Below are 72,089 nucleotides of genomic sequence, written 5' to 3'. Positions count from 1 at the left end.
CTTAGCATTTCCCCTGAGAGGAGTCAGGGAGCTGGAAAAGCTCAAGGAAAAGAGGCTGAAGAGGAAACAGGCAATCTGAGAAATGGAATCAGTAACAAATAGAGAGCCAGGGTGAGGATCAAGGGACTTTAAATGATCTAGCTAACTTCATCTATTTAAAATGCTTTAATTCTGGACCTTACCTAAAGTGCTTTAGCTAGGATATATTTACTAGTAGCTAAAGTGCTTTGGCCAAATAAACCCTCTCTATGTGGGCTTCTCCTCTGACAGATAATAGAAAAACTGGCTACTAGTTTTCACTGATTACAACAGCAAGCCCTGAGGCAGAGAATGCTGAGAACCTAGAGAATTTCTGAGCAAGTCCTAGAACAGACAAGGAGCTTACTCAGCTGTTTTTGGCTGTGCTTGAAAAAAAATTGAGCAATGCCTTGCACCTGTGCAAACACCAAACAAGACAAGATATGGAAGCATTTCAATAATGGTATTTACTGATGGACAGGCAAGGGAAGCCTGTATCATCCCAATAACAAAGCAGCAGTAATGATTTTCATGCTTGAGTGTTTTCTACTGACAGCTAAGATGACTTTAAACTACGGAAGTGGGGGAGAAAAAGTGCAAACCTTCCATTATTTATGAGTCTGAAAATAAAGGAAGTAGTTTCTGAAGACTATAAAGTTTGGAAATGTAGTCATTTCCTGCTCATGAAGTACTTTGAGTGGTAGATTTTCAACAGTGGAAATCTAAAAGATCAAAAGAGAGACAGGATTAACCAATGTTAGGTCTAAAATAAAAGTAATTCAAAAACATAACACCCTTACTCAATCTTATTTATTTTGCCAGTATGTGATGCTCTTCCATGCACTTTCCTATTATGTCTCCTCCTATGATAGATTTTATTTGAATGGTCTCGGAGATTAATTTAGTGAAGGGTATCTGGGCTAAATCACCCAGAGAGGATCGACCATCCCATACCCAGTTCTTTAGGAGATACAATCTGCTAAGAGGAGATCACATGCACACATATAGGGATTAATTAGGGTACTCCTTACACTTGTGTAATTCCTTTGGTTCAAGGTACAAAAACACCATAAAACATTTTATCCCATTTTGCACAGGCGTGAAGGACACACAAAGTGAAAGGCAATGTGGAATCAGGCCCTTAGCAAATCCAACTCAAAACCAGAATCATATGTTCCAGCCCACTGACAGAGAAAGCTTCCATTACCTCCACAGGCTCTAGCATATTAAGTGTAATAATGTGAAGATAAGACTGAATTGCCACACTATCACACTGGTTTTTGCCAGTGTAGCTCCTCTGCTGCCTTGGACTTAACACTGGTGAAAAAATGGTGTTAGGATGGACAATTAAATGCAATGTACACAACATATTAGGAATTTCACTATCAGTATTGGCCACTATCAGCAGACAGGATACTAGGCTAGATGGATCTTTGATTTGATCCAGTATGGATGTTCTTATGTTCTTATAGACTACCTCTTCTGACACAATAGCTCAGTGACTGCTTTCCTTCAGTTAAATGCTGGCTGCCCAATACAGAGACACTGCAGCTTCCAATAACCATGTGAAGGGGTATTACTGGGCTCCAAATACATATGCAGCTCTCTGGGGAGTCAGAACCAATTTGCAGATCTGACTATTGCATGTGTAAGCAATATAGAATCAACAGCGCCACTTCATGGTGCCTTGTTGCAATGTGCATTTCTAGTCCCCTCAAAACACGGGAAAACTTAATTTGGGAAACCTTATCTCATAAAGAGACAACCTACTTTTTGGGTGAGGTGAACTTTAAGAAGTCAAAAATATAATAGGGAAAGAGTTTTCTGAAACTCTGTCCATGATCTAGATAGAAGAAACTCCATTTTGTGACTGTAACCTGATACACATATTTGTACATACATAGAGATCTGCATGAGACTTTAGTTTTCTTGCTGCTGCATGGTTTGGAAGCTGGACAGACCATAGACTGGTAAGAGTAGTGCTCAACCTGCATATAGTCCCTTCACAGCACAAGTGCCCCAAACTCAACAGAAGGACCTTCAGGATAGCAAAGCTCAAGCAATGACTATCAGGAGCAGTTTTCACACTCACCTGATGACAAGCTTTTTTTTATGCCCACTATTCACTGACAATCCAACAGAAAAAATGGAACCAGTTCAAAAATATGATTATGAACATAGGTAAGTCAGTGTTGGCAGTGCTAACCCCTCCAGAGGATGGTTTTGGACAGCCTGTGGGGCCCAATGTGGTCTGGGGAATTACTTCAGAGGGGTTGGCATGGGGTGGCATCAGGGGTCATTCCATGTTCACCATGGTGGCAGGAGCCCAAGAAGTGGAGCAATGCACTCAGAAGTATGTGCTGCTCTGCTGCCATTTCTCCACCGGGTCGCTCTGTTTCACTGTGGTGATGGGAAGCAGAGCACTCCAACCCCAATCCACTAACTCCATTCCCCAAGGCCCTGAATCACTCAGCTGGGAGATGGCAGCAGAATGGCACAGACTGCTACATGCATTTCTCTGTTTCCCAGGCTCTGCCTGATTTGGTGAGTGTGGAGTACCAACCCCTGATCCTGCCCTGTGCCACGCCACCCAAGTAATCCCCTGGCTCATATTGCCCTAAAGAGGGAAGAATATAAAGGGGGTGGATTGGGACAGAATGGGGGTAGGTTGGGAGCAGGGCCTGAGACAGGATGTTTGGTTGGATGGCCCACAGTGTTGGGGAGAAAAAAAAAGGGGGGGGGGCAGGACTGATTTGAGAAGAACAATGAGGACATTTCCAAATTCCTAAGCATCAAGCAGAAAGTGTTTGTTGAATGACAGAAAGATCTCATGTTCATGTAAAAGAAAGAGAGGTTTAAGTATGTACAGAGCAAGGTCTAGTCTGAACTGCAGGATGTGTGGTGGGGAAGGAAAGCTTCAGAATTTCAAAATAATGTGGATTCAAATAACTCAAAATGCGTTCTAAAAGATGTTTATGTAAATCTGGCACATCTGCCTTGAAATCTGCAGGTAAAAAAAAAGCATCCCAGTTCTTTGGCCTCACCATCCATCTCAGTAAGACATAGGTCTTGTTCCAACCAGCACCTCATTCCAATACCCCTGTGCCAGCCATCTCCATCCAAGGCATACAACTGAAAAATGTGGAGCAGTTCAAGTATTTGGCAGCACCAACTTGAGTGACAGCTTCCTTGATAAGGAAATTGCCTCCAGAATTAGTAGTCAGCCAGGCCTTTGGTTGACTCTGAACACAACACTACATTTGTCTTTTCACCAAACTGAAGATATACTGTATAGTGGTCCTAATATCTCTTCTGTATGCATCTAAGACACTGACTCCTAATAGATGGCACATTAAACAGCTTGAGCAATTTCATATGTGCTCCCTGTGCTTAATAATAAGCATTCACCGGCAGGACAGAGTGCCAATATTAAGGTCCTTGAGAGAGCAAACACAACCACTATTGAGAAAATTCTGTTGCAAGCATAACTTAGGTGGACTGAACATGTCTTCAAAATGGAAGACCCCCATCTCCCAAAAGAGATCTTTTTATGGGGAGCTGAAGCAGAGCAAAAGAAAGTAGGGTTGTCTGTACATGTGCTTCAAAGACTTGAGTGCAGTCTCCAAAGGGCTGGCATCAATCCCAAAGAACTTGAGCAAATGGCTCAAAGGCAACAATATCAGCATGTAACAGGCTTCAGTGGTATTAACAAAATATTTTCCAGGCTGCATGTGAAAGACACCACAGATTTGCATTGTTAAACATCACTGATGCAGACTGACTCTGTGAAACAGGGTTCAGACTTCAGAGTTGTATGTGGAACCATAGATGAGAATTGCAGTATCACCATTATTATCAGTGATGGGATTACCAACAATCAAGAGCATAGGAACTGAAACTATTGGTGCTCCAGGGGAAAAAAATCTGGGTGCTCAGTACCCACTGATAGCCCAGTGAATCAACTTCTTCTCTTCCCCCACAGTGCCTCCCACCCAGTGGCAGACACATCGATCAGATACTCTCCCTCACAGTGCATTCTGCCTGTGGTAATTAGTTGTTCAGTGGCATGCAGGAAGCATTTGAGGAAGAGGGAGAGAGGAGGAGGGACAGGAAGAGGTGGGGGAGATGTGGCTTGGGGAACAGAAAGCTGCAGAGTGGGGTGGGGGCTTGGTGGAAAGGTGAAGTGGGGGCCAGGCCTGAGGAGAGAGCAAGAGTGGACAGGGCAGTGTGGACTCTCGGCAGGGATTTCTTGTGCAAGAAAGCTGCATTTTGCTATAGCTAAAATGGCCATCAGAGCTTTCTTGCGCAAGAGAGTGTCCACACTGCCACGGGCACTCTTGTGTAAAAGCACAGCTTGCACATGGCAGTGTGGACGTTTTCTTGTGCAAGACTTCTTGTACAAGAACCCTTGCGCAAGATGTTCTTACACAAGAAGCCGCCAGTAAAGACATAGCCATAGTGTATGGAAACACTTAATTCACATACCAATCACTTTCAGAAGTAGCTTTCTTCACTATTACATCTGCCTATTTGCTATTGACCCTGATATCACCTACTAAACCAGATATCATGCTTATCATGATAGCCTCAACCAGATGCAATTGAAAATTTAAAAGAGTGTATTAGACAAGTGCAGCATACAGATAAAAACAGTAAAAAAGTGTTCTGCTTTCTGGGTAATTTTTTATTTTTATTTATTTATTGGGGGAGGGTTTATGAAATGCTTTTTATTGACCTTTTTAAAGAAAACCTTATTACCCAGCTGAATACTTGTTAGCCAGGTTATAGATGGAGCATTTTTTTCTATGTTGCAATTGCCAGAAATATTTGATTTATAATGAAAGTGTTGATACATTTTTAACTACAAAGGTAAAAGCAGTTATATTGAATATATAATATTTCAAGTATGCATATTTTTCATCATTAAGGTTCCCAAACTTCTTTGAAGACTCCAAACCCTGAACCTAAACACCTTTCAATGTTCAGAAGTTAATAAAAAACAGGACTATGTAGCACGTTAAAGACTAACAAGATGGTTTATTAGGTGATGAGCTTTCGTGGTCCAGAACCACTTCCTCAGATCAAATAGTGGAAGAAAATTGTCACAACCATATATACCAAAGGATACAATTTAAAAAAATGAACACATATGAAAAGGACAAATCAAATTTCAGAAAAGAAGGGGGATGGGGGGGAGGTAAATGTCTGTGAGCTAATGATATTAGAGGTGATAATTGGGGAAGCTATCTTTGTAATGGGTAAGATAATTAGCGTCTTTATTCAAACTTAGGTGTAAAGTGTCGAATTTAAGCATGAATGACAGTTCAGAGGATTCTCTTTCAAGTGTAGTCTTAAAAGGCCTTTGAAGCAGGATACAGGTAATCAAGTCGTTGAGACAATGTCCTTTCTGGTTGAAATGGCAAGAAACTGTTTTTTCTTTGTGATCCTGTCTAATATCTGTTTTGTGGGCATTGATCCTTTGGCAAAGTGTCTGAGACGTTTGTCCAATGTACATAGCAGATGGACACTTTCGGCACATGATAGCATAAATTATATTTCTGGATGTGCAGGAATGTGTTCTTGATCTTATAACTCACTTGGTTAGGTCCAATAATGGTATCAGCAGAGTGAATATGTGGACAAAGCTGGCAACAGGGTTTGTTGCAAGGGAAGGTACCAGGATTGGTATTAGTGTGGCATGTCCTGTGGTTGTTGGTAAGAATCCCAGAGCCTCTTGGAGTTTAGTATCCTGTTCCAGTATAGGCTGTAGTTTATTGATAATGTGTTGGACAGGTTTAAGTAGGGGGCTGTAGGTGATGACAAGTGGTGTTCTATTGTTGGTTTTCTTGGGTCTGTCTTGAAGTAGATGGTTTCTAGGTATTCTTTTAAAAAAGCAAATTGAAAGAGCCAGACGAATACCTAGAAACCATCTACTTCAAGACAGACCCAAGAAATTTGATTTGTCCTTTTCATATGTGTTCATTTTTTTTAAATTGTATCCTTTGGTATATATGGTTGTGACAATTTTCTTCCACTATTTGATCTGAGGAAGTGGGTCTGGCCCACAAAAGCTCATCACCTAATAAACCATCTTGTTAGTCTTTAAAGTGCTACATAGTCCTGTTTTCTGTTCCAGCTACACCAGAATAACACAGCTACATTTCTATCAGAAGTTAATAGTCTGAATTGTGGACTGAAGTTTGCATGTCAGATTCATATATATTAAAAATCACCCAGGTTTGAGCCATTTAGCAAAACTCTTCATGAACCTATGTAATCTGTGAATTTAGTATCCCTAAACAGTCCTGCTTCGCAACAGCTTTTCTTTATATATTTTGGGAGGGAGGCTGACTTTATATATCTTTTCCTCTTCATGTCTTTGTGGGAGGTTGATTGCTCTTCAGTGATGGTCAGCACAAATTTACATTAAGTGGACCTCAAGGGGTTCAAGTGATTTGATTCAACAAATAGCCAATAACTTCAAAGGGTTTTACAAGTGGCTAGCAGATAGGAATGAGGAGTTCTAGAATCTAGACCCAGACTTGCTGTTGCCCTACATGAATATGGGCAAATCACTTCACCTCCCTGTGCCTCTGGAATTTTGCCTCCCTGTGCCTCTGTGTTTTGTCTGTGCAGAATATAAATTCTTTGGGATAGACTTTTACTATATATTTATATGGTATTTAGAAAAATGGGTCTCTTGTTTTGATTGAAATCTCTAGACAGTACTATAATACTCTTCTAATAATAACAATTAGCCTTTGGAGCTAGGGCAAATAAAATCCTACACATTTGGTTAGCCAGGACACTGAACACAAAAATGGTAAGGTTTTACATAGCCTTAAATGCAGGTGTTTATGGTGTCAAACACCACAGTCCATAGTAATACTATGGTCAACATTTCAAGGATGATATGTAGAGGTGATTCTAATCTCAATCACCCTGTGTTTACAGATGCTTGTGTTCAGTGATCCCTTATAGAGTTAGATCTCAGTTATGAAGCTTGATCATAAAGCATATCCAAACATTTCCAAAGTTCTGGTACCTGAGGGCACTGGCTTAGCTCCTATATGCTGGATGCAGCACATCTACATACAGTCCAGTTTAAGACAGGAAGTGAAGAATGTCATAGCCAGTTGCCATCTTAATAGAAAAATCTAAGGAATTTTTTTTTTCATTGAAAATACAGGCTTACTTCAATATGAAAATAAACTGTACATGTTCCATTTCATATTTTTTCACATCTAAAGGTTAGAAACTGAGCCACTGTTTATGAAATGCAATTTATGATGTGGTAATAGTATTTTGAAGTGGTTAGCATAGTTATCATGTTCAGTTGGACGTGGACAGTCAAAGTACAGTTTATGATTTTCTATGCATATCATTGTGAAACAGTAAATAGGAAATTGTAGAAAGCATTTAACAAGAATAGAATATAGAAAGACTTTCATCAAAATAAAAAGGAAGGCAATATTAAGGGCTTTCTGACATGAGGCACCGGACACTTTGGAGACAGTTAAACTCAATGGCTACGTCTACACTGGTACCCTTTTCCGAAAATGCTTAAAACGGAACAGTTTTTCCATTAAAAGTATTTCCAGAAAAGCCCGGATCGTCATTTTCGCAATTGGGGCTTTTTTGCGGAAAATAAATCTGTGCTGTCTACACTGGCCCTTTTCCGGAACAGTTTTCCGGAAAAGGACTTTTGCCCGAACGGGAGCAACATAGTTTTTCTGGAAAAGCACTGATGATTTTACAGTAGATCGTCAGTGCTTTTCCGGAAATTCAAGGGGCCAGTGTAGACAGCTGGCAAAGCAGCTGATTTTCCGGAATAGGTGGCCAGTGTAGACACAGCCATTGAGGTTGACAGCTTCACTGGGATGCTGGGCAAGGTGGGGAAGAAGGTTGGTTCTGGGCCCTACAAGAGGTGAGGCCTCCTTTCAGAAGGGGTGAGGCTGTGGATAGCCTCCTCTAGGCAGCCTTAATACTGCCTGGAGCGCACCATGAATGGCTCTGGAGGTAATTTAAATGGCCAAGTCTCTTGTTGCCACTACAGCTTCAGTAGAGGCAGCAGTGGCTGGGAGCCCCAGTCGCTTTTGATTCACTGGCCACAGAGTGGTTTCCCCTTTGCCCCCCTCCGCAGCAGGGCTGGTTAACCTAAAAGCATTTCAGCACTGGACGGGGATATTTGCTGGATAGATATGATTCATTGCTTATGGAAGGATCTTTTGCATCCAAAATTCCTAAGATGCTAGTTACAAGTAAACTGATGCCATGTATTGTCAAGATCCATTCTCAGAGGATGTTCATTTGCAGTCAGTGCAACAAAATGACACTAGATCATTAATGTCAGTTCTGTTTATCCTCACAAATATATGAGAAGAAAAACAAAATGGTTAAATTTGACAGATATTGAAGTACCTTGCTGTTGTCACCATGTATTTCAGACATCTATTCTTAAACCAGTGTATAACTACAGAAGCATGTTAACAAATCCATTCTGCTTTAATTAAATTCTTCCTGCTTCCAGGAAAGCTAAACACTGAAAGAGGGAAAACACACATAGGAGGAAAAAGGAGTAGGGGAACTTGGAAACCATCAATATGAAAGCTGAATGTTATACACTTTAATGACATACTGTGGTATAATATAAGTTGAGTAGTGAGGACATAATACATTTTAAACTTCTCTGCTTTGTGAGGTTATGATGGCAACCAATTTTGGAGAACCACTTGTATATTGGACTCCTGCTATTTATACCTCTTAGATTGAGAGCTTGGCATTTATTTATTCCTCTGCTTTCACAGCTGACACACAGTTACACCCTGAAGCAAAAAGTAAACATATTTCATAGACTGATGTGTATTGTAGTGTGGGGTACAGTAATGCTCTGGTCCTATCCTTTCTTAAAACAATAACAGTAATGCAAGCAGAGTGCTGTGAAAAATCAATTTTATCCTCTATTTCCCCCCCTACCCAGCCATTGTATTAAATAAGTTAAGTGTGTTTAGATTTGGCCTTTTAGGCAAGGCCTTTTCAGTCACAAAGCTCATCTGTTGCAACAGACCCAAGAATCTATTGTCTAGAAAGAGCTTTAGATTTCATTTTACATGCAACAGAATGTTATTTGATCAGATCATTTTACAAACTATAAACTGATATGAGTGGTGAGAGTACAAAGCTGGTTTTCTGTTCTGTAATGTCTGCATGAAAGGAGAGGATGGTTAAAAACACTGGCAGCAGTGGCTGTTTACAGGAATAGCTGATGCTTCCAGGAATGAGAGCATTCCTAATGAATTTGCGGACACTGCATTTACCTCAACAGCAGGTTTTCTCACATTTATGGTAGACAGCATCAGAATATGCTAGTTTTATTGACCTTCCGTAAACACTGATGGAGGAACAGGGCTGCCAGAAATTGCAAGGCCAAAGAGCAATCTGAAACATCATCTTGGAAAAGCCTCTGAAATAATATTTCATGTTCAGGAGACACTGTTCCCCTTGCCAAAGGTAATTTTGTGAAAGGATTCAAGGAGTGCAAAAATATAGTCTTTAATGACATAGCCAGGCAATACCTTCCAAAACTAACAATACCTGCAGAGAATCCTAATTTCCTCCCATGTCTGCTTTAGTTTCTTGATTGCAGTAAAAACATAGAAACTGAACTGAGTTTTATTTCATTGCTCATTTACCATCTTTTATAATCTTCTTGTGGATTAGCACTAATTCTGGGGAGTACAGTATCTTTCCATGGGAAGTAATCTTCTTAAAGACTGACTAGTTTTGGCCAATGGCAAAAGTTGGAAAGATAGTACAAGCTTCCTCGGATTTCCACATCTGGCTAGAAACCACGGAAAAAAAACATCATCAAGGGAAACTACTTACCTTATTCTGTTACTAAATGTTGCACACTTAAAAGCCATTAGTTCTGCAATCCCACCTGGTTCTGTAACTAGTGACTGCTTTACAAATATTTAGAAAGGGATGTTAGAATTGCCTATTTAATCCATTATTGGCAAAGTCAAAACAAAAGTCCACTGTAGCTATTTGAAATGTCACCTCTGACTATAACTTAAGTTTAACCCTGTTCAGAACATTAAGGAATAAATTCTCCAAGGGGGACTACACTGAATTTAAAGGGGCTCTGCATTTACCCCTAAGTTTGATCAGAGACAACAAAATACTTACACTGTATGAAAATTTGATCATATTAAAGACTCTGCCACTGAAAGAAAAGTAGCTTAATTAGTCCCCACCATGGAACAGGGAAATGTTCACCTGCTTTCCTAAATGTTTACAACTGAAAGTACTTAACTTCTCAGGCATGTGTTAAATCATAAGCTATCCTGCTTTGTGAACAATAAATGCCTGTGGAAATGTCAGTACGTATTCCTCTGTTAGATTACTCACACCCATCAGCACCACCTTCTCCTTTTCCCCCATCTCTTGTACAAATACAATGGTGCCAGAATGTATCTGCCATCAAGCATTCATTCTCAAACAATCACTGGGTATAGAGAGCCTCAGTAAGTAAATTATATAACTGCAATGAATACACATTTATCATTTCACTATACTAGTGGTGTTACTGAGTCAGTTTAAGACCAAAAACAGTAAAGCCCTGTTTTAATGACCAACTCCAGACATAAAATTTATGCTTTTCTGGCTGCTTGTGGTTGCTGTTGTAGCTACTGAATAAATGTCTCTATCTTCAAAAGATCTGGTTGACCTGCTGATTTGAAACCGCTTCCCAACAGCAGTTAACAGTAGACCCCCAGCTGAGATCAAACGATGGCCCTGTCTGAGTTGAAAAGAGGGTTTTCTAACAGACAGAATGCAATAGCATCTCTGCTATGGAATGGGAACTTAAAAGCATCCATGCAGCACATATTTAGCAGTAATCAATTAGAGCCTGATCCAACATCCATCGAGTTCTTCCATTGACTTCAAGGGGCATTGGATCTACCTCTTAGTGCTGCCTGCTACATTTTCCCTTTAAAGAGATTATGCATCTTTAAAATATATGCAGGCTACACCATGTATTTTAGCTACATTAATTTACCAAGAACCTTGAGTGATGATGCTCTATCAGATGAGCCTTTTTTTGATGAAGGGTGAGAGATAAAGACATTCCCTTAATTTCCAGGTCATCTCCATTCTCCCAAGTGTCATCTATCTTCTGTGGAACAAATCTCTCCTCTCCAGAATAGAACTAATTCTGGGTCCTCCATGACAGTGCTGAAATTGAACTCTAAGCCTTTCATGAGTGCTTTGTCTTATCATGTGTATAACTTTTTCTAGCATATCTTCCATCAGTACAAATACCCTCCAGTTGGAAAAGCTTTTTTTGTGTGTGTGGGTTCAGCTAATTGCAATTTTGATGAGTCAGGATATAATTCTGTAGAGAAATGTCGGTGAGAATTGTGATGAGATTTGTTTGAAAAGTTTAATGAAAAAAATTGGTGACAGTTTGACTTTCTAAAAAAGTCCAAAAAACTCTTCAAACATTTTTAAAACATTGAAATTTGCAGTCATCCCTTGAAATATGTACGAATTAAAAACATACAAACAAAAACTCCCAACCAATTATTTTAAAATACTAAAATAACTTTCCATTAAAGAGAGAGAGAGAGAGACATCTACCTCTTCAGTAGTGAGAAGCTAGAAAGGATTGAGAGAGTCTGGTATATATATACCTCTGACTTTTCCACTGGTAGAAAACAGCTGGTGCAAAATCTGTGTGTATCCAGTGTCTAAAGTTGTAGTGGCAATACCCTATTTCCATTTTTTTGGCAGCCTTTGAACACTAGTATGTATTAGTGGGGAAAGTATTTTAAATTATATAGATTCCAATCTTAGGGTTTACCACAACTGACTTTGAGAGAGTTAACTCAGTAAACCCCACAATTGGATATGTGAAGAAGCTGACTTCTGAAGAAAAGTTTTATTTCCTACTCCATCTCAGGATTGAGGGTGTCAACCATAAATATCAATGCATACAATACACTGCTGCCCACTTCTAAAGTTGCCACTGAACCACTGGGCTGATTTACTTTCAAGTGCTGTTTATTTTTATTGCATGATCTTTGTGTAATGCTATAAAATATATTAAATAGACAAGATCAGTGAGGAAATGCTTTTTATGTGCCAGCCTCTATTGGTTGAATATACAAGCCCTGTGTAGCTTGAAAGCTTGTATCTTTCACTCACAGAACATAAGAATGGCCAGCCTGGCATCAGATCAATGGTCCAACTAACCTAGTGTCCTGTCTTCTGACAGTGGCTAATGCCAGATGCTTCAAGGGGAATGAAAAGATCGGAACAATTACCAAGTGATCCCTCTTCTGTCATCCATTTCCAATTACTGGAAGTGAGGATACCATGACATCATCTGGAAGGAGGGTCCCAACTATAGATCGTTTCCCTCCACTCCAGTTTGATGTCTTCCTTCCTCAAGACATTCATCCTCTTCAACAGCATAAGTGCTGTCAGACTGGGAATGTGTCCCAGGAAGTCTTCTATTTGTTGGGGTGTGTAAGGTTTAAATAAAGGGTATTGGTAAATGCAACCATGGTAATTGGGCATAGCATATGCAGAACTTGCTTCTGTTGATTTACAGATTTGTTTTGCTTCCTCCTTCCCTGTTTGCTCAGGATAGATGCGCATGCAGCTGTACCCAAGATGCAACTTTTTAATGAATGGCCTGTGTGTTAGCAGTGCTATCTTCCTTACTCCCTTATCCACTCTAAAATATACGTTCAGGGTCACATATCCTGTACCCCTTGTAAGTTGCTGATGCCTACATTTTTGTGATGTGAAACCTGCCGACATCACCTAAAAAGCTGTAAACAGTAAATGGGGGGCGAGAGGTAATTATTATATTCACCACATGGCTATGATTAGGCAATATGTGGGTGTTCACATTACTAAATTAGGGCCTAAAGAGTGATGTAATTGATAAATGTATTTATATCCTAACTAAAATAAAAAGGTGTACTTGGGTAAATTCGTTGCTCACTTGCATCCCAGGTAGGAAAGATCTGAGATGGAATGAGAATCAGCAATAAAGGTCCCCTTTGCCCATCCACTTATGGGTCAGCCTGTTTTCTTCTAACATCATGTTCAGAAAGTCTCTTCTATATACCTCTCTGTCTCCCTTAGCTTCCCTGAGCCACTCTGGTTTCTACAGTTCATATTCTCTCTGAAGGCCATGACTTTCATGCACCAAATACACACACATGTCACCAACCCACAAAGCAGGTACTCACAAATGCTGCATGCAGTGAAATAAACTAAATAACCCCCACATGCTGCAGGACTTCTGCCTGCATATTTTGTATTTGTTTTGGGAAGGTGGTAGTGGTGGGGGGGGGGGGGGAATATTGACTAGTCTACGTTCAGAGAATGTTAGGGCTGTTTTCAGAGGATGCATAAGAGCTAGATACACCTATCTGCTACTCTTGTTCACTCATTCCTTGGATTGCTTAGGAGTTGACATTTTAAACCCTGAACATTGTTATGGAGCACATGGCAACCTGCCTCTAATGGGCCACCCCCAAAACCCCACCCATGCTGATTACACCTCTGGTCCCTCCTGCACCAGCCCTGCAGCTTCCACCCCCAGGGTTCCCAGGTGCATCTGGGGCCCCGCACATGGTGGGGGGACCTCAACAGGAGCCAGAGTCTCTAGGCCTTCTAGGGGCAGGAGGCAATCCCACTCTGATTCTTGTGATCCCCTCCCCCATTCCAGTTTCCAGTTCTGTCCTTTTCCTGTTGTTTTTCTCCAATAAACACTTCTGTTAATTGAACAATGGACTCTTTATTGATTAGACTACAGGATGGAATGGGGTGGATGGGATGGGGGATTAAAGGGAAACACAGGGAATGCAGGGGCAACTTGTGGAGAGTCATGGGGATAAGTCTCGAAAGAATGGCCAGCCTGGCATCAGATCAATGGTCCAACTAACCTAGTATCCTGTAATCCCCTCCCCCATAAAACTTGCATAAAACTTTAAGGCATCTCTGATTTGCACTGCCCCTTTCTGTGCTCTCCTTATGGCGCTGGTATCTGGCTGCTCAAACTCTTGGGCTAGGTGTGCTGCTTCAGCCCTCCTCCACTCTACCAGAAAAGTTTCCCCCTTTTTCTCACACAGATTATGGAGCACACAACAGGTCAACACCACAAAGGGAATGTTGCATTTGCTGAGATGCAAGTGCACCAAGAGACTCCTAAACCTCCCCTTTAATCATCCTAATGCACCTTCAACCAACATTCTACACCTGCTCAGCCTATTATTGAACTTATTTTTGCTGGGATCCAGGCTGCACATGTAGGGCTTCATGAGCTTTGGGGGCAAGGGGTAGGCTGTGTCATCCAGGATCACTATAGGTATGTCCAACTCTCCAACTCTGCTTGTCCGGTCAGTGAAAAAAGTTCTATCATGCATCTTTCTGAAGAGGCAGGAGTTCCAAAATATGTAGGCATCATGAACCTTTCCTGACCGTCCCATATTTATGTCAGTGAAACAGCCCTTGTGATCCATAAGTGTCTGCAGCACCATGGAGAAGTACCTTTTCTGGTTGACATGCTCCGAGGCATGGCATTTGGGAGCCAAGCTGGAGATGCGTATGTCATCTATGGTGCCATGGCAGCAAAGCCCTCCACTATGTTGTCTACGTTCCCCAGAGTCACAACTCTCTGTAGCAGGATGTTATTGATGGCCTTGGCTACTTGTATGAGAATAGCCCCAACCGCAGATTTCCCCACCCTGTACTGATTCCCTATTGACAGTAGCCATCTGGATTGCAACCTTCCATAGGGCAATTGCCACGTGCTTTTCCACAGTCAGAGTGGGTCTCATGCGGGTATCCTGGTGCCTCAGGTCAGGGGAAAGTCATTTGCACAGTTCCAAGAATGTGGCCTTCGGATGCAGAAATTCTGCAGCTATTGCTGATTGTCCCATCTCTGCATCATGATCTGATCCCACCTCTCTGAGCTCATTTCACAATGCCAGAACCGGCATTCTTCTGTGTCCAGAGGACTGACTGGTGGCTGTTCTAGCATAGGTGACAGGCCTTACCAGAGCACTGCTTCCAAGTCATGCTGAGCTTCATCCTTATCCTCTTCCTTGTGGAGTACAATGCATACACTGTTGAAGTACAGTGCTATGAGGTGCACCATGACACTGAGAAGCATGACGATGCTTTCCAACACACTGGGCTCCATGCATGCACTGCTCTGGTGGCCAGACTAGCAGCAAAAGGCGCAAGTACATGCTTTATCTCATGTGAGGGGGGAGGGATTAGAGGAGTGCCTTATGGGACACAGCTAACATGAGCCTCTCTAACCAACTGCAGCTGGGTTTTGGATCTGGTGGGCATCAGAAGCATAGCCCAGACTGCAAAGCTACACACAGTGCCTAGCTCTGACTGCAGGCTCCCTAATGGAGACATGTCAACTTTGGACAATATTCAATTCTTCCCCATAGTGAAAACACGGACATTCAAAATTGGATGCCCAGAAATCAACCACAGTAGATTTGACCTTATCTTATAGCGTAGATATGACCATAGTGGCAACTAGTCAGCATTTCATGTTGCTGGCATATCATTCTTGGTAACATTACTTTTTGAAGGGAGGTTGAAGGAAAGGTGCTTTTGGAATGGCATCCAAAATCTACTGTTTTAGTGGATTCTATTGTATATATTTTATTGCATACAGTATCTAAGCACCTTCCAGTAGTGTATAAAGCAATGTGATTACACATCTATTCAATCCTCTTTGTTCTCTTATTTCTCCTTAGGGGGAGAAGCACAAGCAGTGGATCTTCTACTTTTGTTAGAGTGGTTTTTCTTTTGTTTATTAAATATTCATGTTGCTGTATATTTATGTGAGAGAAGGCAAGGTCAAAGAAATGCATCTTTCATTTGGAGCAGAAAGTGGTGAGGATTGAGGTGGTCCTTAGTTCCTCGGGGGAATTCATTCCATAATCTCAGACTGGCCCACATGAAATTTCTCTGTCTTACACAAACACGTGTACTGTAAAAAGTTCCATTGCATCAGAAGAGTTTAATTGTTGACCATGGTCTTTGTCACTGAGCTTTACATGATCTTTCAGATACTCTGGGTTCAGACCATAGAACACTTTGAAGTTGATTCAAAAGTTTATGGGAAGCTAATATAGAAATGGATGACTGGTCTGATATGATGAGAAGTGCTTCAGTGTTTTGTACTAGATGAGATGACTTCAGGTCCAAGTATATTATATTGTTGGAATCCAGCTGAAAAGTGACAAAGATGTAGATAATTGGGACCAGATCATCACTGGATTTCATGGAGTCTCTTAGCTAACCAGAGATTATAATAGAAATGCTAATGGAGGATGCTGTGTGAGAGCTTATGGTCAGTAAGAGACCCAAGAATTGACTAATTCTAAGTGTGTGCCTTCACCCAAAATCATCACACTGTGACTAAAAATATTCAGAATGTTTTCTTCCGCCCACCAGCATTACCTCTGTTTTGCTTGAATTCAGTTTCAGTTATCTGCTCTTCAGCTGAATTTATCCATGAACTAGGCCATCTTGATGGTAGTGATGTGGCTATATGTGTTGAAGGATAGGAAGAGCTGTGTCACCTCCATATTGCTGGTACATGTGTTCATGTTAATTAATCAGTTCACTAAGGGTTCCAAGAGGACCAAAAAGAGAACTTTTAGAAGTCCATGAGTAAGGGCTTTCATGGTGACAGTATAATTTCTTATCACCACACAGATAAGCCACCTCCTTACATTTCACTATACTACAAAAATGTTTTGCCTATTAACAATGATTGAAATATGAATACAAAGTTGTATAACAAAGGAAGTGATAAAAGCGAAGTCACCTCTTGTTTAGGCTTTGTTATAAAACAAATACTTGTCATAATACTGGGACACTGTAAATGAGATTAAAACATAGTTTGAGGCAAAGAACCAAAATATGTTCTCACCAAATTATTGGGTTTTTTTACATGTGATGCATGATGATGTCGGATTGTTGTGCTCCTAAGATTGGGTGTTGCTATTAAGCAGGGCCTCAGATGCTGGGTAAGTTGAATGACCTGTCTGACAGTCATTTACCATCTGGAACTACTTCATGACTTCATTATTCAAACAAGATAAAACATATTGCTCTTTTTTGGGTGTTATTCATTGTTCATTTACTATATTCAGATATTAAAAACAGCTTGGTGGACATATCTCCAAAAAAATCCACACTATAACTCCAAAGAAGATTTAATATGAACTCTAAATCAGGTTTTTGAAGCTCTGACTATTCAATCTATCATGTATTAAGCAATGAGATGAGGACTCCACATTTCTAAAACTGTTTGATGTTTATTAACAGGACTGTTAATGTTATAACTGCCATTGACATTCCAATAATATGTAAGCAGACTGACTTCTTGAAACTGCCTTCTACCTTATCTTTCATGAAACCTATACTCCTCCTTGTTACTTCCATGCTGGTTTCTATACTGACCATGTGTGGAAAATTTTAAGTGACTGCTCAACAAAAAGTATGGGTTTATTGTCTTTGTAGTTGTCAACATAGTTCTACCACTTATCTTGTTGAAAAAAGTATTTGTAAAAGATGTTAAACAGAAATTAGCCATAGTGGGGACAAGTAGTATAGAATCATATAATTAAAGACTGCAACAAATACATATTCACATGGGGATCAAAATAATTTTGCCATTTTCTAACTTTTAAGTGCTTGACTTTGCAACATTAACTTTTAATATAATTTTCTATCCGCATGTGTGTGTCTGAGTGTTATAACTATAGGTAGATAGATACGCACACAATGAGTAAGGAAATACATTGTGGTGTATTGGTATTGTTAATAACATCTAAGGAAACCTGCAATAATCATGGCTGATACATAACTGAATTACATAAATCACCCCAAACATTTACCAAAGCCTTTACCCTACATCTCACTGTCACGCATTCGCTATATACCATGAATTTTACAGAAATTGATTTTGAAAATGTATAAAAGAGTTGTAAAAATGTTGTACTATTTTTTCTGTCCCCTCTCTTTGTAATGCCACATACAGTCCCATAAGTCCAATTTTGCAGGCCGAGGAGGATGAGGAAAACTATGAGTAATATACCTTAAAAACATCTACAAATAACATAAAATGGCCTTTGGTTTCAAAATAATGGTGTGAATTAAGCTTCTTTGCTTGCAGGGAAGCATTCAAAAGAAATGTCTAAACATCTGCACACAGATGACACTAGTTCATGGATATGTATTAGCTACTGCCATTTTTGCAGGGAGGAGAGGGCTGCTGATTGTACTACAGCATGTTTGCATATTTTCACAAATAATACTATTACTAGTACCCTTTTTGCAGAAATGGAAATAAGTGTGCCCTAGATTTTGCTTTCCTTCTAATACAAACATCATCTAAAGTTACAGTTTCTTTTAGTGCTGTTTTTCTTAAAGGCCAGCTAAAAACCTAGCCTGCTTTACTGAAGCATATCAATTACTAGTGCTTACTACAATTTGCAATAATTACAGTTTGTTTAGCGAGCTGGTTCTTAATTGCAGACACTGCTGAAAGAACAATTCAATGAAAAATAAAGTACAATTTCTGCAATCATTCTTTTTAAGCTAGAGGAAATAAACTGGTGGGGAGGAAATTGGTTTAGATAAGTTATCCTGGAGCATTTTCAAAACAGCTGGAACAAAGGCTTTATTTTCCTGGTATAAATCAGCAGTAACCTCCTGCAGCTGATGGAAGTATACCAGTGTACAGTCAGTTTAAATTGGAATAAAATCAGACCCATTGTGTCCAGTTCACAAGACCACAAGTCAAATTATTTGCTAACTTATATCCCATGCAATCCTATTGAAGAGACTGTACTCAGAGGGTATGTCTACAATTGCACCCTAGTTCGAACTAAGGATGCAAATGCAGGCATTCTAAGTAGTCAATGAAGCAGGGATTTAAATATCCCATGCTTCATTAGCATGATCTCGCTTGTGCGTTACTCCGAATGCCAGCTGTTTCTAAAGTGAAAGTGCACACTGGGATGCGTTAGTTCGAACAAAACTCCTCAACGCACCAGTAACTTCAAAGATAGGAAGTGTATCCAAACTTGTACCTTCTGTGCATTCCATGACATCTAAAAATATAGGAAGAGCAAGCACTATTTTAAAAAGGAAGATTGCAGTGTTATCCAGGCATCTCAATAAATATGAGCATTTAAAAAGAATCCCATCTCTTCAGGAAGAAAGTTGAATTGCAGCCACTGATCACCAATGATCGACAATTTTGACATGGATAATGGGTGTAACGGGGAGCAGGGTCTAGGAGTTGTCTGTAGTCGGGGGGGGGGGGGGGGAGAGGATTTGGATGTTGACCTAGGACAGAGGGAGTTAGAAAGTGGGAGGGGCTGGGGAGCAAGAGGCTGGAACTGAAGTGTCAGAGAGGGTATGGCCAGGAATCACATACCTTAGACAACTCTCAGCCAGCAGTCATACATGGTCTCTGAGGAAGGCTCCTTCCTGCAGCAGTCCCAGCCACATGGGTTCCCTCCACGTGCTGGCAGGGCCACATGTCCCTGGGGGAGGGCAAAAGACTTCATGGACATTCCGCCACCCCCAAGCCAATTGACTCCTAGGGATTTGGAGGGGCTATAAAGTCTCTTGCCCCCATCCAGGGTTATGCGGTGCCTAGAGGGAACCACCAGCTGTTTTGAACAGTTCCCGTTATGACCCACGTGTCCCTGGCGGGGGGGCGCTGGGTGAAGCAGAGATTTTGCACATTCCCCTGTCTCCAGGCCTATCATTGCAGCTGGGGGGCCATTCACAGGGGAGCATGCAAATTCTCTTGCCCCTTGCCAGGAGCATGCAGCAAGTAAACAGAGTGGTCAGCTGTTCAAAATGGCTGGCAGTGCCCTCTACACGCCACATGACCATGGCAGAGAGATGTGAGACTTTGCAAACTCCCCAGCCCTCAGCTGCAATGATTGTCTGAGGGGTAGGGGAGCATGCAAAATGTCTTCTTCCTCCCCTACCAGGGTTGCACTGCGCGTAGAGCTGTTTTGAACAGCTGGTGGCTCTATCTACATGCTGCAAGCCCCTGGTGGCAGGGGTAGAGGAGACTTCTTATGCTATCCCGCCCCCAAGTCAATCAGGCCCTGGGGTCAGAGGAGCATTCAAAGTCTCTTGCCTCACTTCCTCCCCCTGCCAAGGCTGGCCATGGGCCAGAACAAATGGATCAGCAGGCCATATCCTGCTCAAGTCTATTAATGTAAGGGAGGCTTCTAATGTCATTGCAAAATATCTGCATGACTACAAGGGAATGTCTTATCCACTGATGTATTATTAGGCTTCTCTGAGGAATTGTATTGGAGCACAGAAATACAGATACATTGGATACAGGGTTTGTTAGTTTAAATTCTTTTATCCTTATCTGTTGAAATTGCTTGCATGCAATTTTCAGTAATCATGAAGAAAAATCTAAGACCAAGGGAAAAAAATAAAAAGCTCAGTATTGTTGCGTAGGTGGTTTTGATTAGCGTTGGCAGCAATTTAAAATGAGATGCATTTTCCAGAAGAAAAGACCATTTTCCTCAAGGAAAATACATGTGATATAAGAATAAGACCTTTGAGTAGTGATGGGCATATATACTTTAAAATAGGGGTGCTTATTATGCTTCACTCCTCCAAAATAGTATTCATCCCTTTGCCTGCTTCCTCCTCTGAGAGGGAATGTCTACACTACCCCGCTAGTTCGAACTAGCGGGGTAATGTAGGCATACCGCACTTGCAAATGAAGCCCGGGATTTAAATTTCCCGGGCTTCATTTGCATAAGCGGGGAGCCGCCATTTTTAAAACCCCGCTGGTTCGAACCCCATGCAGCGCGGCTACACGGGGCTCGAACTAGGTAGTTTGAACTAGGATTCCTATTCCGAGGTGTACCGGTAGTTTGGAATAGGAATCCTAGTTCAAACTACCTAGTTCGAGCCCCGTGTAGCCGCGCTGCATGGGGTTTGAACCAGCGGGGTTTTAAAAATGGCGGCTCCTCGCTTATGCAAATGAAGCCCGGGAAATTTAAATCCCGGGCTTCATTTGCAAGTGCGGTATGCCTACATTACCCTCCTAGTTCGAACTAGGAGGGTAGTGTAGACATACCTAGAGTGCTTTGGGGTTTCAGTGGGGCTACAAAGTATTTTTCTGTCCTTCTTTTCCAATATTATTACTGACTTCTGGCCATCATCTATACCATCCTGCTTAGAGACAACCCAAGGCTTTCAAGAAGATTAGAGAAATGATTTTGCTGGGGCAGCATTTCTGTTGTAATAAAAAAGTGTGCTGGGGGAGGGACTTGAAGTCTTTTCTTTTATTCTTCCTATCCTAGGGAAATTCCTGGATAATATCTGTTCTGGGATCTCTGCATATTTAAAATGTTTTGAAATTTAATCCTTTAGGAACCACTAGATGACAGAGAAATTTTAGCCTATACATAGCACTTTACCCTTCCACCAGTAGCTCCAGTATTGTGAAGTATCAGCTATGATTATTGTATTTTAAAATCATTGATTATATTCTTGACACTGTCCAATACGTGAATAAAGATCGGGGACCAAAAACTTCTTGGTCAAACTCAGTAGTAATGTACACAATATTCTATGTTACTCTCAGGATCACATGCTAGACTTTTGGGAGTAAGCTGTTGAGAAAATAGATAAAAGTGTTGAAGCAGATTAATTTGCGGTAATCTGGCGTTCAGTGGATGTGCAAACCTTGTGTAATTTTCCAAATGACCCTCCCATTGGCTGCATTTCTTGCTTTGGTTCAAGGAGTGTAAGTTGGGCTCATTTAGCACTTTCTCAAAATACCAAAGTCCATCAGATCTGGCAGTGTTTCTGGATCAAGACACAGGAGGATGTGGTTGTAATTTACATATTTCAAATCATTGCTGAATTTAGCCAGGTGTTTTGTATTTACTTTTCTCTTTTAAAAAAAATCAGCGTGTGGAAAGTGCGAAAACACGCTCTCATCTATGGCTATGGTCTGTGCTCTCAGGAGTTTCCATCCTATAGTCCTGATCCTGCAATCCAAATGGCTAGATTCTGGCATTACAGATTGTCTCTTAAAGAGTTAATAAACACTGTTCTGAACCTGTAAGAATCTAGAAATACCAAATGCCATAGATAGATAGATAGATAGATAGATAGATAGATAGATAGATAGATAGATAGATAGATAGATAGATAGATAGATCAAATGAATGAACAAGTGGTCTTACTACTTCATTTATTTTTTGTTATGTTCCTTACTATTGCCTGTTTCAAAGAGGATAAGCTATCTGGCATATCTCAATGTAACTTGTCTCAATAATAATCTTCCAACCACGCTAGCTTTCGGTGATGGAAAATTGCAGAACATAGGAAGGATTTGGTATCCATGTATGCATAGAATTACAGTAGTTTTTGATGTCAAAGATAAAGTTAACTGATTTCGGCTTGTAATACTCAGGTAATAGCCAGAAAAATGGATTTTCACTGTACAAATCATTACAAACGCTTCACAAGATGTCATTAACTATATCTACATTTGAAATAGTAGAATATATGTATTGCATCAGCTTGGGCCACTAAGGCACTGGCCTCAATAGGGGTGAGGCAAAGTTACCCATTCTGGTTGAAACCAAAATCTGAACATTCCTAGACTGCAGGTAGGGTGAGCAAAGTTTCTAATTTCATATCTGAATTTTGTAGCTCAGGCTTATCTCTACTTACAGCTATTTTGGATTGGTCCAGTAGTGGAGCCCTCCCAAAAGCTTTCTCAGCTGTTACAGCCTTTCATCCTTCGGTGGCTTAAGGGCACCCACATGGCATTTCTAGGAAGTGTCACATAGATAGAGCTAGAGATAAATATATTTCTTTTTTAAATGATTTAAAATATATGATACTGTTTTAAATAACCTTGGCTGATCACAGTTGTCACAATGGGAGAAAAATCATCTTGAAGATAGAATTAGTTCTTATAGTAAGCTTATAATATTAAGAAAGGATACAACAGGAAGTTTTTAGAATACTTCATCTATCAGCATAGTATCATCATTAACAATATCAAATACAGTAAAGAGGATATTAATGTAGTCATCATAGTATTGTCCCTTTTAACACTGAGAGGTTATCCATTACCTGGGCTGTGTCCAGACTCAGGGGTTTTTTCGAAAAAAGTAGCCTTTTTTCGAAAAAACCTCACCTGCGTCTAGACTGCAGCCGCGTTCTTTCGAAATTAAATCGAAAGAACACGGGTTTTCTTTCGATGGCGGTAAACCTCATTTCACGAGGAAGAACGCCTTCTTTCGAAAGTTCCTCTTTCGAAAGAAGGCGTTCTTCAATGTAAATAGGGCTTCTTCGAAAGAGAGCATCCAGACTCACTGGATGCTTTCTTTCGAAAAAGCAAGCCGCTTTTTCGAAAGTTCAACGTGCAGTCTAGACGCTCTCTTTTGAAAGAGGCTTGCAGTCTAAACATAGCCCTAAAGTTGTTTTGTTAAAAGGGAAAACTGACAATAACTCAGGTATTTCTTCGATGCAATCTAGTTTATTTAGGAACGATGCACATAAAGTACTGTTTCACTGAACAAAGTATGAATCATAGAACAGGAAACAGTTTATTTCCTCATTATGCTAAGCCTCTGTTTTTCAACCAGGGCTCTGCCCAAAAACATAACCTCTTAGCTTTTTTTCGGGGTCACATTACAAGGGCTTTTCAGGCTGTCCTTGGCTTTCTGCTACCGTCTGTGTGATTCTGAGGTGTTTCTGACTGTGGGTACACTACAGAGTTTTGCCAGAAAAATAGTCGTGTGTGCTCCTTTAGAAAGAGATGTGTGTGGAGGGGGAAGAGGCTGTTCTTCTGCAAGAAGAGGAAAGAGGAAAAAGCACAAGTGCCCTGGTGGCCATTCTGCCCATAGTAACCACAGCTTAAATGTGTAATAGCATCCATTCAGTGTGGACACTATCTATCAAAAAAGTAGATCACTTTTTCAATGAGCTTTCACAGCGTGGATGCTCTCTTTCGGAACAAGTTTTTTCAGAAGATCTCTTCTGGAAAAGCTTCTTCCGAAAGAAGCCTGCAGTCTAGACATAGCCTGTGTCTCTTACACTCCATCAAAAAATACCTAGTGAGCCCTTCCCACCCACATAGCTCAGATGTTGATGGGCCTTGCATATGACCAGTGGTTACGGAGTGGGCGTCTATGATTTAATTTTTATTTCAGTCCTCTTGGCTATCATATTCCAAAAGGAGTTTACCTGCAACTTACATTTACCTTGAATGATGGGCAGCTGTTATGCCAACCAGCTTCAATGAAGTATCACCTAACACTCACCATAGTAATATTCTAGCTCTTCTATTTTCAGACAAACATACAATACAAAGAAATACAGGTAACATCTAAAGGCTGATCACTGAAGTATGCCTAAGTGTTCCCCAATGCAATAAGAGAAGATATTAGTGGCTTTTAACCTTGTTTGCCCACAAACTTGGGGATAATCATGAGGCCAGTTTGGCTCCTAGCACAAATCAACATTTCTAATCTGCAGTAGTTGAAATGACTTAATGAGGAGCTATTTTGCCCAGTAGTATTACCATAGTATAATGTATTCCACACAAGGGAGGCCCCTTATTCCAATGGAGGCAATATACATGTGGTATAGGATTGGCTACAACGACTTCACACCACCTGCAGCTTCCCTTATATGAGAGGAATTCTCAAGTGGCTGAGTAAGCTTGCTTTCTCCCCTCCCTGCCTCACCTCTCTCATGGTCTAAATATCTAAACCATGTTTCAAAACCTTTTGCTTGCTAGCACTTTCTGAAAAATAGCAGTGAAACTGACTAAGCTATTTGGTGCTTTTTCATGCAGGGATATATTTCAATCAGTGATTCAGCTTCTTAGCCCCCTGGAAATAGAACACTAGAAGCATAAAATTAAACACAAAAATAAATATACAGATTGGCTAGGAACAATAAAGATTTTTGAAAACTCTGTGAAAGAAAATCGTTAGGCCAAATTTCCTAAGCTGCTGAGACTCATGCTATAGTAGAGAAGAAGGTATATCTGTTATAGCAGAATTAGATGCTGGTTTAGTTACTGATTATTGCCATACACACTCAGAAGCCCCAGACCGTATTTTCTCTGCTAAGGAATCCTGAATCAGGAATTAATTCTAAGAGGAAATTCAGTCATGTATCTCTCTCTCCCCAAGAGAGAAAGCAACTAAATTTGACAGTAAAACCAAAAGTAGGAGGGGCTGCAACGAACAGACCACATTAAATAAATATGTGGCGGGGTTGTTATTGCAGAGAGTATGTCTGCTTGTTCTACTAACCAACTACCTTGGAGGGGTTTCTTCCTCGTCCATGAATAAAGGCAATAGCAGGAAACAAGAAGGACTCAGGAAACCCTAAGCCATGAACCAGCAAATGGAGGCTAACACAAGGGATTGCTCAGTTCAGTACATTACAAATACTTTATAGAAATGACAAATTACCTCTCCAGCTGCTAGGTTGGCTGATACAAGTTCAGTTGAGGTCAGTTTAGTGTGACAAGGCATAAAAAGCTATATCAGTGTGACAGTGTGCAAAACCACACAGATTCTGTTAGGGATATTTATCCCTTCAGGACAGGGCTACGCATTGTGTTGGCGTTCTCTCCATTTGTTGATAGTGTGTATGCCTTGTCTGGTGTAGGGTTTAAACACAGCTCTGATGTCTTTATTTTTCCACAGCTAAGCACAATTTTTCCTCCTTACATTATGCTATTTTCCCCTCTCAGTTGGCTACAGGAAGGAAAGACAAACAGAACATCCTTTCAGAATAGCTGCCTGAATGAGGGTTTTTTTCCCTATGGGAAGAGTTAAGATCTTTGCAGACTTTGAGCATGCAGAGAAATACTCACCCAGCACAGCAGCCCTGCTACAATTCACAGGACAAAAAAGACCAGTAGCATAGCTGTGAGAAGAGAATGTGTTGCCCCATTTTGTCAAAATAGTCTTGATATTAAATCCACTCATTGTTCTAGTTGTTGATTGATCCAGTGCCATATTACGTTGAACAAGGCTACCACAAGAGAAGACAAGAACAGAAAAATTGATATTTTTAGTTTTTGTCATGCAAAAGAAAATATGACCTTATGTTATTCCTGCACTATGCTTGCTCACAATCCTGTGTCAGGGTATAAGACAATGTGTGCCACAAATTAATGACCAAGGATAAAGTAACTTTGGAATCCTTTGCCTGAGCTGTTGAACTATGAAGAACAGGATGAAATCATGACTGTCCTGTGAAAACTGGGACAGGCAGTAATTCCATATGGAAAACAAAACATAATAATAATACTTTGCACTAGTGTAAAATTTTCAGTGTGAGCATCTCAGTGCACTTTATAAAAATGAATTAAACCTTGAGTGGATAACTGTATGACTCAGTTTACTCATCTATAAAATGAGGCAGAAAAGTGATTTAACAGCCTCCTGATCACAGAGTAAGTCAGTGGCCCAGCTGGAACATAAAACCAATACAGTGCTCTGGCAATTGGTTCAGACCCCATAAAAAGATGTATTGAAAAGGAATCAGAAGCAGGGGAGTCTTTAGCTGCTTTGGGTCTTTGCATCTCAGGGGTGTACATATGAAAATTATTCTTTTTTCTGTGTAGCATACCCAAGGACATGTTAGACAGGGAGCTATCAGAGGGAACAAGAACAACAAACATTCCAAACTTCAGTATAAAGACACATGCAAAACTTGGCAAGTGATTTTATCAGGTGATGCCATCATGTCCATGAGAGTGTGAAAGTCCATGGCAGGAAATGGCTCCTACAGCTTGAAGAGAAAAGAGCCCAAAGCTCCCAACCTAGCCTGTAGCTTCCAATCAAGGCACATACATTTGCAATAATTGCCAAAGATCATGCAAATCTCAGATTAGACTATTGAATTACATGAGACATTGCAAACCATCTACATCGTAGGTTGCAATCCTACCATCTCTTTCAGACAAAAGAATGCCAATAGTTCACTTTCCCTTGTAAAGTCACACAATTTTGAACAGTAATAGAGATGTAGCCGTGTTAGTCTGGTCTTGCTGAAACAAAATACAGGACTATGCAGCACTTTAAAGACTAGCAAAATGGCTTATTAGGCCCACGAAAGCTCATCATCTAATAAACCATCTTGTTAGTCTTTAAAGTACTGCATAGTCCTACACAATTTTGAGATTTCCCTTCTAATGCTTTGTTGTGCCAATGTGCTTTACTAGCCATATCCTAACTAAACAGATCCTTATGCAAAATAAAGCGAAGAGAGAGCAATCTGATAAGATATTTAAACCAGACAAAACATTTGATGGAATAACAGAAAGCATTTCAAGTTCCTTTTTGAATGGGACCCTTCTATGCTTACTTTTATTATCACATTTTGCCCAAAGAGTTTTGTGAAACATTCTAGGTAACTTAATATGCACCTCAAAAAAATCCCAGTACAACTGTTTCCTCCCCCAATATATCCTTGTGGTTTGCTGACATCTCTAGTGGAATAGTATGAGCTTAAAGGAAACATAAAGGAAATGCAATACAATTAAAATGTATAATTGCTTTTCCGAATAGAACATTATCTTTAACAAGAAAGACTTACTCCCACCAAAGCATTTCTTACACTAGTGGGACAGCTCATTCACTGGCAATAATTTCATTCTCATCTTTAGTATTAAGATTCTTTTGAATCTGGTGTGATGGAAAAGCATTAACTTACCTTCATGCCACAGGTTTAACCTCACGGAACCAAATCCCAGCAGTAGCCCTTTCAACGTTCAAGAAGATTTTTTTAATGTATTTGTCATATGCTTCAATTTCAAGCTCCACTTTCTAGAATCCATATAGTTTAGTGGCTATCTAGATCAATATACCTTCATTAGCCTGGTTTGGGGATAACTGAAGAGGTGACATTCTGAATAAAAAAGAGAAACATTTTCAAAAACATTGTCTTTTTCATTCCATCTGCATAAGAAAACCATACTTTGGTTATCATTCTCTGTCTAGTCACAAACCAAATTGAAAATAATAAATAGTAATTTCAGAGTTGACACAGACTTCGCAATTTGGCGGACTAAAAAGCATGTGTGGTTGCACTATCATTTACTGACAAGCCTTGTAGGTTTTGCTGACTACTACATCCAGTTCTCTGTTTAAGGATGATAAAGCATGGGCTGTACGTGAACAAATACAGTAATAAAAATAATGAAGTAATTGATCCCCACTCAAAAGGCACTTCACAAATTATATGTTCTCTGATTTTGAGAGAGACAGTTTCATGCCCTACCTCTTCACTCTGATCACATGTCTCAGAATTCTAATCAACTACAGAATCTGAAAGGATGGGAAATATTACATAAAAACTTACAAGGGCATCTCCCAAGTCTAAGCAGCTGGGCTTGGGCACAGGGTTCATCAGAGGTAGTGAAGGAAGGCATCCTACTATCTAATTCATACATTATAGCCATTTCTCTAGTCCTATGGATGCTCCTATATTCTAGCTCTACAGGGAATGATGACTGATGAACATGTGCAATAATAGATCTACTAGATTCATTCTTGCTTTTCCCTTCACCTGACTATAACTTTGCCAAATGCAGTGCAGAGATTACCCAGGAAACACCTTTTCTATCAGTTCCTCAGATGCTGCTGTCACAGCAGAATTGAATCAGTTCCACTGTGTCTGTGGAAATCTGTGGCTGAAGCAAATGATCCTAAGAATATTGTTTGATTGTGAATGTCTATTTCTCAGCTTTTTGTCTATATTTAATTGTGCATATATTGGTCTTTTCTCTAGGCACTTATATAGCCAATATGCATTGGAAATAGGCGTGGAACAATAATTTAGGATCACAAAAAGATTTTTCTGTAGTAAACTCTGCTATTAACTTAAAGATATTTTTCAGGCTTTTTCTCTTCCTTTATTCTTCTCTCCCTTCTGCATACTTTTTACTACTCTTTACCCTATTTTCATCTGTCTATGAGAGTCAAGCTCTCTTTACCCTTCTAATGGTAGAAAAGCCTTGATTAAGAGGTGGAACTTATATTAAACTCTGAAGATGATTAGGCTTGGATTTATACTGATTGTATAATTAAGCTATCAGAGCCTTAAAGATTGGGTCCAGGCCCTAGAATTATTGGTTTTGAATATTCTTCTCTGAAGGGAGATGTAGGGCTTAGAACTTCACAAATATTTTTCTAAACTGGATCGCTGTTTTAATGATTGGTGAGCATAAGGCCGATCTCCTGGCTAGTCCCTTAGGGTATGTCTACACTACCCCGCTAGTTCGAACTAGGGGGGGGTAATGTAGTCATACGGAGTTGCAAACGAAGCCCGGGATTTGAATTTCCCGGGCTTCATTTGCATAAAGCTGGACGGCGCCATTTTAAAATGCCGGCTAGGTCGGACCCCGTGCCGCGCGTGTAGCCGCGCAGCATGGGGTCTGACCTAGCCAGCATTTAAAAATGGCGCCGGCCGGCTTTATGCAAATGAAGCCCGGGAAATTTAAATCCAGAGCTTCATTTGCAACTCCGTATGACTACATTACCCCCCCTAGTTCGAACTAGCGGGGTAGTGTAGACATACCCTTATAGATCACTTTCATCTTCTCTCATTAGCTCTTTATCCACATGCATTATGACATGGGAATGATGGATTGTCCTGCATCGGCAGAATAGAAGAAGGCTTCCTTTTCCTATTGGGTGTGTCTAGACTACATGGCTCTGTCGACAGAGCCATGTAAACTAGTTTATCCAGTATAGTCAAAGAAGTGGGGATTTAAATAATCCCCGCTTCATTAAAATAAACATGGCCGCCGCGCTGTGCTGATGACCAGCTGATCCGGCACAGTGTGGCAGTCTAGACACAGATCTGTTGGCTGGGAAAGCCTTTGCCGACCGATCCTGTAAACTTTGTTCCACGAGGCATAAGGGATCAGTCAGCAAAGGCTTCCCCAGCCGACAGATCCGCGTCTAGACTGCCGCGCTGTGTCGGATCAGCTGATCGTCGGCACAGTGTGGTGGCCATGTTTATTTTAATGAAGCAGGGATTATTTAAATCCCTGCTTCTTTGACTATGCTGGGTAAACTAGTTTACACGGCTCCGTCGACGGAGCCATGTAGTCTAGACATACCCATTGAAAATGAGAGGCTGCAAGACAGATCCCACCAGCTCTCCACATATGATTATGAGTGCTCTTGTGGAAGAAAAATCATTGCTCATTAAAATAGTCAGGTACTTGTCCTAGGGAAATGATAGTATCACAGGATCCTCCTGCTAGGTGTATATAACACAGCAGCAAGCTGTGACTGGTAGGAGTGAAGACAACTGCATACATTCAGTAGCAATACCAAAAGAATGAAAGTTTGAGCCTGGAAGTTTGTCCTTGCTTCATGCCTATGAAGAGGTCAGTCATCAGTGTTATCAGAGGCTTATTGACCTAGGTTTAGAGGTCTAGAATTCTGCCAGCTGACAAATGATATTGGGAGTTTGGTTATGTCAATTCAGTAAACTTGTCTTAAATGGAAACTGGAGATAGCCTGGCACAGAACTATTTCACTGGTGATGTTCCAGGTCTGCCTATCACCTCCAGCACTTCATTTACTTTGTGTGAATTCAAACCATGTCTACACTATGGGACTACAATAGCATTGTGACAGTTCCATTGGTATGTCAGCAGTCTATAGGAACCCTATGTAGATGAATCTTACAGTGACTGAAAGGGTTTTTCCCTTGCATCACTTTCCTGAGCAACAGTATCTAGGTTGACAGAAGCATTCTTCCATCAACCTAGCTGTATCTAGATCAGGAGTTAGGCTAGCATACTCAAGGGGATTGGATTGTTCATATCCCCAGAGTTCCATATCTATGTAAACTTAACTTTTAAGCATAGGCCAGACCTCTATGAGATAGGTTAGGTGAAAACAATTGAGTGGCTGGTTAACTAGCCAAAATAGTTCTGAGGACTTGATTTTCTTGGGTTCATGGAAATTCAGAAGAAATTAAATTTGGTTTTCCCCCTTTATAGCTGCCCATATTTATCAGAATTCCTTGTGTTGCATTGATACAATTTAGAGCAGTTTTTGTATCACAATTGTCTTAATAGTCCATCAGAGACACAAGGTAGGTGTTGTGACTGGAAAACTGGAAGACCATTGTATTTTGAGGAGTTAGTGAATCTTCCAAGTTCTCATGTCTGCAAACTAGAAAACAGGCTTTGGCCTGCTGTTAGCAAGGAAAATTCCCAGCTAGTAAGCTCGTTAAAGAGATAGGTCATGCCCCAGCGTGGCTGAGCTCCTGGCATAGTTTAGATAAGCTTTGGGTTAAATAAGCCTGTCTGTGGGAACCTTCCCACAGAGGCAGGTGTTTGTTTTGGGGTTTTTCCTCTGCACATAGTTAGTTGTTGCTTCAAGAATTTTGTGTACAGGCTATATATTGTTTAATGTTGCCAACGCTCTTTGGACTTCCCAATGGACCTGAAAGTGTACAGAGGTGCCTTTTGGAGTCTGCAGCAAGCCAAAGAGATGTTATAAGCCCTCCCTTGCCGTTTCTTTTTATATCTAATAAACCTTGCATTTATTTGCATTAAGTGATTTTTGCCTTCTTGGTTACCCTCTGAACCTGAGAGAAGAGTCTGGCTGGCCCAGCCTCTGAAGTAAGACATTAGGTAAGGTAATATCTTTTATTATACCAACTTCTGTTGGTGAGGGAGACAAGCATTAAGGTCTTCTTCAGGTTTGGGAAAGTAAAGGCAGTTCATCACTGAACCATAGTGATTTGCAGACTTGTGGAGAAGGAGGAGGAATTTGGGGACCAAAGAATCAAGAGGTGGGGAGAGCAGATGGCTGAAAATCAATGCTGTCATCCACTTTACATAAAGAGCAATATTTACATTTTTGTTCTGTTTTTATCTTTCAGCAATTTAAGCTGTGCAGACACTGAAAAGAAAATTGATCTGCAATCATTAGGTAGTTCTCAGTCTAAGTTTCTCATTGAATGGGCAAATCTGAAATCATTAATTTGCAGTGAAAAACTGTTATAGTGAAAGTATACTTCATCCACTGCATACCTAGCCCACAAAAACTCAAAACTTTCACTCAGCCAGGAGTTTTAAAATAGGAAATATAAGGTTTGTCATATTGGATTAGACCATTGGACGATTAGATCTTTGGCAGTGGTTAGAGGAAAGAAAAAGACTTCTTTAGCACACCTACTTAGTTATGAAATATTTTCTAGGGAATAAGAGAATAGTGAAATCCTCTATCTGACCTTTTGACACCTTGAAGAAAGAGGTTACCTATCATAGCATTCACAACTCTAGGTGTTATTATTTACCATAAAGTTATTCATTCTTCTTTTAAATGGAATTTAACTTTATGAATAGTTGGAAAGTGAATTTTAGAGACTGAGATCATATCTAGACTAAAAATAATTTAGTTTTAAATAAAGCTCACTTAATTAAATTGAGAAACCTATTAACACTATAGAGTCTTGGGCATTGTCTTCACTTAAAAACAGCGTACTCTACTTGAGTTAAAATCCTAGTCAAGATAAAATGCAGGACAATGTAGCACTTTAAAGACTAACAAGATGGTTTATTAGATGATGAGCTTTCGTGGGCCAGACCCACTTCCTCAGATCAAATAGTGGAAGAAAGTAGTCACAACCATATATACCAAAGGATACAATTAAAAAAATGAACAAATATGAAAAGGACAAATCACATTGCAGAACAAAAGGGGGATGCGGGGGGGGGGGGGGGGGAGGAGGAGGAAGGAAGGTAAGTGTCTGTGAATTGATGATATTAAAGGTAGGGAGAGTGGGATGTTTGTGAGTTAATGGTATTACAGGTGATAATTGGGGAAACTGTCTTGGTAATGGGTGAGATAGTTCAAATTCTTGTTAAGTCCTTGTTGGCAAGTGTCGAATTTTAACATGAATGACAGTTCAGAGGATTCCCTTTCAAGTGCAGATGTAAAAGGTCTTTGTAGCAGAATGCAGGTGGCTAAGTCATTTAGAGAGTGTCCTTTCTGGTTAAAGTGGCAAGAAACTGTTTTCTCTTTGTGATCTTGTCTGATATCTGTTTTGTGGGCATTAATCCTTTGGTGAAGTGTCTGAGATGTTTGTCCAATGTACATAGCAGACGGACACTTTCGGCACATGATAGCATAGATTATATTTCTGGATTCTTACCAACCACCACAGGACATACCACACTAATACCAACCCTGGTACCTTCCCTTGCAACAAACCCCGTTGCCAGCTTTGTCCACATATTCATTCTGCTGATACCATTATTGGACCTAACCAAGTGAGTTATAAGATCAAGAACACATATTCCTGCGCATCCAGAAATATAATCTATGCTATCATGTGCCGAAAGTGTCCGTCTGCTATGTACATTGGACAAACATCTCAGACACTTCGCCAAAGGATTAATGCCCACAAAACAGATATCAGACAAGATCACCTTCCTTCCTCCCCCTCCCCCCCCCCCCCCCCGCATCCCCCTTTTGTTCTGCAATGTGATTTGTCCTTTTCATATTTGTTCATTTTTTTAATTGTATCCTTTGGTATATATGGTTGTGACTACTTTCTTCCACTATTTGATCTGAGGAAGTGGGTCTGGCCCACGAAAGCTCATCATCTAATAAACTATCTTGTTAGTCTTTAAAGTGCTACATTGTCCTGCATTTTGCTTCAACTACCCCAGACTAACACGGCTACATTTCTATCACTAGTCAAGATAAGACAGGGTGTCATTTTCACAAAAATTAGCAAATTGAGTTATAGCCTACAGAGGTTAAATTTGAGTTCCTAAAAACCATGATGGAGATGTTAAGCTTAACAACAATGTTAAATAGTGTTTCCAGGTGACTTGAGGTAGCTTGCTTGAGCTAACTTGATTGAAAAATGTACCATTTTTCCCCCTTCACAGGACCTGAGCTCTCAGGCAACGAGTCTTCAGTTCTCATAAACTTTACGTTCGCTTCTGAACAGCAAACTATCTGCAGCATTTCCACACGTGATTAACCACTTTTGTTCATATGGGTGCTGCTTTTCCTGTTGCTTTTCTCTTCTTCTTTATATATATTGCTCTTTGTAATCTCAAGGTGAAATTTGATATGTTACATAGGAAATTTTTCTTCCTCAAACTTACTGGTTGCCATTTTTGCAATAAAATTTAGATTAAAATGAAATGTCATATTAATTTCATTTTGCTTCTATGTGGTACCTATTTGAGTCAAAGTGAAAAGGGAACTGGCTTAAATTAACGAGAAAGTACTCTCTTTCAATCTTTGTACAACGTTCATTCACCCCAGTAGATGTGCTACTTTTCATTTGAAACCAGGTTTCCATCTGGGTAGAAGACTGGAGTTTAAAGAATCCTATTACTATGTGAGGATGGACTATTACTTATTCTGTTGAGTTCAAGCAGAGGGTAGGAAGGGGTAAGTAGAGCAGATAAAGTGGAGAATAGAAAATAGCCCTTTACACATTTGATCAGAAGAGTGAGTATAGAGGACTGCAAGCAATTTTATTGAGATACCTCAAACAATATATGAAATTAGGTGTTTGGTCTCAATTCAATGAAAGATAATGAAGGGTTTTGATATGATAATCCCACTTAAATGATTATAGAGTGTTGTATATGTATGGGGTTTGGGGGAGGGGTCTTACAATAAGCTAGCCAGCCAGTTCTGCTCTCAGCAAAAGTGTCAGATCGGCTGTTTTGCTAAAGATAAATTTTTCATGTTCCAAATATTCTGAGAGAAAATAAACTATACTAATAGCAAGATGTGTAGTGATTTGCACATTATCCAACCCATTGAGTTATTCCTGACTGTCCCTATTCTAGTTCTTGATTTGCAGGCCAGCTACGCTCTGCAGCTGGAGCAAATTATATCAACAGAAGTGCTGATGTGACCACAAGTTGACAAAAGGACATGATTTCTAGTAGCAGAAAAGCAACTAGATTTTATGAAATTGTATCTAATAATGTTGTTCAACTCATGGATCCTGCATCTGACGTCTACTTTTTATCTAGTCCTTTCAGCAGCCCTTTGTTAACAGTCACTCAGAAGAGGAAATAAAATGTAGCCATTGAAATAAAAATTGCTCTACTCTTTTTAATAGCTCAGCTGCAAGCTCTATTGTTTTATTTAATGGATTGTATAACTGAAGTCTTTCCTCATGACTATACTCATTTGGCTTCCTACTTTTTAAATGAAACTACAGTATCTTGGGGTTCCAAAGTAAATGCATTAGAGAGAGAGATGAAAGAGAAGAAAGGTCTCTATGTTTGTAGAATACAAACTCTTAGTAGGCATGATATAGTCTAATGGTCAGAGAAGGGGATGGGAAGTCAGAAATTCTGGATTTCATGTCTGCAATTGATTTGATCTGTAACCTTGGATGTTACACTCAGACTTTCTGTGTCTTGACTTACCTGCTTGCAAATGATGCATAATGATAGTTATCCACCTCACAAATTTGTGGTGACTAATGTTTGCATGTTGGGACTTTCAGATGAAGAAATACTAGAAGAGAGTAAAGTATTATTTAATTTAAACCAAAATCTTAAATCATACAGGAAAAAATTCAAAGGAATTCTGTCAGTTTGTGAGTCTGTGTGGAAAGTGAGATAAAATGTTAACAGGGCTTAGCCTTAGTTAATACAATATGATTGTGCACTAATTTTCAAAAGAGTGGCATGACCACTTCACTAGTAAAATATACAGTTTACTCTTATCAGGAAATTAAAATGACACACACTTACCCAGCATTAGTAAGGTAATTTTCAGTCAAGTAAAACAAAGAAGCTTCAAATGTAATTGGCAGATAATAAGAATTTCAGGGGATGATAAGTAAAGTAACATCAGAGAATCAATCATCACACCAAATATCTCTAGAATTGTCTTTGAAATATCTTAGGTACCCTGAGATATTTTAGCTTTATCTGTCCTTTATAAACTGTTATACATAAAGCATCTTGTACATGGATTTAGGAAAAGCTTTCATTCCACTGCTGTCCCAAATGCACTTGTGCCTTCCAGGCATGTTCTATGTAATGGAAAAAAGGGCTTATTAAATCATCAAGTGCTAAGAAGGCTTTCAGGTGTGGAAGATACGCAATGTACAATGCAGTTGAAACAAATCATATAGTATAACCTGTTAAGGATGTAATTGAGATACATGTAATCATTAACCTTGGAACAGACTGGGAATCATTTAATGAATCAAATCAATATCTCTCCACTGATCCATAATAATCTGAAAGAAATGAAAAATTTAACAGTTGCTGTATGTGAGGTTATCATGGGCTGCAATTAGCTAGCCTCCGGGAGATTATGTTACCTAGTTACCGTAGGGTAAGTGTAATTTCCGTAGATCTTTTAGAGAGATTGTTATAACGACAGGTGCCAGACAAGGAAATGGGTCAGAAACAGACTTTAGGCACAAGCTAGAGCAATGACAGTTTTCTGTTCCTTCAAGCAGCATATCCTTCTCGAGACATTTTACACTCATGGTTAATTCTGAAGTATGATAAAGACATTTTAGTAGACTCACAAATCAAATGTAGCTATTTAAAAATAATACAAAATCACCTTCATCTTATGTGCTGTAACCTCTCCACAACACGCTATTTTATGTTTGTTTCATAGGCAAAATGATAGCTGCACTGTATGTTAGGACAGTTTTCCAATAGGTATGGAGTAAAAGCTCTTTGTTTCCTGTTTCTGTGAGTCATATGCACTGGCCAAGGGAATCAAAGCAAACAAAAAACAAGTTTCAAAAATTCATGTGGAATATTATATGTGCATAGATGGCAAATAGTAAAAATCCTATTTTATAACACCAAATGGGGTAAGAAAAAAAACTGTTATTTGCTTCCACAGCATGTACTCAGTGATACTTGTGCACAGTAGGATAGTTAGCTAGCTACCACATGCAAAGCAGAAAGCAGATGGTATGGTTGGTATAGATCACAGGAATATGAGTGTCTGTAAGTGTGCATGTCTATGTAGGCTCGTGTGTAAATCAGCAAGGAGTTTGACATTGACATACTCCATCAAGCCTAGTTTATAAGGAACAAGTAGTGCAACATTCTGTGCATCTGGCAACATAACGAGCTCTGTCAATCTGTGGATACTGCTGACATTGTACTATTAGCATCACTTCCATCTGTGTTGTTTATATACGGCTTGATTTACTGTCACCATGTGAATTGGTAGTGTCTAGAAAGGTTCAAATGACACTGATTCCATTTAATTTTGCAGGGCCCCAAGTCGCACCAGGTGATAGCAGACATGGTTAAGTGGCAACCAAAAAGGTGAGCACACGGCAAGAATCATTACCTGATTCTGTCAAGAAATATTGTTAAAACACCTCGCAGTACCGTACAAAAGAGAAAATAGTTGTGTTATTAAAAATAATGTGCTCAATCCTTGTTCCCTGCACATTCTGTCCTAAAGGATCAACTAAATATTCTCTGACACGGGGGCATCTTCTGGGGGTACAAAGACAGATTACTCAGTCCTATGCAACCTGCCTCTCTCTGTTCTCTCATAGCGGATTTTTTGGGGATTACGAAGACACTGTAAATCACTGGAGGCATTTTAGCCCCCAGCCTGGCCTCTTTTTGCCTCTTGCCAGGACTGAGGGGGTGGAAAGATTATATCAAACCACCTTTTACCACGCCCTCCGCTGCACGCAGTGTAAATGATATTATTGTAGTAACTTTCATCCTTATTATTCAAAGGGGTCACTACATCCACTACTGAAATCATCCATCTCTTGGATGAACCACAGCAATGGTTTAATGTCATGCAGAAACAACAGACACTGGTTAGGATGGAAATTGAAGAATGTCTTAGTTACCTGCAATTAAAAGAGGAAGTTAGATGGGCCTGTTGTAATATCCTACTCGGCATCCCACCAAGAAACAAAACAATCCTACCCTTAAAAAGTCATTGGGCGTTTTCAAACCTCAGTTGGCCAGGACCATGCTTTTAAATCTCATAATCCTAGACCAGAATGCCAGAAGGAACCACTGTGATCACCTCATCTGCTCTCCTAACGAAAGCTTCTCTAGAAGTATAAATTCCTATAAAATTATGCATTGGTTAATTTATAACTGAGAGGGAATAGTGCCATCACTGCATCACTATTGCTGCTTCCTGAAGCTCCTATTGCACTTTGGAGAACTAACCTCCTACTCAAGCCTAGACCCACTCCATTCACACTTTGTTCTATTGTCCTATCATTTCTAACAAACTAAGTGGCTAAAGGGAATGCCTAGAAGTCTCTCTTATCCCAACAACAGGATATACCACAATAAAAAGTAAAGAAGCCCATTGAAAGTAAAGACGCCTAGTTCAGTTTTAGGTTTTGGTGAATTTTCAAGCTAAGGCCCTAATGACTAGTGCAAAATCAAATTTCTATAACTTAAAAAACATGTAATACATTAAATGTTCTATGGTGCAATGCAACTTGCTGACCAAACAGGAAATGATATATTAAATACATAAAATATTATTTTATATTTATGATATATAAATAATGCTATATAAAATAAATGCTATGATATATTAAATGATATTATAAATGTGCAGGTTTTGTTATCACACAAGGTTTTACTTATTCAAAATATGTAATTTGCTGATTCCTATGCTTGAAGGCACCCAGACTCCTACTGTCTAGATTTCAGGCAGTTCAACAGAGTGTGACATGATAGGGATAGTCTTTCCTTCTGGCTGTCAGGTATCACACCAGGCAGGAGTCTTATTTCCTCAGATTTCTTCATTTAATCAATATTTCACATCAGCTGTTACAGAAACAGTTCAGCAGCAAGCACAGTCTTTATTCTGACTGTTCGGGTATAGCACTTGCACCCCCTATCATTCTACCACAGCACTTGGTGAATGTGGGCGTGTTCCCCTCTTCTTTGATGATAGCCACTCTAGTAGCACCTGATGAGTGAGACAGGGAGAAAGTTCTCCCTCCAGTACTAAGTGTGAGGTCCTCACACATCTCAGCAGGGTAGAGCAATGAAAACAGAAGAAACCAGAATGAATACATGGCCATATGAGAGACCATGCTTTGCTATTTTCTGATGATCTCATAACCTCAGTTCAGGCTGTCCCTGTATAGCAGCACGAAAAAAAGAAAGTTAGCCAAATATTTTCTCATCTCCAAAGTAGGTTGAATTTGAGAACTATATGAAGGTTTGGGTAGCTGAGTTTTATTTTACAAAGCTGCCTGAGTCTTCATCACTATGGGTATGTCTACACTACAGCACTAATTTGAACTAACTTAATTCGAATTAGTTAATTCGAACTAAGCTAATTCGAACTAGTGCATCTAGACCTAAAAACTAGTTCGAATTAGCATTTTGCTAATTCGAACTAGCATGTCCACATTGAGTGGACCCTGAACCAAAGTTAAGGCTGGCCGGAAGCAGTGCCAGCAGGGCATCAGGTTAGGACTTAGAGCATGGAGCTGATGTCTCAGGTTAGCTGAGGGCTGTGCTTAAAGGGACCCGACCCCCACCCCGGACAGACAGTTCTCAGGGTTCCCCACTTGCTTGTCTACCTCGATGAGGGACAGCAAAGCAGTCCTGGCATGGAATGCCCTGAGTGACCACACTCGGCACATCACAGCACTCGGCCATCAGCCCGGCTGCACTTGCCGCAGGCTGCCATCCAGGGGCATTAATCAGGGGGCTGCAGGAGAGTTTCTACCCCGAGGAGCCCGCAGAGCCACCCCAGTCCTCCTCATCGGGGGCTCGTACCCCATTCCTCCCTCATATCCTTCTACTTACCTCTCCCTAGCCCCCCTTCCTGATGTAAAAAATAAAGGACACGTGTGGTCAAAAATAGAAACTCTCTTTATTTAACAAAACTGGGGGAGACTGGGAAAAGGAGGTGGGAGAGGGGAAGAAAGAGGGTGGGAGAGGGGAGGGGGAAACCTGGGAGGAGGGAGCTAGAAGAGGGAAGCCAGGGGAAAAGGAGGAGGGGAAGTATCAAAGTATGGTACGCCATATCTTCAGTACTGTGTACAGATGTGATCTCCTCACCCCAGAAAAGATATTTTGGCCTTGGAAAGGGTTCAGAAAAGGGCAACTAAAATGATCAGGGGTTTGGAACAGGTCCCATATGAAGAGAGGCTAAAGAGACTGGGACTTTTCAGTTTAGAAAAGAGGAGACTGAGGGGGGATATGATAGAGGTCTATAAAAGCATGAGTGGTGTGGAGAGGGTGCATAAAGAAAAGTTCTTCATTAGTTCCCATAATATAAGGACTAGAGGATACCAAATGAAATGAATGGGTAGCAGGCTTCAAACTAATAACAGACAGTTCTTCTTCACAAAGCAAATAGTCAACCTGTGGAACTCCTTGCCGCAGGAGGCTGTGAAGGCTAGAACTATAACAGAGTTTAAAAAGAAGTTAGATAAAGTCATGGAAACTAGATCCATGGAGTGGTATTAGCCAGGGGGTAGAAATGGTGTCCCTGGCCTCTATTTGTGGAAGGCTGGAGATGGATGGCACGAGACAAATGGCTTGGTCATTGTCTTCGGTCCATCCCCTCCAGGGAACCTAGGTTGGCCGCTGTCAGCAGACAGGCTACTGGGCTAGATGGACCTTTGGTCTGACCCAGTACGGCCATTCTTATGTTCTTATGTTCTAAGCTCAGAGTCGGGAGTCTCACTGGACCACCTTGATTTTCATGCAAACCTGCTCCTGGGTGGTCAGGCTGGCAGTTATCCTGCCCTAGACGGCCACTTTCCTGTGCCTAGTGCGGAGGTTGTGGACGTTGGACACCTCCCCCCAAACCTGGATGAGGTCCACGATCTCCGCACTAGACCAGGCGGGCGCCCGCCTCTTGCGGCCCCGGGCAGGCTCCTGGGAGCTGCCAGCCTGGTCCTGGGAAGAGGCGGAGGGCTGGGTGGCAGCGGGTGGCTGACTCATGCCATGCCAGGTGCAGGGTCTGCTGGCTGGGTGCTGGCTGGCTTGCACCTGGCATGGGCACCGTAGCCAGACCGTGGCCTTTTAAGGGCTCCGGGGCTGGGAAGGGGGCAGCCAAGTTTCCCTGGTTGTGCCCAGAGTGGCCACCAGGGCAAACTGGGAAGGGCTAGCCTCCCTCTAGTTCAAATTAAGTGGCTACACAGCCCTTAATTCAAACTTATTAATTCGAACTAGGTGTTAGTCCTCGTAGAATGAGGTTTACCTAGTTCGAACTAGCGGTTTGCCTGTGTAGTGCTTATGAAAGTTAGCTGTTAGTTCGAATTAACTTTGTAGTGTAGACATACCCTATTTTCAGTAGTAATTCACTGTCATGAGCTCACATGCTTGGCTAAGGAGTGTCATTGGTAGGGCCAAAGTTCCAAACATCTGTCCAGTGGATAGCCATTGAAATGGACTCCTGCCAATTATGTCCACAGAAATCTATTCTCATGAGTTAACCATGTAACTGCACTGACAAATAGTGTAGCTGTAGTATGCAGCTACCTGATTTGTGCATAAGGAAAATCATGTATAGATATAAATGTGGGATTTTGTGTATTCACCCATTGCATGGGGTCTTTGAAAATTTGGCTAGTAGATCCACTGGACTCAAGAACCAGTTCAATACTGATTTTTTGTCTGTTCAATACTGAAATTAGTAACATGGGTATATGTAGAATGTGTACAGAATAACAGGCATTACACTAGCCTCTTTCTTAGTGGTTAGCTCGTGAGAACGTGGAAGCAGCTTTGAAGTAGCAACCTGACACCAATTAGTAGATTATTTGTCTTCCATGGTTGCTATGGATTTTCATTAGTCAGAGAATCAACATTTCAGTTTTTACTCAAAGATAAAATTTCCCAAAATCTAAGGGCCAAACTGCACTCCTGAATGCATATGTAAGTTTAATGCATGATTGCCTTGAAATGTATAGTCCAGGGCAGAAAGATGGCCCTAATCTGTTATTTTTTTCAATTGGTCCCTTATCCCACCCTCCTGCCTAAATAATCTGTATACTTACCATTGCTTGCATCCATATTCATTTACTTCAAATGTTGCTCTCTGAGATAGTCTTACTCATTGTGTGTATAGTAGTCATATGTTACTCAGACAGCATGAACAATACAACTCATGACGCAAACTAAACCAGCAGACAACAACACACAGCAGTAATGGATGGCTCAGATCAATATAAACAAAATGAAAACAGCTTTTGTGTTTAAAAAAATAAACTTCTGGGCCACAGAGCAACATATGATACAAATGAAACAATTTTCACATGAAAACAAACCAAAACATCCCAACTTGCACAAATCCTTGTCTCTGTACCAAGAAAGGAAGAGGAAAACATATGAGTAGCAACTTAATGTGTTACATTGCATGAGATTCATTTGGTCATAAAAAAATAAATCAAGCATCTTAGGGGGAAAATGCTTTTATTAAATGTTATTCTGCTTTACTGAGCTATGCCTCATGGGAAATTAAGGAAAAAAAGTTAATGGTGAGATCATGCACTGAATTATTTCCCAGCATGTAAAGGGAAGTTCCCCCCTAAAGTAAGACTAGTATCATGAAGTAAGTGTGCATTAAACTCAGGGTTTGCAGATACTACCAATGTACCATCTTGGTAATTATATTAATGTGCATGGGTAGATTTGCCTGCTATCTTTTGTTTCAGTCACAAGATAGGGAGACAGGACACCTGAGCCAACATTGTCATATGTAGTCACTAGTTTAACCACCCTCTGTTTTTTTATACCTAAAGTTCCAACATCTAAAGCCTGATATTGCTCACAGGTGCTGAAGACCCACAACTCCAATTGAAGCCTGATATTGCTGCAGGTGCTGAGCACTTCCTGAAAATCAGACTGCAGGTGGTTTAATTTGTGAAATAGAAATAGATGCACTCCTCAATTAGTGGCAGCATTGACCGCTTTTGCTTGAATAATACCATGCCTCAGTTTACCCATCTTTAAAATGGTAAAAATAAATAAAATGGTAAAAATACCTCACAGGCCTGTTGGTAGACTCAACTCACTAATAATGTCAACAAAACAGTTTGAGATCTTAAGATAAATGGGGATATAAAGTACGGCATAATACTTCTTATTTTACTGTTGTTCTATTACATAGTACAGCCAAAATAAGCACTTGTAGTCTATCCTAAGCTAAACTAGCACAGCGTTATTATTTTTCATCATTTAAAAAAGAGGTTGCAGAGAATATGGCCAAAAAAGGCAAGAGAAACAGGTTTTATAAAAATAGAGCACTGTAAATCCAAAATGTCTAGTGTGTTGAAAAGCTACATGTAGCTTTGTGGTTTCTGAACATAAGTAAGTGCCAAGAACTCCTGAATTTTATTCCTCCCTCTGATATTGACCCTGTCTGTGAGCTTGGACAAGCTACTTATCTCTCTGTCTTCAGTCCTGTATAAATATAGGGGCAGAACCGGATAGAATTATTACCCCATACCCCTTCCAGAGATAGTACTGGGAGAAGGTGCTCTCTTGCAGGCAATTGTCTCTTTGCCTGAAGAGAAGCGGAGAAAGAGTCAACCTCCTCCTCCTTCTCCAGACTGGATAGTTTGAGAGTCAGAGTGAGTGTTCTGGGACAAGGAAGGACTAGAGGCTACACCAGCCAAGGCCCCTGAGAAGCTGCAACTAGGGACTATTGGGGACCAGAGCAACTAAGCAGACTCGGGAGTGCTATACAGACATCCCTGGTTTCCCACAGATCTCTTGGGATCTGCCAACTTCCTGGGCAGGCATGTAAGCCATTCTGTAGTGGGGTAAACCTGGCCCCCTCCCCATAAGTAATCCAGGAAGGGAGATTTCCTCTCTTCAAGGTCTCTTTGATGAGGTAAGGAAATCCAAGGCATGATACTCATTTACTCCATAGTGTTAGTAGAAGTTTGTACAACATTATGAAATTAAGTGCAAAGTATTATTATTATTATTAAAATATTAATGATTCACTTTTCTGTGAACAAGTAGTCTGTATAGCAAATGTACTATGGTATTAGGTGGATCCTGAGAATTCTTAAAGTATTTATATGAGGAAATATTACTGAGGGTATGTCTACACTACCACCCTAGTTCGAACTAGGGTGGTAATGTAGGCAACCGGAGTTGCAAATGAAGCCTGGGATTTGAATTTCCCGGGCTTCATTTGCATCTTGCCGGGCGCCATTTTTAAATGTCTGCTAGTGCAGACTCCGTGCCGCGCAGCTACACACGGCATGGACTAGGTAGTTCGGATGAGGAGTAACGGTAGTTCGGAATAGGAAGCCTAGTCCAAATTACCTAGTCCGTGCCGCCTGTAGCCGCACGGCATGGAGTCCGCACTAGCGGACATTTAAAAATGGCGGTGCCTGGCAAGATGCAAATGAAGCCTGGGAAATTCAAATCCCGGTCTTCATTTGCAACTCCGGTTGCCTACATTACCACACTAGTTCGAACTAGGGTGGTAGTGTAGACATTCCCTGAGTGGTTAGGGCTTGAGCCTAGGTCTCTGCTTCATCACAGACACTTTGTGCAGCCAGGAACAATTCATTGAGGTCCACATCCACAAAGGTACTTAGGAACTAAAGTCCTAGTTTTGGGAATTGCCATAATCCACAAAACTCCTATTCAGCATCTGCCCAACCCTATAGGTGCCTAAACTATGTGCCTAAATTTCTAGTCTAAAAATTCTCTAGTCACCTATGTTCCTTTCTGTCCCTGCAGATACCTGTTTCCTACATTAGCCCCAACGTGATCCTCAAATCTGGCACAAGAGAGGTGGAGAAGCATCTGATGAATGGGAGGCATGATTTGGTAGGTGTGCTCAGAGGCCAGACTGGGTTCCATTCAAACATCTGCCACATAGTAAACCCAGTTTGAATACCTCTATCTGCCCGAGAAGCACAAGATATCCAAACAGGGGTCTCCATCTCTCAGGATAGTTCACTAATTGTTGACCAATAGGCTATCCAAAGTGATCTGTGCTTTTAAATTGGTTCTATGTTTGATTAAATACCATACTTAAAGAATCATTTAAATATGGAAGAGAGAGAGAGAGCCCCCCTATAGCCTAGTGGGAGGGAGTTCTGAACCTGGGTCTCCTGCATCCCAGATGACTACCCTCACCACTGAATGAAAAGTTATAAGATTGGCTTTGACGTTGCCTCTGGACACTTTTGTGTGTACCATGCGGCAAGCCCATAACATTCCAGCTAGAAAAAGCTCAAGTATCTAAACTGCCTGACTCCAGGAGAGGGTTTCCTGGATGTGGATTGCTAGCAGAGAAAGGTGCCTCTCTTCACTTTGGATTTAGGCACCATGGGCCAACCCCATCTGGAGTGATTGAGCAATCTGGCCTGGGATTACCTGCAGACTGGAGGGGGTGCTCATTACCTGTCCATTACTGCCACTTCCTTCCATCACCCTGCTCTTTCTTCCCCCTTCCTGTCCCCAAGGACATAGCTTCAGGAATCAACAAAGGGGAGGCCTGCCACCGCAGTAGTGGTCAGGTCCCCCTGCACTCCCCAGGAGCCAAGAGGAAGTGGAACACAGTGGAGTGAGTGTGCTCAGCCAGTGCATTCCACTTCCCTGTGGATATTGCCACAGTGGGAAGTGCAGGGGAGGAGAGACACAACCATTGACCCTGAGCAGCCCCAGGTTCTCCCCACTGACCCCCTGAATACCATGGGGAGCAGAGGGCAGGGTGCTGGTGGGAGGGGAGTGGGGTTTCAGAGCTGGTAACAGATAGCCCCCTCCCCTCAGCCTGCTGGAGTCATTGTCCAGATTGGGCAATCACTCCAGCCAGGGAGGACACATGGAATGGAAATTTGAAACCCCTGGATTAGATGATCACAGTGCTCCCTTCTGTCCTTATAATCCATGGAAAGATTATTTTAGTAATATCTTTAGTTCAGCAATGCACTTAACATCACACCATTGTCAGTCATGCTTTGTGGTGCTATACCCTCAAACTTCATCAGTTCATATATTTGTGAATCTGACAGCAAAATGCAGAAAATGTCTTCAGTTGTGTTGTCTTTAAAAAAAAATCCAAATGAAATAGTTTGCAAATTGTTTCAGATTTATCCAGATCTGGACCATAAATTAATATGTTACTGTTGACTCTGATTATTCATTTGGATGTGACTATATGTTGCTCTCTCTCTATCTCAAATTCTGGGCCAAGAAAAGGTGAGAGAACAGGGGGAGGTACATTACAGGTTTTAACTATTGTCCCTAGCTCTTAGATAATGGAACTGAAAGGTTACGAACAGGTCTCTGAACTCCAACACAGTATGGCTCTCTGATAAATTTAAGCTCCATATGGTTTTAAAAACACCCTTTTATCTTACTACTACTAAGATATTATTGCTTTAGTGGGGATGCAGGAGGAAAGCCAAAACTGTTTTTTTTAAGTTGTTGGTTGCAGTTTTGTTCTTATAATTTGTTAATCTTGATGAACCGAAGTGCAGGTGAATACTATGTATTCCCTATAGGTGTAGGTCATTAGTTCACTTACTGTATGTTTCATAACAGCAGACCATTCCCTCCTCCATTTGTTTAAAAGCTTCTCAAAGAACAATAATGGGAAGACTTTTCCAAGGCTTTCTAAGTGTTTCCAACTGACAAAAAGCCAAGTTTGCACTATTAGTAAAAGCATCGCCCATGAGCCCTGATATCTTCAGATCTGACTGCTTTCTTTTTAAACAAAAGATTTATTTTGGCCTGTTCTTTTATTGTTGTTTGCTGTTGTTAATTTTGGACTGTACCCTATTTTATGAAACCTTCACAAAAGTTATATTTAGATTTTGTGAGTGCTTAAAGCTTTGGCTTTCATTTATTCTCAGATGCCTGTAATATTTGACTACCATGGACTCTCACATTTAAAATCCTTTGGAGACGGAAGGGTGTGGGAGTATCTAATGTTAAGAGGAGAACAGAGAGCTTTCAACTTCCTCAATGAAATGGCTAATTAATGCCAGGTGAGAAGTTGAAGAATTTCAGAGAATTTCTTTCATTTAAAAAACTGAAGTTTTGACATTTTAATTCTTGACTAAATTATGGGCTATGTTCTGATACTGGTGATCACTATGGATAGTACTTTACTGAAAGAATATGCTCACTGAAGTAAACAGGGCTTCTTATTGATTAACATAGTACTCAGTGGGTGAAATCTTGGCCTCACTAAAGTCAGTTGGAGTTTTGCCACTGATTTCAGTGGGGCCAGGTTTTTACCCAGTGAGAATATCAGTATAGTATATTATTCAGGCAGAGTAATGATGATATAATATATTAACTGTACTGTACATTCATTTAGGGAGTTCTGAAAATACTTTATATTTTCTCTCTGTCCATTTTTCTAGGGTGCATCTTGATTTCGGATTGTGTTCTCCTATTAAAACAAATAATATTGATAGTTATATTCATAAATTCTCATTCATAATAATACCCCCAAAGTCAAAATTAACCGGTTTAAATTTGTTTGTGAGACTTTTTTTCTCACAAGTTCCAAGTATGCCTCATTTACAAACATAGGTAAAATATATAGACTAGGTGATGGGATATTAAACTCTGTCAAACAATTTAGTGGGTCATTCTCCCAGGCTATGTCTACACTGCAGGCTTCTTGTGCAAGAACTTATTTGTGCAAGAGTTCTTGCACAAAAGATCTTTCACAAGAGCATGTCCACACTGCAAGAGATGTGCTTTAACGCAAGAAAGCTCAAGAAAGCTCTGATGGCCATTTTATGTTGCCATCCATCTGTTGCCTATCCACATTGCCAGAGGGCTTATTCCTCATGGGGAGAGGAATAACTCTTGCACAAGATGCCCTCTTTTCTCATGCTTTACTGTAAATTTACTTGCGCAAGAACACGCATACAGTGTAGACGCTCTGCAAGTTTTTGTGCAAGAACAGCTGTTCTTGTGCAAAAAGCCTGCAGTGTAGACATAGCCCATTGTTCACAATGTTTATGGACAGGATACTGAACCACCCCATTGACAGATGTTAGAGACATGCAACGAAAGCAAAGATAAAGGTATAAAGCAAAAGATTAATGTAGGTCTCTTGGTATATCCTACATCCCTAAAATATATGTTTGCAGCCTGTCTATTCTACATCATGGACTTCTAACATATTCACAAAGTGTATGAGTCAAATGAGTGTGAGATACTTCTCATCAGCCCACTCATATTTCCTTCCTAGTAGCAAGTTGTTCCAAAATATCTTGTCACCAGATCCTTCCTTCTGCTTCAAGAAGAATGTGAATCCATGGTCCATTGCTTCATTATACCCAGGTGTGAATGAAGTGCTCCTCAGTACACTGCAGTGTGACTGTAGGACTTTAACAGCTTTGACAGGAATTTTCTGTCCTCTACTGATTGGCTATTTGCTCTGACCCTCTCCCTCCCTCACAGCCTCTTCATCTTAGCATCACTCTTACATTCCCCTGCCCTGTTTGCCTCAGTTGGTCCCTGCAATGTCCCTTCTCCCTTCAGTTTTCTTTCATTTAGCTGATCCCTTCTTATTCTGTGGTCACTTATAAAATGTGGCATTAACATGCCATTTGCCACCATTACATTGTTCATTCTGCCTGAGTGTTTTTCCCCTTCTCCCACACTGTGTCTGTCTTTCTATATAGACTGTAAGCTCTTCAGGTCAGAAATTGTCTCCTACCCTGCACTTCTACAGGCTTTGCACAACAGACCTCTATTCTTGGCTGGCCCTTAGGCACCATTGCAATAAACATGATTAACAATAATAATTACCACTATCAGTTCTCTTGTTAATGTTCTGTTAACACAGTCAGTTAATGGAATTGAGTCTCATCATTCGCCTAAGACTAAATTTTCTGACAATGCAATGAACATATTTGCTCAGACATTAATTTTATACAAATCATGCACTGTAGTCTGTGATTTTTTGCTCGAAAGCCAGACTGCTAAACTGAACCAATTTCCAACTGTACTTTAGGTAGCAGTTTCCGCGACAAATATCATGTGCCAATATATTCCATTAATTTGGCTTTCTAAACTAATTACCTAAGGTGACAGCTGGTTGAATTTAGTGGTGAGTGCTGTGATCACCATTTGCACTTTCTGATTTACCGTTTGTCTTGTTTAATAGGGGATATATTAGAATTGCCTTGGATGGGTGAACAGAGTTCTGATATTAGAAAATCTTATCTTGGGAAAAGTCTTCCTGTTAATTTATTATTTCTTTTCACCATGTCAGTTCACAGTGTAGGCCTTTTGACAATTAACTTAAGGTCCATTCCTTTCATCCTTATTAAGGATTTCTTTCAATAGAATTTTGAATAAAGCTGGCCCTAATATTGATAAAACAATGCGCTCATACATTGTTTAGAAGTAAAAAACTACAAACTTTGTCCTGTTTTCTCCACTTAGTGCTTTTTTATAAATTTCCTATTGATTTTCCCAATTCCTTTTTCATCTGATTGCCAGAGATGGATCCTACTGAAATAGCTGCTCAATTACTTAATAAACAAATAGATACATAAATAAAAAGATTGGTTTTGTTTTTATAAATTCATCTTTTACTCTGGATGCTGCTTTGTAAATTGAGCCAAAAGCCCATTTTGTAAATATGAATGTGAAAAACATACTCTAACCCTTTTGTATATTTCTGCATGATATGTGCATCACAGAAAGTACTTATATTATTTACATCAAAAAACCTTTCTATAGGCTTTTAGGTACAGTTAAATAAAAGATCTCAGAACCTTTACAGTTACACCTATCAACCTGAGTTTCAATATTTTTAAAACACACAAAAAATGAATAATTTCTCAGTTTAATTTATTTGATAAGTTTCTCTCCTAATGAAACGGGATCATCTCATTAGAAGAATAAATACTGATGAGGCTGATTTATTTCTAATATGTACTCATCCCGTTATTGAAATCCTGGAATCAGAGAAAGATATTACAATTTGTTTTTTACTGGAGTCTATTCTACAGCAGATTCAGCTTTGTAATTAAGTGGTTTCCATTCTTGATGGACCTTTGCTACATTTTTAATGGTAAATACATGTATTCTTTCATACAATTGCCTCAAGGTATACAAGAGAAAATTGGACAAAAGGACAAGTACATGTCTTCAATTATCTATGATATCTGGAAATTTTAAAAGAGTACGTGCCATATACTCAGTTGTATTGGTTCTGACTTTGGTACAATCGGATTGAGGACTATGGCTTAATTCTACCTTTATATCTCACCCATTGACTCTGAATTGCATATGGTTGTAACAGCCTCAAGGACTCAGTAGAACACAGCAAAGATCCCTATTCCCCCTATTCCTGCAGCTGCAAGGCTGAGAGTAAATGGGGCATTTTCCATCTATCAAAACAATTGTCATGTCCCAACTTAAGTGATAAAGTCAAAACTTCACATTTTCATGAACTGAAAATTAATAATAATAATTAATTATTTTGCTATAATATTTTTGAAACATTTAGTTTGTTTAATTTTTGAACTTTTTATTTTCTTTTTTACATTTTTAACTCTCAGTTCACTAGAGTTTTGAAACAAAAAGTAATTTTCACAGAAGAGAGGAACTTTCCATTGCAAAAACTTTAAAAAGAAGGAAATTCATCAGTGTCAGTTTCAATAAATTGGCATTTTTCTGATGGAAAAAAATATCCACTGTCAAAATATCCTTACCAGCTGTAATTGCATACCACTGCTTCAGAGGCATTGCAACAACTAAATCCTTCATAGCAAGGGAATCCTAGTGTCATGAGCTTTGAGTAGCACTGTCAATGGCTTTTGTTCCCTGATGGGTCACATGCTGGAAAGGAAGAATGTGAAGAGCCAACAGCTAGATTCCTTGGGCTGCAAACTTCAGGGGAGAGACATGAAGTGCTTTTAGCAGGATGGTTGGACTTGATGACCTCCCGATGTCTTTTCCAACCCAATGATTATATGAATCTATGATCATTTAGAACCCACATGCAGCTCTGTAATCCCTACATCTTCATCACACAAGCCAAAACAATGCTATCATTAATAGACCTTTATCTGAAGAGATTTCTTCAGATTAATGTTACTCAGAAGTCAAGGTACATTTAGATGTGACCATACTGCTTACCAGTTTACCACTCCTATATGTTTGTGCTACTTCTTGGTGCCATATTCATTTTCAATTAATCAAGAAAGCAAGAAGACATGATATTCCCTGGTAGCAGCATGCACTAAAATCCAAAATAGCTTTCACACACTTTACAATATGATATATCAATAACTTAACATAACTTGAATATATCTTATTTTCCCTCCCCTTTTTTTAGGTCTTTTCCACTGCTGCTATATAACGTGTTAATCCCCTTAAAGATGATCTTTGTTCCTGTGACAAGCACATCATCACAAGAGAAAGGCAGCTGACGTGAATCCTGGTCTCCCTGCACCTTCCTTGATCTGCTACAGAGCTCATTCTGGGTCCGTCTGGGAGTTATAAAGAAATATTTGTGAGCAAGGACTAATAGGACAAGTAAGACACAGGCTCACATTATCTTCTTTTCTCTCTCTTGAGATCTAAACCATCTTCAAATTACTAAGACAAATGGCCTGGCCTGCCTTGCGTGAGTGAGATCCAGAAATCTATTGAAACATTTGTTTGAATTTCTGCCCTTAAGGCTATACTGATGCTTCTGTCTGTGATCCTCTCTCACAGAAGAGCCACAGAAAAGCAAAAGGAATGAAGCAATTAAAAAAAGAACTCTAGGCATTCTGCTATGCTGTATTGTATTAGTATAAGCAGTCTGGCCCTTCAAACGTTCCTTGAGGAACAGACTTAATCATCCTTTCCTGAGTGCTTTGCTTACCCCAGGTAGGAAGAAGACTTGGTATAGGTACATCATGCACAATGGGTGAAGGATATGGGGAATCCAAGGGGACTAGAAATCCCATGCAGTCTGAAGCTCCCAAATATTAGTCCTATGCAGTTAGGGGGATAGTGGGCAAAGTCAGACTGGTGGGTAAGAACAGTTTGGGATGCAGTAGCAGCTTTGTGCAGGTACATGGTAACTTGCTGGACTAGACTGAGCCATGTAAGTGCTTCTTGAAAGCGTCCGTTACACAAAACAACTTCAGAGTTTATAATTGAGGGAGCTTTTCCCATTTTTTGTTGCTGTTTTGGTCAAAGACTGATGAGCAAGTAAAATAAAAAGGAAAGAAATTTGGGTTTAGTCCCATAAAACAGGAACCATCCTGTGGAAGGACCTTAAAACATTAAAGAAAAAATATATTGCAGCTTGTGTGTCTGTGTGAGATATCTCAGTCTCTATTTTGTTGTGATTTAAAATGTATTATCTCAGACAGAGTCATTAACAAATCTATGAAATTAAAATTTGTGTTTAATGAGCTATGTATGGAGCAAATTCAGTCATTTAACTAGTTTATTCTCATCCTAACTTCTAATTCAGGGTCCTTAAATGCTCTTATTTTGCTCTCTCTCTCTCTCTCTGTCTCCTTAGAAACTGGCAAAAGCATGTAAAAAGTACAAGTAGAGACCTAAACTTAGATTAAATAGCTAGCTCCTGAGTGTTTCTCATCACTGTAAGTCTCAGGTCAGTGAAACTGACAAGTATCTCTCCATGACAGCTAAGAACTTGAAAACGACAAAAAAAAAAAAAAAAAAAAAAAAAAAAAAGGGAGTCATTTAGCAAGCATCTCTTTTGATGTAAACAGGAGAGGTCATGTCTTTCTAACTGATATAGTATTCATTCTGGCTATAATATCAGCTATGAAAAGATTACAAGGAGGTATATATGGGTAGGAATTCTCAGCCTGTGTTCAGGGGTATTGGAATTGCTGAGCTTACATTTGACCTTTTTCTACCCATCAGGCTTCATGCTTTTTATATATGTCATGTCACATCACAATATCATATGTAAACTACCTTAGCCATTCAACTTATCTGTCCCTACCTGTCGACTCCTGCCCATCCCATCTCCAAAAGAAAATCTTTCCAGAAGTGCCATGGTCTGAAGTTTCCTTGGGCATTCTTTTCAGAGTTTATTTATAGAACAAATTGCAACAAAAATAGCTCCTGTGCTGACATACTGGCTTTCTCTGGAATGGGAGCTAACATGCCCCTTCTTGCACTGCTCTCTGCAGGCTGACACTTCTTCCAGAGTCTTGGTGGTGTTATTCCATATTTTGACACAGATTTTGCTATAACAAACATGAAATATGAATATTAATTCTGATAAAAAAAAACCTCTGTGACCACTTTGCTAGCAGACTGCTGCATGAGCAAGAGGGAGGCAGGCCACTATCCTGCTGAATAATGACTCAGTCAGCCAACTGCGCATCTCCCTTAGGCATCATTTGTAATGTTCACTCTGCCCAGATAAGGTATAAGGCCCAGAGCCTATCCATTTTATGAACATAATAACCACCAAATAGTAACTATTATTTATTTACTTCCCCAGATATGAAACTTTTAATGCGAATATTCCCCAGCATGGGAATAATCAACATCCCCTCACCGCGACGCTTTCCAACATTATTAACCTGGGCATGGAACAAGCTATTACTGAAATGAGAACATATAACTACTTATCTATGGGAATAGAATGGCAAAGTGAAAAAGAATTAGAACTGAGTAAATAATTCACTCAACAAATGTAGACCTTTTTCCTATTCACAGAATAGCTGCCAGAGGAGCACAAATCTGAATTAGTTACTGTGATTATTGGGGAGGCTACAGTCCAGTCTTTAGATAGTCATAATGATTAGATGCTGAATATTACACCCATGTTCCAAAGAAGCGACTCACGTCTAAATAACTTCTGGATGCAGTTCAAAGTAGGGATGTAATAGTATAGTCAATTAACCAATTAACTGATAAGCAAAAGCTTATCGGTTAATGCTATAGACTACACAAATTCCTCCCCACCCCTCATCCAGTAAATTTTTCAGCAGCCTGGCCAGCAGCCCACCTCAGTCCCAGCTTGCACCAAATCTGGGACCTACCCCTACTGCAGCTCTGCATTTAAAGTGTATTAGGAGCCAGGTGGGCAGGCAGCCCAGCTCAGTTCCGTCTTGTTCCGGACAGAGCTGTTGCCACCCCACACCGCTGCGTCTGTATCAGAGGCAGCAGCACGGGGCAAAAGACAGCTGGTCTGTGAGGGAAGCTGGTTTTTAAACTGGCTCCCCTCCTGAACCAGCTCCCATATGGCACCCCATGCTGCTGCCTCTGTATCAGTTCTGGCTGTCCCAAGAACTGTCACACAGAGGCACAATAAAGGAGATGCTACAGGGTCATGCTGCAGCCAGAACCCCAAGAATATACCTGGGAATGCAGAGAAGCAGTGTTCTTGTTCTCCCCTCTAAAGCTGGCCAGACCTATAGGCTGATATGGAGAAAAAGCAGGGTCATGACCTCAACTCCTAATGCACCCTTTTAGGTAACGAGCATCAGCAAGGACAAGAAAGGGAGGAGGCTGTGTACTTTCCTGTATGATGGTATCAAGTTCTTACTCAAGGAGGGAATATTTTCATGGCATATCATTATCATTTATCAGATGTTATGGCATGATGAAAGGCTGCTAATATGATTTCTGGAATGCTAGTCTTTATATGTAAATATATTCTCTTGTAGTATGTTAGTGGATGGATCTCTCCATCTATTCTGGTGCTTCCAGTGCTGCCATAATTATGGGAGCTGAGCACTTTAAAAGGACCATTCCATTTCCATCCAGTGAGATGCTACTAAAATCATTGTAGTTACAGCAAGGATGCATTTAACTGTGTGTGTGTGTGTGTGTGTGTGTGTGTGTGTGTGTGTGTGTACTGTACAGAGGATACAGATTTGAGATTGCTTTCCAGAACAAGCTTACAAAAAAGAGAGGGCAAAGTGTACACTGACCACAGAGTAGGATAGACAGAAGAATATTACATATTCTATCATCTTTAAGTAAGTGTGCACTAAATTGGGAGTATACCTGCTGCCTTATTACTTTTTTTAGTCTTCTGTTTCTATTCTTTCTCTTTAGTAAATACAGAAAATATTATACTGCATTATTTTATCTTATTCTTTGTCTGTTAGTCTTTTTGTATTTATGGTTCTGACACAAAATGAAGCCAAGAATAGAAATGATTTCCTCTCATTGAAGAGTGAATCTGCCAAAAGTTATTCCTATTGGAAGTCTAAGTTACATTGGTTTACCACGTGGCACTATCAAAGCTAAAGTGCTATCACATTTAAAACAAGAAAAAAATGGTCAGATTAGTATTAGCTTATGAAATATATTGCAGACTGTTGTCACTGAGAAAGCATTTACTTTCTTACTTGTAACAAAAAGATATATTAATGAATACATAAAATGACAATAAAGTTGAAACATGCACTTTAAATAGGGATTTCTTGAATAATTGAAAATCACATAATCAGAGAATAGTTGGAGCAGGCAAACAGTAGAGAGAGGGTCTGAATCTCAAAGCTCAAGAGTGCCTGGACTGGGGATTTTGATTCTTCTCCTTATAGGGATGAGCAACCTGCTACACAGTAGAACTAATAGAAATATTACAAAAGGTGGGTCTTTTGATCTGGGCTGATTTCTCTACCTGATGAGAATCTGCAAGGTGAGTTGAATCAATTTGGAAAACTCTGAGCCACTAAGCATGAATGGTATCCTTGTAAAGGAGATGTTTCTGAAATGTGAGGCATGTAGGGGAATGCTCATGAAATCCATGGTGGAATCTGAGCCCTCTTTACACAGTCTTTACATAAAAGAATACTTTGCATATTTAGATTTTGATTTGTTCAGAGATGTTATTGCATGAAAATGCCTATTGCCATGAGTGTTGAAAGTAATTACTTACAATTGCGTGTAAGTTTTTAAATAACCACCAAAGCTTATCATAGATTAATTCTTGCAGTTTTATCAAGATGTCTGCATTTGACTGAAGCTGAGGACCACTGTCTGCATTCTCTAGATACTCATCATGCCCTTTGTTTATTTGGACCTTGTCTTTCTGGCAGACAGACAAGCTGTTTGAACAATTTGGGGAATTTAAGGAAGTAACATTTGTGCGTATGTTTCAGTGCATTCTGGGAGCTTATGTACAGTAATTCCTCATTTAACACTATAGATATGTTTCAGAAAATGATCGTGTTAAGTGAAAACATGTTATGCGGGGTCAATTTTCCCATTGAAAATAATGGAAAAGGTGGGGGTTGCGTTTCAAGCTGTGGTGTCTGTTGGGACCGGGACATGAGGTTGGGGGAGAAAGCGGACTGGGTTACAGCAGGGAGGGGAGGTGTTTGGCTCTGGGGAAGGGAAGGGGAGGAAAAAGGAGGGGGGATTGGGTTGGGAGTATGCCCCTGTGATGGGTCTGCTGGGACCCGCACTGCGTCCGGCAAGGGGGGGTCACCGGGGAACAGCGCAGCAAGCGGCGAACCTTCCGTCGCTTTGCAGGGAGGCGGGGGAAGCCCAACGCAGCTGCCAGCAATGGGCTGGCTGGGGAAATTGTGTTATTCCGGGACAGTCATGTAATTCAAAAAAAGTTCCCTAAAAAAAAATCGTGCTATCATGAAAACGTGTTAAGCGGGCACGTGTTAAATGAGGAATTACTGTAGTTCAAAGGCTAGAGATACGAGCTGTTGCAAGTGTACTTATAACCCAGATTCTTGCTACCTTATAGACTGTCTTCTCCACTCATTGGTTCTCCATGGTTTTCCTCTGTGCAACACAGGAACCTCTTCTCTTAGTCCTAATGATCTTGGCTCTCATTCAGTGACTTTTCCAGATGTAGAATTAGATTTTAAGAAGCCTTTTCTATAGCATTGGAAATACCTCTCTGCTATGATGCATTGGAATGTGGGAGAACTGTTTCCTTATTTTTTCCATGTGAACTTCCAAATAGAATCGTGCACTGCTTGAATAGTTTTCAGGGAGAATCTGTTTAAACTATGGAAGTTGTAGATATTCTCTTGGTGTTAATGGCTCATGTTTTTATTGTTCATTTTAAAAAACACCTGAAAAATTGATCAGCAGGTATCGTTAAATAAAAGCAAATGTAATGCTTTTGTAAGGCAGCTGAAATGTGTATTAAATGGAGATATTGAGTGATCCTTCTAGTGTTCTCTCCCATAGTCTGAAATGAACCAGTGCAATCTAGAGAAACAGAATATTTTTTTCACTCTTTAGCCCAAATTCATCTCACAACAGGTGCATGTGGTCCATTGATATGTCCAATTATGCTGAGGTCAAAGGTATTCTCATTGCTCCCAAATATTTATTGATTGCTTCTACTGTCCGCATCACTGTGAACTCCTCTAAAGTAAGTGAAGCCACTCCAGAGTTATAAAAGTTTAACTGAGATAGAAAAGTGTTTCATAGTAATTTGAAAGAGGCAAGCTACACACTGCAAATAATTTATTTATCATTGCTAGATATTTGTTCTCAGAATACTTCCTGGGTGTTCACGCAAGTTTTGAGTGAGAACAAGTTTTTGGGGAGAACAAATGATGTAGAAGGAAAATAAGGTGTGTGAATACAATGATTACATTTAAAACTGGCTCTCTACAGATCAAGAATAATTTCCCTAAGGCTCAGGATGTTAGGATCATTTCCTATTTATTAAATTCTCTGCCTTCCCAGAGAAGAAAATTTTATCTCTTCCCATGGGTACAAAACTTTCAGGACAAAGTGGCTGACAGTGTCCTTCAACGCTATAGTGTCCTACTCTGAGCTAGCTCTTATTAAACCCTTCAGATTAATAAAGTGTTAATCTAGCCATTACAGTGATGATTGTGCTGAGCCACAGGGCTTGTAATGTTGTTGAGCTACAATAAAAATCTATAGCCCTATATTTTTTGTATTTATCTTATCTATGATACTCTTGGCAGCATGAGTAGAGATTAGATTCATTGCTAACAATATCAGAATAGCAAAAATAGTTACTGTAGGTGGGTTCTGTTATGTTTAAGTGGAATGTGTGGGGCACAGTATATCTATTCTAATTTTAGTATTGTTATTTTGTGATTTGTCTTATTCATAAAATTATTCTTCTGCAGGGATTGTAAAGATTGAAAGAAGATACATTGTATATTGAAAAGAATAACACCATGTGGGATTCATGTTTGGAGTATAGTAATTTTTGTTTAAGAAAACAAGCACAAAAAAGTAATCATTTGAATTGAGACTATGCATGATTCCTGACTCATGACATGCATTTTCATTACAAATGTGACATATCCTACTACCATTGCAAAATTCCCACCAACTTCACTAAAAGCAAGACTGAGTCACCTGGTTTTATTGCCAGCGTGAGAATAATCAATAGGCGTTTAGTGACTGAAGAGGGAGAGAGCACAGTAGACTGTCCTCTCAACTTCCACAAGCAAGTGGGATAAGATCTGGTATATCAGTCATGTGGGGAGAGAGAATTGGCAAGAGGGCTCTGAGTCTTAGGGCGTATCTAGACTACGCTAGATTTTCGAAAGAGGATATGCAAATTCGGTGGGAATTTGCATATCTTCTTTCGAGCTCACTTTTGAAAGCGGCACTTTTGAAAGTGAAAGTAATTAAGACGTGGTTCTCATCTGATTGCCAGGTGTCTGTAAGAAACTGACTCCACTGGGTTTTTGGAAAAAAGAGGAGAAACTAGGGGCTCTGTATCATTGTCTTATATAAGTCCCAAAAGTTACTATTAATGAATCCTATTGGAAATTATTAAATATATACTACTGTATTTTCTATAGACTCCCCTCTATGGCTGCTACTGCATAGCCAGAGAGGTGACTTAGCTATGGTGTTATGAGTGTGGGTAGCAAGAGGCAGCAAGATAACGTGGAGGAACCAATTCTCCTTACTGAATCCTCTATCCTAAGGATTCCTTACCCATGAATAGAATCATAAAATTGTAGAACTGGAAAGGACTTCAAGAGGTCATCTAAGATACGTATACACTACAGCACTATTTCTCTAATTTGCTAGCACTATTCCAAAATAACTTAGGGTATGTCTACACTACAATGTTAGTTCGAACTAACGGATGTTAGTTCGAACTAACATTCATAGGCGCTACACTAGCGCTCCGCTAGTTCGAATTTAAATCGAACTAGCGGAGCGCTTAGTTCGAACTAGGAAAACCTCATTTTACGAGGATTAAGCCTAGTTCGAACTAGCTAGTTCGAATTAAGGGGTGTGTAGCCCCTTAATTCGAACTAGTGGGAGGCTAGCCCTCCCCAGGTTTCCCTGGTGGCCACTCTGGCCAACACCAGGGAAACTTGTATGCCCCCCTCCCGGCCCCGGACCCCATAAAGGGGCACGGGCTGGCTACGGTGCCCGTGCCAGGTGCAAGCCTGCCAGCACCCAGCCAGCAGACCCTGCACCTGGCACGGCACAGAGCCACCCACCCGATGTCCCCCAGCCCACCCCCTCTTCCCGGGACCAGGCTGGCGGCTCCCGGGAGCTTGCCCGGGACCGCAAGAGGCGGGCACCTTCCTGGGCTAGTGCGGACATCGTGGACCTCGTCCACGATCTCCGCACTAGGCACAGGAAAGTGGCCGTCTAGGGCAGGAGATCTGCCAGCCTGGCCACCCAGGAGCATGTGTGCATGAAAATCAAGGGGGTCCAGTGAGACCCCTGACCCTGAGCCCTGAGCTTACAATGGCCGTACTGGGTCAGACCAAAGGTCCATCTAGCCCAGTAGCCTGTCTGCCGACAGCGGCCAACCCTAGGGACCCTGGAGGGGATGGACCGGAGACAGTGACCAAGCCATTTGTCTCGTGCCATCCCTCTCCAGCCTTCCACAATCCTTGGGCAGGGACACCACTCCTACCCCCTGGCTAATACCACTCATGGACCCAACCTCCATGACTTGATCTCACTTCCCTTTAAACTCTGTTCTAGTTGTAGCCTTCACAGCCTCCTGCAGCAAGGAGTTCCACAGGTTAACTATTTGCTTTGTGAAGAAGAACAACTTTCTCTTACTAGTTTGAAGCCTGCTACCCATTCCTTTCCTTTGGTGTCCTCTAGTCCTTCTTTATGGGAACTCATGAAGAACTTTTCTGTATGCACCCTCTCCACCCAACCCCTGCTTTTAGAGACCTCTATCCTGTCCCCCCTCCGTCTCCTCTTTTCTAAGCTGAGAAGTCCCAGTCTCTGTAGCCTCTCTTCATCTGGGACCTGTTCCCAACCCCTGATCATGTTAGTTGCCCTCCCCTCTCCCAGCCTTTCTCTTCCCCTCTCCCACCTCCTTTTCCCAGTCTCCCCCAGTTTTGTTCAATAAAAACAGATTCCATTTTTGACCACAATTGTCCTTTATTTTGTACATCAAGAAAAGGGGCTAGGGAAGGGTAAGTGGAAGGAGGTGAGGGGGGAATGGGGTACGAGCCCCCAATGGGGAGGACTGGGCTGGCTCTGCGGGCTTCTGGGGGTGGAAGCTGTCCTGCAGCCCCCCAATAGCCCCCTCTCCGCAGATGGCAGCCTGCGGCAAGTGCAGCCGGGCTGATGGCCGAGTGGTGTGATGTGCCCAGTGTGGGAACTCCGGGCACTCCAAGCCAGGACTGGTTTTAAAGCGGGGCACCCCTGAGAACTGTCTGTCCGGGGTGGGGGTCGGGTCCCTTTAAGCGCAGCCCTCGGCTAGCCTGAGACAGCATCTCCACGCTCTAAGTCCTCCTCTGATGCCCTGCCGGCACTGCTTCCGGCCATCCTTAAGCCCTTAAGCAAAACGCTAATTCGAACTAGTTTTTAGTTCTAGACGCGTTAGTTCGAATTAGCTTAGTTCGAATTAACTAATTCGAACTAAGTTAGTTCGAATTAGCGCTGTAGTGTAGATGTACCCTTAGTTTGCATCTACACAGCAGGCAGTTATTTTGAAATAGTGTCAAAATACAGTCAAGCTGGAGGACTTTTTACTCTGACTCCTGTAATCCTCATTGTATGAGGAATAAGTGAAGTCAGAGGAAGAGTGCTCTATTTTGAAATAAGTGCTGTGTAGATATTCTTTATTTTGAAATAAGCTATTTCGCAATAAGATACACAATTGATGTAGCTCAATTTGCGTAGCTTATTTTGAGTTAAGCCCTGCAGTGTAGACGAACCTCTAGGCTAATACCCTGTTCTCACAGCTGGACTAAGTATTAACTAGAATATTGCATGACAAAGCCATGTAGTGTTGTCCATAGATAAGAATGCAAATGTACTTGCTATTATTCTCACAGCAATGGATGTAAGAGAACCTTTTTAAATGAGAAAGAAGACAATGGCCTGGACATTGAGGTCATGAGTTTGGCCTACTATTACATAAGAACATAAGTACAAAGGAACAGCCATACTGGGTCAGACCAAAAATCTATCTATCCCAGTATCCTGTCTGCTGACAGTGGCCAATACCAGATGCCCCAGAGGGAGGGAACACAGCAGGTAATTTTCACAGGATCCCTCTCCTGTTACCCATTTTCAGACAAACAGAAGCTAGGGACACCATTCCTACTCATCCTGGCTAATAGCCATTGATGGACCTAACCTTCATGAATATATCTTTTTTGAATCCTGTTAAAGTTTTAGTCTTCACTACATCTTCTAGCAAGGAGTTCTACAGGTTGACTGTCCATTGAGAGAAGAAAAACGTCCTTTTCTTTGTTTTAAACTTGCTGCCTATTATTTGGTGTCTCCCAGTTCTTATATTCTGGGAATGAGTAACTAACTTTTCCTTATTCACTTTTTCCACACCAGTCATGATTTTATAGAGCTCTTTCATATCCCCAGTTAGTCTCCTCTTTTCTGAGCTGAAAAGTCCAAGTCTTTTTAATCTCTCTTCATGTTAGACCCATTCCAAACCCTAATAACTTTTGTTGCCCTTTTATGAACCGTTTCCAATTCTAATATATCTTTTTTTGAGATGAGGCAAAGCCACCTGTACACAGTATTCAAGATGTGAGCATACCTTGGTTTTATGTAAAGGCAATAAGATATTCTCTGTCTTACTCTCTATCCCTTTTTAAATTATTCCTAATGTTCTATTTGCGTTTTTGACTGCCACTACACACTGAGTGGATGTTTTCAGAGTACTATCCACAATGACTCCAAGATCTCTCTCTTGAGTAGTTGTTGCTAAATTAGTCCCATCATATTGTATGTATAGTTGGAATTATTTTTCTCCAATGTGCATTACTTTACATTTATCAACATTAAATTTCATTTAACATTTTGTTGCTCAATCACTTAGTTTGGTGAGATCTTTTTGAAGCTCTTCACAGTCTGCTTTGGTCTTAACTATCTTGAGCAGTTTGGTATCATCTTAAAAATTTGCTACCTCACTGTTTACTCCTTTCTCTACATCATTTATAAATAAGTTGAATAGGATGGGTCCCAGCATAGACCTTGGGGAACCCCACTAGTTACCTCTCTCCACTCAGAAAACTTACCATTTATTCCTACCCTTTGTTTCCTGTCTTTTAACCAGTTATCAAGCCATGAAAGGACCTTCCTTCTTATCCCATGATAACTTACTTTACTTAAGAGCCTTTGGTGAGGGACCTTGTCAAAGGCTTTCTGAAACTCTAAATATACTATATCCACTGGATCCCCCTTGTCCATGTGTTTGTTGAACCCCTCAAGGAACTCTGGTAGATTAGTAAAGCATTATTTCCCTTTGCAGAAACCTTGTTGACTTTCCCCCAACAAATTATTTTCAGCTATATGTCTGTCAATTTTATTCTTTACTATAGTTTTAACTAATTTGCCCGGTATTGATGTTAGACTTACCAGTCTGAATTTGCCAGGATCATCATTAGAGCCCCTTTTAAATACTGGCATCATGTTAGCTATCTTCCACTCATTAGGTATGAATACTGATTTGAAGGATAGGTTACAAACCACAGTTAATAGTTCCACAATTTCCCATTTGAGTTTTTCTTGAGAACTCTTGGGTAAATGCCATCTGGTCCCAGTAACTTGTTACTGTTAATTTTACCAATTTTTTCCAAGGGAAAAGTTGTTGAGCTCTGACTGGAGGTGCTGGTATTGCATCTGGAGGTGCCGGTACTGAGTACCGGGCAGTCCCGTCAAAAAAAAAAAAAGCACTGACTATAGTACTCACCTGTTGGTGGCACCTGCTGCAGCATGAAACTAGCAAGCAGCAATAGGGTACTTCTACTCAGCAGTGTTATTTTGGAGTAACTGACATTATTCCAAAATAACATAGTGAGCATCTACATTACAAGCTTTTATTTCAAAATAATGTTGAGCTGGAGGACTTCTTACTCTGATGCCCATAGCCCTCATTCCACAAGAAATAAGGGCAGTCAAAGGAAGAGTGTTTTTCCTTCGATTTCCCGCTGTGTAGACAGCACCAAAAGCTGAGTTAAGCTATTTCGACTTAAGCTACACAGCTGAAGCTTAATTCAACTGCAGCCCTTCTGTGTAGACATACCCATACTGAGAAGCATTAGAGAGCTCTAATAATGATTAGTTATTCAAATTATTCACTCTATGCTGGGGGCTATAACAGTTATTGACAATCAGCATTCCATGCTAAATGAAACTGGTTACTAGAAATAATTCAGTATTTATTTTCTAGGAGTTAGACTAGGAAATTGTGAATCAAGATTCCTGGATGCTTTTCCTGATTCTCTCATTGGCTTATATGCTGCATGACTTAGGCAAATCACATAAGGTTTGTTTGGGGGTTTTTTTTGGGGGGGGAAACAATATTTTAAAATGTAGATGCATAACATTAGACTCAGAACTTGATAGCTAGGCATCTATATATTGTATAGTATTGCAGAAGTGCTGAGTTTTTATAATTACTATAGACTTCAGTGGGAACTATGGACATTCAATAGCTCTAAAAATCAAGCCTCTTGTGTAGGTGCCTCAATATATATTTTGATGCCAATTGTTAGGCATCCTAGTTTGAAACGGGCTGAATGCTGGAAATGTTGACATGGTGACTTTCCTCAATCACAGAGCATTAAGCCAGTGGCAGATCAGGAAAAGAATCTATGGGTAAGTTTCTCCATCCAGAAAAAGAGGGTAACTTCTTCCTACCTCAGTGGAACAAAGTTGTATTGTTATCACAGCTGTCACCTTGGGCTATGGCACTGAGTTTTCACAATATTTAATGCAATGTAAAGCACTTTCAGCTACTTTGTGTATACAGACAACCTTTCAGATACAGTTTAGGGTAATTCTTCTGAAGGCCCAAACCCTTCTGGTGTATGGAAGTTGCTTAGTCTCTGAAGACTTTGAGCTCCTCAGCTTGTAAATTATATCATCCTGAACTTTTTTTATTCTTATCTATTGGCAAGTGAACATTTGAGAGTCTGAGGATAAGCGAGTCTATCCTGCAGCACCTTGCATGTCCCATATGAATTTAACCCATAGTCTAACCAATTTTATCAATGCATTATTTTAAAAAAAAGTGTTATGGTGAATATGAGCAAAGCTCCCAAATACTTATCTAATTGTTTGTGGTTTTCCTACTGGAGTCTGCAGCCTAATGGACATTCTCAGACACAGTGATGAGTCATCTGGCATCAAAGGAGTCAGAGATGGAGCCTTCCCATTGGCCTGATCACTAGGAAGCTGATACCAGTTGCTATTTTAATCAGCAGCAGAAAAGACGGTTGAGGAAGGGCCAGAAACTGAAAAAAATATTCTTCTCCCCCTGTCTACTGCTGGATTTCCAGTGTTTACAAACAGCTGCTACAACAGCCCCAAGCTCCAAAAAAATGTGACGCATCTAAGAATCTGAGAGTCAAACCCTAGCATTTGTTCAGATGGGCCCCTTCTATGGTTTGGGGTAATAGGAGCCATGGTAGCAATGGTATTTGTCACTGTAGCAGCTGTGTGGATGGTAGTGGCAATAACTATGCAATTACTTGCTGTGTTACTAGCAGCAAGGAAGATTTCAGGCAGGGGAATTCAGGCAGTCTTGGAGCTGTGTGATTATGACAACTGGAGCAGTAGTGGCAGTCAGTGTGCCCTAGGGAAAAAATGGAAGTGGCAGCACTGCATATGGCAACCTAGGCAGTGAGGACAATAGCACTGTTTGTGAACACCACAGTTGTGGTGGCTGCAGCACTTTCTGCCTCAGTCGCTCCTTTAGACAAGCCAGAGTTCCACACTAGCTGCCTAGGCATCTGCCTTCTCATTGCTGAGTCTTCACTGTCCATGCACAGTTCAGTTCTCCATTTGACTTTCCCAGTAGAGATTCTGATCTCTGCAAAGGAGGAAGGAATAGGAATGGAAGCAAGATAGGAAAAGCATAAATGAAGGAACCTGAGTTTTCAACACCACTAAAATACAGCCACAAAACAACAGTAGAAGCAGCTGACTGGGCCCTCCTAAATTGTTTTTAAAAGAAAATAAACTATACATCTGAGCAGTATAAGGTGCACCCACAATGAGCCACCTGTTTCATTAAGAAAATGTTCCCAAACAACTGAGCAGTACTCAGATACATGGTAACCGTGAGAGCACAGACCACACTAGGAAGAGAAGTGGATTAAAAAAACCTCAGAACTTTCTTGGCTGCTCTCAGCAGCAGCTATTGATCCAAACTTAAAGCTTGTGTGCTCTATAAGCTGTTATCCTTATGCTCTCTACAAGTTAACTAGCAGCAAAAACATACATTTTCTCAGAAAAATATGCAGAAATTAGCGTATCACAGGTGGTGTGATCTTTTTTGTGAACTACGCTTTTAATATACAGCCCATTAGGTCACCTGCCCTATATAGAATTGATGCTCTATGTTTGCACTAGCATGGAAACCCTATAGCTTTTATGACAAGTGTAAAGCAGATGCCTCACATTTTTTACATAAGCAGGGTTTAATGCAAATAGATGTCAGGACTCAGGGATATTTTCTCTTTTTTATCCAGTTAAACTTTACAGGTTTTAGCAATGCTGCTGAATGCTTTTGAGAAGCTTTGAAATTCACAAGTTCATACAATTCACAGAGCATCTGTTGTGAAATATGAAGAGCTCGTTACTTCCAACTGAAATGACTGAGTCTTCCATTATTAAAAATCAATCCCTCATTATGAAAAAAAAACCCAGAATAGTAGCTATAGGGGGTTTGTGTGGAAAATGCATATAGATAATCATAAGAAATGGAAAAGGAGACATGAAGAAAGACTACTATGTCCACTAGGGACGTTTTCATGTAAATGGAGGGGATGATTTTCAAAGGTATAAATGACATTAAGTTACCTAATAGCCACTAAAAGTCAATGGGAGTTAGACATGGATGATGCTTTTGAAAATCTTCTTTGTAATCTCCCAAGAAAGTATTTAGATGGGAACCACCAAAAACCCTGTGATAAAATGTACAAAGAAAGAGGTGAAATTCATTGACCAACTGAGAGCAATTATTGGTAGTAGGGGATTTATGGAGAGCCCTGACATTGAAAGCAAGATCAAAATTCATGCATGGTGAGGAAAGGTGAGACCTGATAATATTTGCATGTAACGCTGAGTTTGGACTTCATTCAGATCTCCCCTAGACAGAAAATAAAGAAAAGTTTGCATGCTCTGAAACCAGCATATGTTTCACATAGCACTAGTTTCAATACCCTGAAATAAACCTCTTTCTTGTTGCTGAAGCTCTCTCTCAAGAATAACAACTAGCTCTTGTAGCACGTACGTCTCAAAGCACATTATAAGGGAGGTCAGTATAATTATTCTCATTAGTATAATGTGGAAACTGAGGCACGGAGTGGAACAGTGACTTGCCCAACATCCCTCAGCAGGCCAAACTGGGACTAGAGCCTAGGCCCCCTGCACTCCATCTAGTGCTCTCTTCACCAGACAGGCTTGCATCTGTGAAGTACCTGCCAAACTCCCTAGTTCTTCCTACTAACAAATTTGTGCGCTAAAGGAGGTTGTATTTCTCTCATTTGCATATGGAGGGAAAAAAGCAAGAAAAGATAAGAGACTTGTCAAAAACCAAAGAGCAGGCCAGCTAGAGCTCAGGTGCTGTTAATTTACCATTCCATTCTACCAATGGACATGAAGGGTTAAGGATAAAAAAAACACCTTAATTCACAATTTCTTTCTTTCTTTCTTGAATCACCTCTTTTAGCCAGGCTAAAGAAATATATACCAACCTAACTGATGTGGTGACAGGTCCTAACGTGCCAATTTAGCATGGTATGGAGAGAATAGCCTGGAAACATAGTTACTGTAAAACCCTTTACAAATGTGTGATAAAGGGATAATACAATGGAAGAAAGATAAGAAAAGTGTAATGGATGACAAGATAAGGGAAAAGAAGAATAAAAGAGAGGTAGGAATATTAGACTGAAGAACTGGGAGGAGTGCCTGGGGAGAATGACTGCAAGTCTCACTGATTCTCCATCACTTCCCTTGAAGCAGAATATCTTGAGAGTTTCAGAAAAATAGAAGAAAAATGGTGTTTCCAAATACTAACATAAACTGTTTGTACTTCTGTGTTGTGGATTTGTTCCCTTGATGTACCAAATTACCAACACTTCAGGGTGGAGAATTTTCCTTAATGTTTCACCGTCAATTTTAAGCTATGCATAGGGTGAATCACATTAAAGCTCAGAATAGTGAATTTGTACCATTTGCCTCCATTCCAAAATACAATTTTAAGTGTGAGTCCCTATGCCTCATTAGATGTTTCATATCTCCACTGACTAAACCCATGTACCTACATCAGAGCATGGTTGCTTTCAAATGCCAGTTTTCTGTTCTCATGAGACAAACATTAGACTCCCAGGTGCGTGTACTTTGTTTTGTTGTGTATTGCTTTCTAAGTTGTCATGGTTATCATTTGACACCCTTTCTGAATTCTCTTTTTATTTAACAACTCTCTTTTTCTATCCTGCATAAACAGGCTGTTTGAAACACAGAGAGAAAAAAATGGAAATGTTTGTGAGCAAAGAGAAATGTTCATAAGGGGGGCAAAGACATTTTTGCCCAACAACATAACACAGACTACTAGACAGCATACAGTGACCATAATGTCACTATATTTAAGGTGTCTGACCTATACCTGCCTCATATAATGGTCATTCTGAAAAGGATTTTGGCAGCCAGTTGACCACTAAGTATGAAGCTGGTTTTCTTTCATTTTGGTTAATCTTTCATTTTTTCCCCTTCCCCTTGAAGAAAAAAAACCTGGAAAAAATCTGGAGAGATAGGAAGTAAGCTAGAGGGACAATTTAAACACAAACACGCATGCACGCACACACAAGATAATTCAAAAATAGAATAGCAGGAGAATTCATAAACAGTTCCTTGAAAATACATGCTACCTTTGCTTACAAAAATATTCTGTAGTGCAGACGAGCATCCTGAGTACAGAGTGCTTCAGATATGTCATTAGAAGGTGTATTGGTGTGGTGACTGTAAAACTTGGCTCCAATACAGTTCAGCCAGACTCCTCTCCCTGTTAGCTCAGCAATTTCCCAGTGGTCAGCCTGTCTTGCCATAATCACATGCTGGCGCCACAAGCGTGTTTCTTAACTGTACAGTGTACCTTGTAATGAATGCATACTAAAATATACTAAACCGCTCCGATTCTGGCTATGACCTCAGACTCAACAGCTCAACACCATCTTTGCTTAGAGTACACCTGATAAAAAAGATGCCAGCTGTAATGAATGAGGCACTTTCTCTCCAGTTCTCTCTCTGTTAATTTTATGGTACATAGAGTATGAATTATTTCACTTGCATTCCATTTTCCAAATGCCTTCAAGTTGCAAGCTTCCTTCGGCTTGCCACTAGTTGCAAAATAATCGACCTGAAATGCAGCTGGCCAGAACTGTTGAAGTACCTACAGGAACAAGTTTATGGAAGTCTCTTCTTTTATGGTAAAGAGAGAGACTTCTATTCTCCTGCACCTACCCCTGTCCTCTGACCTGGAAACCCAACAGGAATCCATCTAGGAATGAGTTACATTACATTAGGTAGAGAATAACCTGCATTGTCAATCTTAACTAGAACTCATAAATAAACCTCTGTGAGCTTTGTAGACCACCCCCTCTCTTCATCCCGCGTGTAAATTAAGGATGCTTTTTCATTTCACAGAGGCTCAAGAAAAAAGCTTCATTCAATCTCAACAGGGCTCTTTTTTCTCTTGCTTTTATGTTATCAAGTAAGTCAAGCCACAATATCAGATCCTGATATGATATGCAATGATTTTTTTTTCAAAAGCCACAAAAACAACACAAACCCTAGCAATGATGTTCAGGCCAACCAAGATAAAATTCAGGTAGTTTGCTGCAGCTGTTCTGCCATGTTTTACAGGCATCTAACAGGAGCAAGCTTTGAACCCAATTTTCAAAGTACTTCTGGTAGATTTTTTTTCTTTCCCTCAGCCACATGACTGTAAAACAGCCATAATTCACAAGACGAGGTTCTTAAAAGCACCTTGAATTCTGGTAATATTAGCTAGAGCAGCTGTTATCGTAATCCTGCTAGAGCAGCAGCTATTTGTCATCATTTTTTTAAATGTTAGAGTCTTTACAAAACTGCCTGCACAGTATATTTTACATAATAATTGTATCTGGTGCCAATGGAATACTTCAAATGCAGGTACAAAGTTTTCTTAGAGTCATTTTTAGAGTAATTTTCTGAGTTATTTAGAGCCCTTTGATGAGGTATTGCAAAGTGCAGCTTTGCAGGGAGTCTTGCTGGGTGGAGTCCTAGTGTGGTTTCACACAATTTGCCCTGGAAACGGTGACTTGGTACAGCACTACTTTCTGAATTCTTGACAATTGCCAAACTTCCTACAACATTCAAATGCAAGACTGCTTTTTTACGATTTTCTTAGTAGGCCTAATGCTAACCACTTTTAGTTTCTGAGTTCTTTTCTTCATATAGCTCACTCCATGTTCCATAAATACAGTGTTTCTTTTGAATGATGGTAACAATTCACATTTACATACTTTAGTACTGTGCATGTCAAAAGATCTCAAAGCATATCAGAAAAATTAAATGCATGACACACAGATTGCCAGGCAGATGAGATTTGATTTCAAGTTCACAAACTTAGTATGATTCACAGTAATGATGGTGAGATCAAATTCAGGCTATGGGCCTTGATACTCTGATCTGGCAGAGCTGTTCTTGACACACAAAACCCAAAGGAGGTAGTAATGGTAGATTGAAATTAGCTTTGCATTACCCTTGATTTTGAACACATCTGGGGACCACGTGGGCTCTAGATGCAACTTAGAGTATGTCTAAACTACATCCCTCTGTCAAAAGAGGGATGTAATTTAGTCAAATCAAAAGTGAAAATGAAGTGGGGATTTAAATATTCCACGCTTCATTTGCATAATTGCGTCTCAGCAGTCTTTCAAAAAAGGGCATTTTGAAACTTTTTCAAAAGATCCCGTACTCCTTTTGAGGTAGAGAATAACCTGCATTTTTGGAGGAGTACAGGATCTTTCAAAAAAGGTGGGTTTTTTTTCAAAATAATCGCATCAAGATGGCGCTTTCACTTTGGAAATACCCTTTTTTGAAAGACTGCTGTGATGCGATTATGCAAATGAAGTGCAGGATATTTAAATCTCCACTTCATGTGCACTTTCGATTTGCCTAATTTACATCAATCTTTCGACAAAGGGCTGTAATTTAGACATACCCACAGAAAAGCCTCAGCCTTGTTCAAAATATCTGCTTATGGACAGTGGTCTCAAGGTGACAGCTAGAAAACTGAAGTACCATGGCCACATGCTTTTTTGCCTAGCCATGCCATCCACACCCATCCAGGAGCTGCAAGATGAGTGTGACACAGAGCTGCCTTATATACAGGATTTGTTGTCCCATTGTTCCAGCACCAAGAGACATATTGAAGCAATGGATTTGACCTACGCCACTTGTCATAGCAGAAGTATGGGGGGAGGTGACAGAAATGTAAACATATTCTGCTGTATACCCATGATCCTGGGATAGCAAAAGGGGCCTTTATGGCTGAAGGAACCGAGAACATACTGAAGATGAAGGGAGCAGTAGAATGACTTATAACGATCTTTTCTGCCATACTCTGGTGTTAAGCACTGCTGACTCCAAGTTCTAGATTAGCTGTGTTATAAAATAAAACAAATATAGATTTGACAATATGAAATGTAAATCTTTTATGAAAATGGTGGTAGGTAGTGTCACCTAGTGGATAAAGCACTGGACTAGGACACAGGAGCCCTGGGGGGGTCTAGTCTCAGTGCTGCCACTGATGGATCTTGGGCAACTCACTTCCCTTCTTTATGTTTCAGCTCACCAATCTGTAAAATGGGGATAAGACTACTGACCTCCCATTGGCTATGTCTACACAGAAGCGATATTCCAAAATAACATAGTGTGCATCTACACAACAAGCCCATTATTTCAAAATAAATTCGAAATCATGGGCTTCTTACTCCATCTTCTGTAACCCTTGGGCTACGTCTACAGTGGCAAGATTTTGCGCAAATACTTTTAATGCAAGAGTTTTTGCATTAAAGTATTTGCGCAAGAGAGCGTCTACACTGGCATGTGCTTTTGCGCAAAAGCATCCATGCCAGTGTAGACACTCTCTTGCACAAGAAAGCTCCGATGGCCACTTTTAGCCATCAGGCTTTCTTGCGCAATAAATTCATGTTGCCTGTCTAGACTGGCCTCTTGCGCAAGAACAGTTGCACAAGAGGGCTTATTCCTGAGCGGGAGCATCATAGTTCTTGCGCAAGAAGCACTGATTTCACACATTAGAACATCAGTGTTCTTGCACAAGAACTTCCCGCCAGTGTAGACAGGCAGCATGTTTTTGTGCAAAAGCAACTGCTTTTGCGCAAAATCATGCAAATGTAGACAGCCTTGTTGTAGGAGGAGTAAGAGAAGTAAGGGGAAGAGTGCTCTATTTTGAAATAATTGCTATGTAGAAAGCACCAAAAGTTTAAATAAGCTATTTAAACTTAAACTACACAATTAGTATAGCTCAAGTTGCATAGCTTATTTTGAGTTTAGCCTGACATGT

The 72,089-nt window shown here is 40.4% G+C and overlaps 2 long non-coding RNA genes across 2 annotated transcripts; one reads left to right on the top strand and one right to left on the bottom strand.

Annotated features, from left to right (window-relative positions):
- Window positions 1-25,996: 25,996 nt before the first annotated feature.
- On the bottom strand, window positions 25,997-35,657 carry LOC142829752 (uncharacterized). Its single transcript, XR_012904495.1, has 3 exons — window positions 35,567-35,657; window positions 27,838-28,032; window positions 25,997-26,151 (listed from the first exon to the last, which is right to left on the bottom strand). It is a non-coding gene; the product is annotated as an uncharacterized LOC142829752 (long non-coding RNA).
- Window positions 35,658-37,398: 1,741 nt separating this feature from the next.
- Window positions 37,399-44,924, top strand: LOC142829751 (uncharacterized). The gene is made up of 3 exons (XR_012904494.1): window positions 37,399-37,450; window positions 42,921-42,997; window positions 44,849-44,924. It is a non-coding gene; the product is annotated as an uncharacterized LOC142829751 (long non-coding RNA).
- Window positions 44,925-72,089: the final 27,165 nt, after the last annotated feature.

This window comes from Pelodiscus sinensis, chromosome 6 (assembly GCF_049634645.1).
Source record: "Pelodiscus sinensis isolate JC-2024 chromosome 6, ASM4963464v1, whole genome shotgun sequence".
Classification (NCBI taxonomy): domain Eukaryota; kingdom Metazoa; phylum Chordata; order Testudines; family Trionychidae; genus Pelodiscus; species Pelodiscus sinensis.
Note: the sequence above shows the minus strand (reverse complement) of the source record. Positions and strands in the feature narration are given on the sequence as shown.